The sequence below is a fragment of the Tamandua tetradactyla genome, chromosome 6, assembly GCF_023851605.1.
Source record: "Tamandua tetradactyla isolate mTamTet1 chromosome 6, mTamTet1.pri, whole genome shotgun sequence".
NCBI classification, from domain to species: domain Eukaryota; kingdom Metazoa; phylum Chordata; class Mammalia; order Pilosa; family Myrmecophagidae; genus Tamandua; species Tamandua tetradactyla.
Window position 1 is genome coordinate 163,551,292 of NC_135332.1, and position 71,196 is coordinate 163,622,487.

General features: G+C 38.2%; 1 long non-coding RNA gene across 1 annotated transcript; it reads left to right on the plus strand.

Annotated features, from left to right (window-relative positions):
- The first annotated feature begins 826 nt into the window (after nucleotides 1-826).
- LOC143686472 (uncharacterized) lies at nucleotides 827-25,043 on the plus strand. Its single transcript, XR_013177179.1, has 4 exons — nucleotides 827-926; nucleotides 15,542-15,577; nucleotides 17,367-17,393; nucleotides 24,993-25,043. It is a non-coding gene; the product is annotated as an uncharacterized LOC143686472 (long non-coding RNA).
- Nucleotides 25,044-71,196: the final 46,153 nt, after the last annotated feature.

The following is a 71,196-nucleotide window of genomic DNA, read 5'->3' on the forward strand; positions in this document are numbered from 1 at the left end:
ACATTATTGTCTGGGGTAATTGACCCTGACTATCAGAAGGAAGTAGGACTGCAACTACATAATGGAGGTAAAGAAGAGTTTTTCTTGGAATATAGGAGATCCCCTAGGGCGTCTATTAGTACTACCATGCCCTGTGATTAAAATCAATGGAAAACTGCAACAACACAATCCAGGCAGGACTACTAATGGCTCTGAAACTTCAGGAATGAAGGTTTTGGTCACCCCACCAGGCAAAGAACCACAGCCAGCTGAAGTGCTTGCTGAGGGTAAAGGGAACATGGAATGGGCAGTGGAAGAAGGTAGTGATAAATATGAACTTCTACCACGTGATCAGTTACAGAAACGAGGACTGTAATGCTGTTTTGTTCATGTTATACTATTTAGGTTGTAAGATATCAAGTTTAGAAATAAATGTTGCCCAAGGATTTGCACCCTATTCTGGAGAAATTTAATGTGTTTCCAGTATATGCAGGACAATTGAGTATTGTCAGGTAAAAGAAAAAAAATGTGTGCTTATTTGTTTTCATTTGGAAATTAAGTATGGTTTAAGGTGATATATATATAGGTGCCAAGTTGACAAGGGGTGGACTGTCATGTTTAGGGACATGTGTCAACTTGGCCAAGTTGTGGTACCTGTTTATCTGATTGGGCAAGTGCTGGCCTGTCTGTTGCAATGAGGACATTTCATAGGATTAGCTGCATCCACAGCTGATTCCATTTGTAATCAGCCAAAGGGGAGTGTCTTCTACAATTAGTGATGCTAAATCTAATTACGGGAAGCCTTTTAAGGAGGATTCAGAGGAGACAGGTCCCATTCCTGCTTTGGCTAGTGAGCCTCTCCTGTGGAGTTCATCCAGACCATCCTTTGGAGTCGTCGGCTTCACAGACTGCCCTGTGGATTTTGGACTCTGCGTTGCTGCGGTCACGTGAGACACTTTTATAAATTTTATATTTATGAGTGTTCCATGTTGATTCTGTATCTCTAGAGAACCCTAACTAATACACTGCCCTCTGTCCTCCTGCAAGTGCCTCCCATTAGCCAAGCCCAACCAGAAGCTAGAAGGCAAAGGATCCAGTTGCTTTAACCTATAAAGTACAATCTCCTTAAATTCTGAACACAGTGATGACGAGTATTGTGGAATTTACAGGGGGAACAAAAATATTCAGCACAGAAAGTAAAGTCCAAACTGTTTTCTTTGACAAGCAGAGGCTGACGGTGGCCTACTAGAGATTGTGGGAACTAGGGTGAAATAAGGAAATTGGGAGAGCTTGGAAATTAGAAGCACCGCAAAAAGTGGGTCACCACGATTAATACAGACAGTCCTAATTAAGTAACAGAATATAGAGCTGGGTAAATGGTGGAAATCAGATGGGAGGCAATGGGACATGAACCCATGATTGAACAGGAGAGTTTTAATGAAAAATAGAATCAGAGAGAGGAACTACTCTCTAAGAAAATAGAATTGGCTTTAGAGACCTTTTGTAAAATATTGTATTAGTTTGCAAGCTGTCAGAATGCAATATACCCAAATTGGAAGGGTTTTTATAAAGGAAACTTAATAAGTTACAAGTTTACAGTCATAAACCTATAAAAAAATGTCCAAACTAAGGCATCCAGGGAAAGATTCCTTAATTCAAGGAAGGCTCATGGGTCTAGAACACTTCTGTTAACTAGGAAGTCATGTGGCTGGCATCTGCTGGTCCCTTGCTCCTGAGCTTTGTTTCAACCTCTGTTCTTGTAGGAGTTCCTCACTTTGCTTCTCCAACATTGGCTTTCATCTCTTGGCTTCCCTTGGCTCTCTCCTGGTTCTGGTTTGCTTAACATCTCATGGTGACATCTGCTGGACTCCAAGCATCTCCAAACATCTGTGTCTCTGTTTTCCAAGTGTCAGCATCTATGACAGCTCTAAGCTCTCCCTAAAATGTTTCCTCTTTTAAAGGACTCCAGTAAACTAATCAAGACCCACCTGGAATGGATGGAGTCACATCTCCATCTAATCAAAAGGTCACACCACAATTGGGCACTCCACATCTCAGTGAAGATAACCTAATCAAAAGTTTCTGTCCTACAATATTGAATTAGGATTAAAAGAAATAGCTGCCCCCACAAGATTGGATCAGGATTAAAACTTGACTTTTCTGGGTACATAAAAGTTTCAAACCAGCACAAATATCTATAGATTATTCATAGAAGAAGGAGTTACTAAGACTGCAGGGGTCTAAGATATATTTCCTAACTTTAGGAGCTTTCTGAATTGCTTAAACAAAACAGGTAAGATGTAATTCAAGAGGACAGTCTACCTGGCACATCCTAGGATCTTATGTCTCAGAAGTATCTCCTGAGATCCCTAATCCTAAACCTAAAAACCATTTTGACATTTCTGTCAACAGGATCCTCAAATTCTTGGACATCACATCCATCATGCTTATGAAGTACATATATTATGCAAATATATTCTCATGTTCTACTTAAAAAATTACAAGTAAGTGGGTTATTGTAAGTGAATTTTAATCAAATCTCAACATGCAATGCAAAACTCAAAATTTTATTTTCAATCACAATCAATTCAATCAAGAAAAAGGTCATTTGCTCAACAAATAATGATTAGTCTAGAAATGTGTCTCTTCATTCTCTCTTATATATAAGTGCCCCTTATATACCACTTATATACCACTTCATTCAGAAATCTTTCAATAGCAAGAGCCATAAACCCAACTCAGATTAGTTAAATCAAGGAAGGAAACTGGGAAGCCCTGGGCTGCAGCTGGATTGTGGCATGTCTGAATCCACAGCCCGAAAGGGGCCTGGCTTCTTCTCCTTCTCTGGGTTCTCTTTGAAGGAGACAGGCTCTCTTCCCATGATGGGGTAAGCCCATACTCTCATCCTTTCCATTTACCAACTTCAGTGAAAAGAGAGTATTCCAGGCTGGCTGTGACACAATTTCCTGTGACACAATTTCCTTGCTGTCTCCAAGTGACTTGGCCATGGGTTCATGCCCACCACTGATGTAGGAGTAAAGGTGAGAAGGGGTGTGAGCAGAAACTCCATTTATATGGAATCTCTCTTTCTTTCCCTTTTTCTATCTACCTACCTATCTATCTATCCATCTATAAAAATAAGATGCATAATTGTTTGGAGTAATTGTGCTTTAAATTATGTTGATTTGAATTGAAAAGAAGGACTGAATTGGGAAAAAAGGAAAGACATGAAAAGGAATAAAAGACATAAGTGTGCCATTACTCCACCTTCATGGTAGCCAGGTGACTTAATACATCACAGTTACTCGGAGCACTCACCTGTGGAAGTCCTCGGTCTCAATCTTGTTCTCCTACCCAGTGGCCTAAGACCATGGCATTTTAGATATAAATATCATGAGGCACCAATACTCATCTTGTTTAATTCTAAAGTGCCTCCTACACCCCTTCCATCCTTCTGCTCCATCTCACCTCCCAGTTTCTCAGTTAATTTTGGAATGCAAAATTGTTCCTTTCAAGTGTGTCATCCTAGGGAAGCTGAAATATGTCAGTGCTGCAAAGATTAAATAAATTTGCAGTTCCATATCTTATCTCAAATTTAATTTACACCTTGCAACCTATTCCACAATATAATGTGTTTATTTTAACATAAAATAATGTGTCTCCCATGTCTTTAAGTAAACTAGTTACAGAGAAATACAGGCTTCAGTATCCTGTGCACTTACACCTCCTTGGCACACTTCTCTGAATCCCTCAATCTAATGGACAAGTCTGTATTTACTATTTCCCATAGAAACCAAACATGGGTAAAACCATGGGGTTCTAAATAAACCAATCCTATTGTGCCAATATCTTTCATATTCTCTGAAATTTCAGCTCCCCTGAGTGTTTTCATAATTACTAGAAATTTCCCAAATGGGAAACTTACAATTATAGTTTTCCAAGAAGAAACTGCCCTAAGGCATTTCAAATTGATATACTGTCCATGTTAATCTTATTGTCTATTTAATTTTTATCAAAGTTGACATTTTTGATGTGAAATAGGCTTTTTAAATTTGGATCAACACATTGCCATTAAAGTTACACATGACATTTAGCAATTTGACAGTTGTACTATCATCCCATTTGAGAATGTAAGATTGTAAAGGCTACAAGAATAATTATGCGTATATATTTTTTTCTGTTGATTCTGCTCCCTCAGAGGAATCCTTTAGACCACTGTTCTCTTTGACCCTTTGTTCTATCTGCAGGGAAGCTCCTTCTTGTCCTTTACTTTCCTTGGTTATTTCTTATGTGGGTCTTAAAGACCATGCCGTCCTTTGGAGCTCTGTAGCCTTTGAAGACTGACTCTTTTTCTCTGAAGATTTACTGTGATGCAGTCCCTTCAAAAATTCTGTACACTTCTGATCAATGTGCCAGTAATCTCACGCAAAGTTCTTTGAGAGAAAGGGTTCTCAAACCTGATGTATTTCCCTGCTCTCTTGCTCCATCTCTTTCTTGCTCTCTCTCTCCCAACTAAATGATGAGTGCTTTGAGACTCTGGGATGGTAGATGGGAAACCTACACTCTTCATCTACTCTTTGCCCCAGATCACTCTATTTAAATTTAAAAAGTTTTATTAGAATTTTTATTCGATATCTTCTCACATCTCATCTTTAACTATTTGGGGTATTATAGCGCCGCAAGAACCCAATTTCTGGATTCTATTCCCTTTCAATTCTGCTTGGATACTGGACAGTTCTTTTTTGATATATTATGTTTGATACCTTACCAAAGGCAGCCAATAATCGACAATACATACTAAAGCTCATCCTAGTCAATCGTATTCCCTGAAATTGCAAGTTAAATCAGCATCTATGCTAATTGAAGCAACTGTTTTTCCAGCTGCTCTGACCCAATATAACATGGACGATTCATTTGCCATATGGCCTGGTCTCTGATATTGACTTCCTTGTTGTCTGATAACTAAGTCAATACCACATATTATAGCTTTACTTCAGAGCAGTCTGATTCAAAACACCTAATTTTTATATTAGTCGAGCTGGGTATAAATAAATGTACCTTCAAATCATAGTGGTTTCACTCACTGAAAGCTTAATTCTTCTTCACATCATGGTGAAGATGAGGTTGGGCAGCCTTCCTCCTTCTTGCAGTGGTCCCATGTGGAACACAGGACTTCCTGGGTTATCATCGAGGGGAATGGGGAGCTGAAGGGTTGCACACGATGATTTCAAAGACCACACATGTAATTAATGCATGATTAATTATTAATGTCTCCATCCCTCTGGCCAGAACACAGTCACAGGGCCTTATCTAATTGCAAGGCAAGCTAAAAACATAGCCTTTCTGTGTGTCCAGGAAGAGAAAATGCTGTAGGGAGCACTTGTCGCCTGTGCTATAGACAACTGCAAACCAGTGGATAAGTGTACAGATTCTGATTTTGCTGTCTATTGGTCCATGAAACCTTCAGCAAGTTACCTAACTTCTGTTTGCTTCAGTTCCTTTCTCCATAAAATGAGAATAATGAAAGAACAACTCCATCAGAGGGTCATAGGTTCATATACACAAAGAAATTAGAATGTTGTGGTACCTAGTAAGTGCTATATAAGGTTATATAAGTGTTATATAGAAAATTGTTGAGCTGTCGGTATAGAGCACTTCATGGTAATTTGCAAATGTGCCATTTTTAAATGTCTATTTGACTAGTAAATCCAATTTCTTTTTTAAATCTTAGCCCACATGGCTCTTAGACCAAAGTAATGTGTATCTTCACGACTCATTTTGTACCATTTTATTTTAGCTCACATCAATTTTAGCTGATTTATTTTAGATTGTGTGCTAATACAAAAGGCTGAGACAAAAGTGAAAGTTCTTCAGATGGGGCTAAAGTGGTTCTCACTCAAGAAATACTCTCATGAAATCCTGTAGAGGCATTATTTGATTAATGACTGTCAAGTTTACCAGGAAATGAGTCTGCATGAAAAAACATTGTTTCATTCATAAATTTATTTATTCATTTACTAAAACTTAATAATCACTTAGCCTGTGCCAGATGCTGAACTAAACAACAGAGTTATAAATAATTGAATCTCCCTATGGCAGTGGGAGCATATTGTGTGCCTTGTGGAATAGAATGTGTTATTATCCACATTTTTATAAATGGAGAAATTTGAATTTGAAGAAGCCCCATCACTGCTCTACCTACTCCACTTAGCATAGTAAATGATAGAATCAAGATTTGTAATCAGAGTTATCTCATGCCTTTATCCACAATCTTTCTGCTCTACCACCATACCAATCACAGCATTGGTAGGAAGCAGCTGGCACACTTAAATTGGATAAGCCAAGAAGAGTTTAACAAAGGGATTGCAAACAAAAGTGTGGGCAAAATGTGGGGAAACAGGGGGGATAATGAAGCACCCTAGGGATAGTAAAAACTGAGCAAAGTGACCACCTCTAGGCCTGAAAGGAAAAGAAGGTGAGTGTTTAACTTTAGCGGAAGCCAAAGAGAGAAGGCTGCCTCTCAGTAGAGGAGAACTTCAGTCCCCGGATATAGCCAGTACACTATGATCCCACACTGCAGGAGCCAGGGCGATAAATGCTCAAAATTTCCCTTCTTTTGATCTCCTGCCACTGCAAATTGGATTTAAAGGACAGAAAAGAGAGCTTCTAGTGAAGTTCCAAGCTGAGAATCTGGCTGTTTTGCTTGCTACTTTAAATGGTGAAACATTTGACTAGATAAAGTATTCTAGGTCATTTTTCTTAATCTTTTCTTCCTTATAGCATCACCAGCCTTCAGTTTCTTATCACAGCTGTCATTGGTGGTTAACGTCTGTGCGGTATTGATGTCTAAAAATTTCACGGATGGGCATCTGCTCCACTGTCAGCTTGGACCATTTTTTCACAGACCAGTTTTACAGGCAACATAAATGATTAATGGGGCCTGCGTGGTGAACTAGCAGCTCGTTTGGTGTTTCTGACCTAGGTGCTTTAAAACTCATTACAGGTACCTACTGAAGCTTTTCTAATGGATTTGAAATAGATTTCACTATTGTTAACGTGATTCTGCTCTTATGCGATCTTGATTTTTGTGTTCCTTGTTTATGTGCTGTTATTTGTCCTTGTTAGGCACTATCAATCGACTTAACATTTTTTTAAAAAACTCCGTCTACATTCAGGGTGACAATTTAGCATGTTCCATTTAGAAAACAAGGCGCTTAGTACACAGCTACAATATTTAAACGATGGACGTTCAACACTAGATAGCACTTCTTTAAAGTGGAATTTATGCTCTTAATATCACAAGTAAAGCCAGGTCTACACTAAAATAGTGCCCTGGAATACTACCTGTAATGGACATTGGTAATTTGCTCAACAATTCTTCTTTGCTGGTCGTGATGGGGCTGGCAAGTGCATTGCTCTGCCTCTCTCCCTTCTTCTTAGGCACTAGGCTGGCCAAGTAGATCAATGTCTTCCCCCTACCCCTGTGATGGGTTCAGGAATGGGTATGTGCCTCAAGCATAAGGCCAAGACATTTGTTTTAGGTTTAATAGAGGGATGATGGGAGAGATTATGTCTCTTCCTCCAGGATTGCGAGCAATAAAGGTGATGTGCATTGGAGCCCTGCTGGCCATCCTTCCTTCTTACATGGGGAAAAGCACCTGCAGTAGGAGGGCATGGGAATAATTCATAAAGATAATCACCTGCCTTAGCACAGAGAGAAAAACAAAAATTTTTTTGCTATCAATTATGTCGCTGGTGGATAGTATAGGATTTTTAATCTTCCTGCATTCCTATATGATTCATTTATGCTAACGTGGACTTCTATCTTTGAAGCTTTCAGCACCTCTTAGCTTAGGAAGGACTGTAATGGGCATTCTTGATGGGCATTCCATAAAAACTGCATTTGGTGGGTAGGAAAATTGGGTTGGTATTAACAGAAGAAGGAGGAATGAATGTGAATGAAAGAAAAAAAAAACAGAAAAAAAGACGATTAAAAATGATAAACAGTAAGTCACCAAATAGGGATTGAAAACCAAATTATAACCAAATGTGGTTGCTTAAGGAATTAAAATAGATAAAAGGCAGACTGTAGGTATTATCTTTTCTAAGATTTATAAAGTGTTGTGCTATAAAAATCAGGGGTCCAGAGGGACTGATGATAAAATGTCATAGAGGGTCATTTAGAGAACTTGCATACATTATAAAATAATTCAAACAAATAAATGGAATTGCACACTGAAAAGGAACAATTATATGATGTCCTCATATACCTGAATATGCACTAGACCTGAAAATAAAACATTATTTGTGGTAACAACTTTGTCACTAACAATGAAAAGCAATGTAAACTTAAAGTAATACCATATCACATAGGAATCAAATCTTTCTGTTTATTCATATTTAAAGCATTACATTTGTTTAAGGAAATCTCATTATTAAGAGGAGGCAATTAAATGGAGAAGATCCAGAAAGAAAGAAATATATAAGATTAGACACCAGGAAAAGTGAGTGTGTTATTTTCCCAAAGTTATTAGTGAATAAAGTATTTCACAGAAGGATGTCTAGATTGATGGAACATTCCCTGTTCAGTGACAAAACTCTTAAATAATGTTAACTATTTGGGAGGAAAGCTTTATAAATTGAATTCTTATAATTGTACTCTTTCTTCAAAAGATTATATAAACACGACAACATCTTCAATAGTTGAGTGATTATTGTGAACAGCATATTATTATTTTATTATATTGCATTATAAAATAAAGATGTTTTGAGGATTTACATGATGTTTAGAGCCTTTTCATGATTCCAGAATTTTGGCATCCAAATTTCAGAATTTTGGCATCCAAATTTAATATTCTTTCTTTCCTTTTTTTTGCCTTTCTTCCAATTGAGTTGCCACTTATCTCTTTCTGTTCTGCTTGGATGTCTTGAGGATCTCAATGGCTCATCACTACATCTTGGTTCTCCTGTTTACTGAGGAAGAGGAATTGTGTGTGTGCTGGTTAAACAATAAACATTAATTGGCTCACAGTTTGAGAAGTCCAGCAACAGAAATTGGACTGAAGTTTAACAAGATATCTACAAGGTTGCTTTCTCGATGTCTCTGACTCTGTTTTTGTCTCTCTCTGTCTCTTACTTTAATTCATTTTTTGTTTCTCACTGTGTCCTGGGTACAGAAGCAGCCTCATGTTTGATGTGAAAGACTATGCTATTATATGTGTGTGTATACACGTGTACATATAGTATATGTATGCATATACTCTACTTAATGTGTGCATATACATACATATATTCATGGACATATAGTATAAAGTTTAAAGTAAGTGTACAGTATAAAGAAGTAAACATTTGTTAATTGAAGATTTAATAATAGAAAATTAGAACTGCATTTATATACTTGAAGATTAGCGAAGTGAATGAAAGAGAGAGAAAGAGTTCAAGACAAAGACCTTGATACAGACATTGTAGACTGGTGATAATACTAAAATTCAAATTCTGAAATTTCAATTATAGAAGAATTTCCATGTATATATTGAAAATTATTTGAAGAAATATTTGGCCTGTGCTATACTCTACAGCACTTCCAGATCACATGAACTAAGAGGTCTCAGCCATGACAATTTAATGACTTTGAGCAAATGAATGACTAATGCAATTTATATTTGGAGAATGATTTTTAGATAATAATTATTCATCTTGTCTAACTCATCTCTGTGTCTCTTATCACACTGGCCCAGATACTCAAAAAAGACTTGCTGAAAAAATGACTGTCGACCTTGCAAAAACTCATAATACATGGCTGGCTGCCTGGCTAGCTAACCATATACATGGGTTTATTGATAATTGTGTTGGGAAAAATATTTCATTGGTATTTCAACCAACTATAAACAAATACACTTCATTTATTCAAAACATATTTGTTGAGCCTTTAAGATGAATATATAAAAAAATAGTGTCTGCTCTCAAGAGGTCTATAGGGCGTTTGAAGAATACAGTATACATTATGATACCTGAGGTTTGCTTATTTCTGCAACATTTGGCATCATAGCTCTTTAAGGTGTCAAATGAAACTGGAATCTACAAAATTTTATAATGTCATTTCTCATATTTATTATCTACTTTCACCAGGAATAATTGATGTAGTTGTAAATTCTAGAGTAAACACTTTTACTTTTGTTAATTATTTTGCTGCTTTAAAAGAGAAAAATCTTAGTAAAAAGATAAAATAAGACTTTCCAAAGGTTATAAAGTCAATTCACAATAAACCTAAAATTTAAGAGCATATTTCAGGATTTTGTATTCAGAATTAAACTTCTACTTTGCTTGCCAAGTTCACTTATTCATTCATTAAATATATTGATTATACCATAGTATTATTTAGTGATAAGGAAATTGTGTCTAAATTCTTTTCAACTTTGTACATTCTTGTTCTGTGAATACTCTGGTTCAAGATCTCTGTTTGTTTATTCCAAATTATTAAATATCTGATTGCTGGGATAAGTCCACTATTCAGAGGTAATTAAAAAAATAATATGCAAAATTTGTCTATGATGTATATTCTGAGAAATTATCAAAATGAATTATTAAATAAGTCACTTTTTTTGTTACCTGGACATGCATACAAATCAATGGGTGATGGCTGAAACCGCCCATAAGTACCATATATTTCCCCAAATGTACCGTTAATCAAACTTGTAAACTGTAGTTTAATGTCTATATTTACCACTAGATTCTAAGCCCCACAAAGCATGGAAGTATATATAACTTACTGTTCACCACTTTATGTTAATGCCACACAAAAGCAACTGACACATAGTAAGCAGTCGATAAATAATATTTGAATGGAACATAATTGAACAGATGAAGCAGTGTGGAAGTCCCTTCAATCATTTATGAGAAATATAATGAAAAACTGCTACATGCAAAGGGAGTGAAACTGCATCATGGAAATTAATTCTAGTCCTTGATATATTTTATTTATATGTGTATGTATGTGCACATATATGTGTGTAGTCACTTTGATGTCATCTTTAGAGTATCACAGGGTTGAGTGCTGAGAATGAGATGAGATATAATAATATAGATACATATGTATTGGTTACTTACTATGGCCAGGAAATAGTCTATGTGCTTTACATATATTAGTTCATTTCATTCTCACAACTTCCCATAAGGTGGATACAATTTTATCCCTATTGTACCAAAAAGGAAACTTAATCTTATTCTATAGGTACTCTAAAACAAATGGAAAACAATGTTGCCTTTATAATTTGACCAGCTTCTCAAAGGACTACAGAAAAAAATAAAAATCCTGGCCAGAACTTGTTAAATATGCATCAGTACAAACCAGTTCTCTCAATCAAATTACTTCATGCCGCCTGCTTCAGAAAAAAAGGCAGTTTAATTAGGGTGGTCTGTATTACATACATGGAGTCTATTCCATTGATCAATTTTCTTTGTAAATTTAGGCTTGCTTTTTGTATTGTAGAGTGGATAGAAATAAGCTAGTAAGCAGAAAATTGCAAATTGTATCAAACTACTCCGAGGTTTCACATATACCAAAGAATTCCACAGAATCAAGTTAAATCTAGGAATAACAGGTAGAAAATAAAAGATCCTATCACAGGGAAAGGTAAAGCAAGGTGAACCTTTCCACTGCTCTTTATGAAGATGAATCTCAAGCTTTCTCTCGATGTAAAATGGAAACCAGCTCCTGAAAATGACTGACAAAGAAACCAAAGGAGTTCAGTCAGTAGCACAAGCCTGTTCTATCTGTAAATTGAGGTATAATTAAAATACAGTTAAATATACACATTTTGGCATGCAATTCAGTGAGTTTTGGCAAATGTATCCACTACCCTTACCTAGATACAGAGAAGTTCCACCACTCCATAGTTTCCCCAAGTCCCTTTGTAAGTAACCCCTCCAACCATAGAAAAGACTCTTCTGATTTCTATGACCATAGATTAGGGTTGCCTTTTCTAGAATTTTATATAAATGGAACCATTCAGAATGTACTCTTTTGTATCCCATTTCATTGCTCAACATAATATTTTTGAGATTCGTCCATGTAGTATCGTAACTTTATATTGGTATCATAATCTGTTTATCTGTTCACTTGTTAATAGATATTTGGGATATTTTCAGTTTGGGGCTATTGTGAAAAAACCTTCCCTGAACATTTTTTTCACCAGTTTGTCGGGTGTATGTTTTCATTTATCTTGGGTAAATACTTAAGAGCAGAATTGCTATCATGAGTAGGCATTTGTTCAACTCTATAACAGAGTGTCAAATCATTATCCAAAGTAGTATGTTCCATCTTACACAACAACCAGCAAGCAGGTGAGATCCAGTTTGCAGCTTATCCCAGATGATGCTTTTTTTAAAAAAACAATTTTTATTGTTAAATATGACATATATACAAAGAAAAGGGGAAAAAAGCAGTGATTTTCAAAGTATATTTTAACAAGTAGATGCAGAAGAGATTTCAGAGTTTAGTATGTGTTACAATTCCACAATTTTAGGTTTTTACTTTTAGCTGCTCTAAGATACTGAAGACCAAAAGAAATATCAATTTAATGAATCAGCTATCATTTTAAACCCTACCTTCTCTGTGTAACTCCATCATCACCTCTGACCTTTCTCCCACTCTAAAAGAAATATCAATTTAATGATTCAGCAATCCTCTTAAGCCTTACCTTCACTGTATAACTCCACCATCACCTCTGATCTTTCTCCCACTCTTTAAAATGGGCTATGACCATTCTAGCTTTTTCATTTTGGAAGAGACTGCTGATAATATGGGATAGGGAGATGGAAATAATTGATGTTCTGGAGGGGCTGGGCCCTCTGCATTTCAGGGCTTATCTGGTCCAGGGACCTATCAGGAGGTTGTAGGTTTCTGGAATGTTACCCTAGTGCATGGAACCTTGGAAGAATCTTATATAGCACCCTAGGTGTTCTTTAGGATTAGAGGAATGGTTTCGGTTGGCATATGGCAACTTATGGTAGGTCAGCAATGTTTAATTGAAGTATGCCTAAAAGTAGCCTCCATAGTAGCCTCTGGACTCTATTTGAACTCTCAAGGTAAGCTATTTCAAGGTACCTGAAATAAGGTATCTCAGCCACTGATACCTTGCTTGTTGCACTTCTTTTTGCCCTTTTAGTCAGGATGGCATTGTTGAAACCATGGTGCCAGGGCCAGACTCGTCCCTGGGAATCATCTTCCACACTGCCAGGGAGACGTTCATCCCTGGATGTCATGTCCCACATAACAGGGAGGGCAATGATTTCACTTGTAGAGGTGGGCTTAGAGAGAGAGAGGCCATATCTAAGGGACAAAAGAGGTCGTCTGGAAGTAATACTTAGGCAGAGCTGTAGGTAAGTTAAGCTTCTCCACTACATACATAAGCTTTACAAGAGCAAACCTCAAGATCAAGGATTTGGCCTTTTGTTTGGATGTCCCTAATGTTTGACACAGTATCAGAGGTTTCCCCGGTGGTAAAGTTTAATAGTTCCATATTCTTTCTCCCATCCCTCAGGGAACTTTGCAAATACTTTTCGATTATCTGCTTAATATACTCTAGGATGTATCCAGGCTTTACATTAAGCTAACAGGACCAAAGACCCTCATTCTTATTCTGGGCTTCTTGTGACTGGATTGTTTAAATAATCTATCCAGACACATTGACTTAGATTATGTGCCACAAAAAATTTAGGTTCTGGACAAAATCAACCTTTCTTCCTTTGGTCTCAAAGAGTAGATGAGGTTCTAAAATATAGACAAGGACCTCCTTAGCCCTGTGTTCTGAATTACCTTAATCCCAACCTGGTCAGCTTCATTCTCAAGTGCAAATACCAGGTTGTATATATATAAAACAGCTTCTCAAAATCTAGAAATAATAGTTACCACTCCTGGCTAAATGTAACTGCTGTAAGAGCTTACAATCTAGGCCCCTGTTTTCTTATAAGTATTTTCTAAATAAGACCATACAATAATTGCTCTTTTGTTTCTGGCTTATTTTGCCTCACCATATGTCCCACATGTCCCACAATTTCATTCACAAGGTTGCATGCCTTACAACTTCATTCCTTTTTGTAACAGCACAATATTCAATCATATACACCATCGTTCGCCAGTCTATTTCTCAATCAATGCATCCTTCAGCCACCTCCATTCATTAGGCAGCATGTATAATGTCCAAAGTCCACAATCCATCAGCACTCTCAATTTTAGATAATTTCCTTGTTCCCAAGAGAAAAATAATCAATAAACACACCCTCACCAAATAGAAAATCTAAACCTCCCCTTAGCTCATGTCCCTCCCCCCATTATTTACACCTGGTGTTGCTGTGATACTATTGATGTTTTCCTGCTAAACATAGCCCATAACATGCAATAGCAGTTTTCCCCCTTTACCCGAAACCTGTACACTCTTTATGCAAGATTCATATCTTTGAAATAGTTCATTCAAGAACTTATTTATATCTGTAGTGTTAATCGGTGGGATACATGGGTCTATACAACCTCTTTCAATCATGTTCACCTTCAATATGGTAATATTACTTATAGACACACTAGTGAACAACCTTCACTTCTATCTATTCCCTTACATTTGAGTTGTACCTCATTAGTTAACCAGTCACCCGTCTCTAGTGTCCATGTATCTCTAGGTCCCCTACATTCTGTATTATAAGCCTCTGATTTTATGTTTAACATGGGCATAGAAGTGGGATCATACAGTATCTATCCTTTTGTGTCTCCAGCTGACAGTTTTGTCAATGATTTTACAGTTACGTAAGACACTTTTATAAATTTTTAATTTGCAAGTGTTCCCTGTTGATTCTGTTTCTCTAGAGAACCCTAAATAATACAACTTCCAATTTTGTTCTTTTTCAAGATCGTTTTAGCTCTTTTAAGGCCTTTGAACTTCCATTTAAAATTAGATTCTCAATTTTTACAACATCAACAACAACAAAAATCTACTGGAATTTTAACTGTTTTGACTCTATTGATCAATTTGTAGAGAACCTTAGCAATATTTATTTAGACTTTTAATTTTTTTGGTTATGTTTCATGGTTTACAGTGTAGATGTCTTCTATACACTTTATTAAATTTATCCTTAAATATTTTGTGCTTTTAATTTTATACAAAATGCTATTTCATATGTTAACATTTTCAACTGTTCACTGCTAATGTACAGAAATACAAAATGATTTTCATATTGACCTTGCATTCTGTGGCCTTGATAATTTTTTTATAAGTGATAATATGAACAGATATATATATATGGAGAGAAATATTAGGATTTTCTATGTTCAAAATGTCTCTGTAAATAAAAAGTTTTACTCCTTTTTTTACAATCTGAATGCTTTTTTACTTCTATTTCTTCCTTTATTACACTGGCTAGGATTTTGATTACTCGTGGTGAGAGTATGTGCATTGCAGGGTGTGGTGTTCCATGAATGTCAATTAGGTCAAAGTGTTCAGGAGTACTTCTCAAATGTTCTGCATCTTTACTGACTTTTATCTATTTCCTTTTCTTTTTAATGCACGGACAGGCATCAGGAATTGAACCCAGGTCTCCTACATGGCAGGTGAGAACTCTGCCACTGAGCCACTATCGCACTGCCCTCTATTTACTTTTAATTTACTTTTAACTATGTCCTGATTTTTAGGTAGAAAGCATTCAGTAGTTCATCATGAACTTTGTTGTTAGCGTTATCAGATTAAAGACATTTTCCCCTTTCAGTGTTATTTTTTTGTGTCAAAATTATGCTGCCCTCATAAAACAAATTTGGAAGTATTCCTTACTATTCTACTTTTTGGAAAAGTTTATGCAATATTGGTATTTTCTTTCCGTAAATGTTTGGTAAAATTCACCAGTGAACGCAAATGGATCTGGATATTTATTAACACGAAGGTTTTACTTACAAATTTGATATCTTTAATACATATGAGTTATCTAATTTATCCATTTCTTATTAGTTTTAGAATCTCTGTTTTTTAAGAAATTTGTCCATTTTATCTGTTTTTAATTGTATTGGAAAAATGTTTTTTATAACAGTCACTATCTATAATCATTTTAATATCTGGAATATATATAATAATATTTCCTCATTCTTTCCTGATATTTATGTTTGTGTTTTCTCTCTTTTCTACTCTGTGTGTTTGGGGAAGGTATCAGTCTTGCTTGGAGTTTATTGATCCTTTTGAAGATGTGTATTTATACGTCATGGTTTTTTTCTGTTGTCTAGAATTCATTAATTTCTGCACTGACATTTATTATTTCTTTTCTTTTATTACTTTGGTTTAATTTGATATTGTTTTTCTATTTTATTCAGGCTGAAGTTTAAGTCATTGATTTTCATTCTTTCCTCTTTTCTAATATTAAATGTGAAAGTTATAAACTCCTTCTAAACACACTTGAACCACAACTCACAAATAATGTTATGTCAAAATTTTATCATTCCATTAAAAACTATTTCTGTTTACCGCTTGTTATCTTCCTTAAGCCATGTGTTATTTAAATGTGTCTTTCCTAATTTCCAAAAACCTGGGGATTTCTATATATTTTACTGATTTCTAATGTAATTATTCTGTGTTTATAGAGTATATTCTGTTGGGTTTACAGACCACAATTTGTATCGTTTCAATTCTTTGAAATCTAATGAGACTTCTTGCATGGCCCAACATATTGATCTATCTTGGTGAATTCCCCGTGTGCATTGCAGGGTGTGGTGTTCCATAAATGTCAGTTGGGCCAGAGTGTTTGGGAGTGCTTTTCAAATATGCTGCATCTTTACTGACTTTTATCTATTTACTACATCAGTTGTTGGGTGAGGAGTGTTAAAAATCTCTGGTTATGGATTTGTCAATTTCTCCTTTTGTTTTTGTCAAATTTTGCTTCACATATTTTGAAGCTGTGTCATTAGATTTATATACATTTAAGATTGTTTTATCTTCATGAATTTAGCCCTTTCTTCTTTACTGATAACCACCTTATCTCGAAGTCTAATTTGTCACACCTTAATATAGACAGATCAGCTTTTCAAGGTTAGTGTTTACATGACAAATATTTTCCCTTCATTTTACTTTCAACCATCTGTGATTTATATTTAACACGGGTCTTTTTAAAAATATAGTCTGGAAAGTCCTGTCTTTCAATTAAAATATTTGGTTCGTTTGTATGAAATATAATAATTGATAAGTTTGAGTACAGGTCTAGCATCTTGCTATTTTCTATTTTCGTATTTCCTGACTTCTTTTGTTAATCATTTAATATCCAGTCTCTCTCTCCTATTCTTCTTTTAGCTCTACCTTCTTGTATCATTTTTAAACAGTTGCTGAAAGGAATTCAAATGCATCTTAATTTTTTTTTTGCAGGCACCAGGAGTGGAACCCAGGTTTCCGGTATGAATTCTGCCACTGCGCCACCAATGCACTGCCCCAAATGCATCTCTAATACAGTTTTCCTTTAATTAGTATTTTGTTCCTTCTTATCTAGTGTAAGAAACTTGCACAGTATAATTTCATTTACCTCCCTCCTGTACTTCATACTATTTTATATATACAACTATTATAAACCTGATGATATATTGCTATTATTTTGCTCTTAATAGTCAATTGTCAAAGAATTAAGAAAACGATCTTTGATATTTATTCACAATGGATACAGGCTGCCATCTTGGAAGATGGCTGCCATTGAGGGTAAGGCAACTCTCTTCAAATCAGGCAATTCCTGAAGTAGGGTGATGGTGGAGGGCTCTTTGAAAGCAGCACTCCCAACAGTTGGAGTAGTAAGATTTTTATTCCTGAAGGGGTCTATATTGTGTATCACAATGTTTCCCATGAATATTAAGTAATAGCAGGGAAGTTTGGTATCCTTTTTTATTGATTTTAATAAGATTGCCTTTAGTATTTCAACATTGGGAGGGTAATTTGTTTTATAATACACATTTTTATCATACCAAGGATCTTTTTTATATTTACATTTTACTGAACTTTTTCTTTAAGTCAGAACTAGTCACTAGATGTTATCCCATGCCTTTCCAAGATCTATTGAGATGATCATAACATTTTTGTCTTTCATTCTATTAATGAGAACAATTATTGAATAATCTTTCTAATGTAAATAATTGAAATATTCCTGAAATTGCTTTATAAATATGCTGCTATATTTAAATTTTTCATCTTAAACATTTTTAAAATATTGATGCTATATTTAAAATTTTTGTAGCTATATTGCATAAATTTGTTTTCTTTTATATTCTATATTTGTCATGTTTTGGTATCTGTTATATTAACTCTAATGATTGGGATATTTTGGGGGTTATGCATAAAAATGGCCCCTCAAAGCTATCCATATTCTAATTCCCAGTACCTGGGATATGTTTCCTTCCATGGCAAAAGGGACATTGAAGATGTGATTAAATTAAGGCTCTTGACATGGGAGATTATTCTGAATTTTCTAGGTGGACCCCATGTAATCATAAGGATCCTTATAAGAGGGAGACAGGAGGTCAGAGTCACAGAAGGCAATGTGATTACAGAAACAGGGACAGAGAGAGATTTGAAGATACTATGCAGCTGGCTTTGAAGATGGAGGAAGGGGCCAGAAGCCAAGTGATGTAGGTTCCTCTAGAAGCTGGGAAAGGCAAGGGAATGGATTTTCCCCATGGCCCCTAGAAGGAATGCAAAGAAAACCTTGATTTTAGCCCACTGAAACATATTTTAGACTTAATAACTCCAGAAGAGTCAGATAATAAATTTGTGTTGTTTTAAGCCACTGAGTTTGTGGTAGTTTGTTACAGCAGCAGTATGAAACAAATACTTGTTTATACTGATAACATATTGATGGACACAATACACTGAAACTTCTCTAAATTCACTCCACATTGCCACAGAATTTCTGTTATTTTAACTATAATTCCCAGATACAAAATAGGAAATCTCTCCCTTTTCTTGTTTGCTAGCTGCTGGAATGCAACACACCAGAGACGAATTGGCTTTCAATAAAAGGGGATTTATTTAGTTAACGTATAGTTCTTCAGAGGAAAGGCAGCTAATTTTCAACTGAGGTTCTTTCTTATGTGGGAAGGCTCAGGGTAATCTCTGCTGGCCTTCTCTCCGGGCCTCTGGGTTCCAACAACTTTCCCCGGGGTGATTCCTTTCTGCATCTCCAAAGGCCTGTGCTGTGCTGCGAGTGCTGACATGATGTATGCTGAGCTGCTGTTGCTGTGCTACATTGAGTCTCTCGTTTAAGCACCAGCCAATTAAGTCAAACATCATTCACTGCAGCAGGCACGCCTCCTAGCCGACTGCAGATGTAATCAGCAACAGATGAGGTTCATACGCCATTGGCTCATGTCCACAGCAATAGATCTAGAGATGTTCACCTGGCCAAGTTAACACCTGAACCTAACTACCACACCAAACAGAGTTCTTTAAGAAAGACGACAAAAACATGTGTTCGCATGTATATTGGGGGTGACACTAAACACCTAATTCTTTGTTGTCACAGCTTTACTCTATTTCCACTCCTAAATTGTGTAAAGGGTAGCTCACTAGCATTTCTGAATTGTTCCTTTTCCCAGATTAGACTAAAAGTTTCCCTGTGTTCACAGGTGTTTTTTAGACGCTCCTCCTTTGAACCAACAGCATGGCTTAAAAAGAATTTGTACGGTAAAAGAGTTTTCTGATCTTTGGTCTCAAATGATAATGTAAGCAGTAAAGTACAGGGACTTGATCCAACACTTCTTTATATATATATATATATATATATAATGTATTTTTACTTCCTTGTATCAAGAAATAGGTCATGCTTTACCAGGAATGTAGACTAACTGGTTTGATGAGTTTCATTTATTTTTCAAAAATAAATGAAAAAGAACAGAAAGCAAATGTTTTCTTTAATTTTGGCTTTATTAAAACATACATGACTAATGCTTCAGTTAAATATTTAAAAATACATTGAAGAATAGCTATTTCATTTGAAGGAGAAAAAGAAAAAAGATGGGTTTAAAATTTGGCTTTGTTATAACAACATACTGTGAGCTCTAGCTCTGACTAAGGAAATACATTTCCTACCAGCCTATTGCTTTCTGGGCCATATAACTTCCTGAGTCAGTTAGTCTTGGAACTAGAAATTTCTCACACTTTTTCCCCCAAACTAATTTTATAGAACATGTTATAGTAATTTCCCATTGTCATGTAAATCAGAGAGTCAGGGGGCTGGAAAAAGCAGGAAGAAAGGCAGTTCTTATATTGTTATTGCTCTCTCTCTCCTTTTTAATATAATTCATCATCCTGTTAAACTGATATGTATGAAGTATCTACTGTATGCATTATTCTGAGATGCCAAGCAAACATAGACGCTAAGGAACAGTCCCAACTTGAAATATGCTTTAGAAAGGGGGGAAAATCTATTAAAGAAATTCAAAATCAAAAGATTCAATTTTTAATGACTCTTTTTGACTTACAAATTAAACAAATATGCATGCCATGACAAAACCTTCCCCCACTCATAATTAAATCAGACTTACGAATAAGATGAGCATTCTTCCAGGTTTACCTAAGTATATTCCAGTTTCAAAACTGAAAATCTGTGCACCAGAAATCCCTTCAGTCTCAGGCAAAATAGGATGACTGCTCACCTTACTTATAAATGACCAGATTCAGGTCAATTTAATTTAAAAAGTACTTACAAGGTTTTACATATATGCCTAGCACTCAGCTAGGAATAGTAGGCAGTACATGAACTAATTATTATTCTAACCAAGAGTTTGATATTATCGATAAAGTAACACATTCAGTTAAATGTTTTAGTTTTATCTTATCTCTTTATTTGAAAAAGCAACAAGAAATTCCAATGCCTTATACTATTTTAATAATAAAGAAATGCAAGCCTTCACACCATCCACTTCTCAATAATAATCACTTTATCAATCATTTCTTGCTTGTAGTACGTCTAGCCTAATTGCCCTCAAAATGCAAGCTGAACACAATTTATAATTACTAAAGGAACAATAGCTTTGAATTATTTCACTTTGGGACCTTGTATCTATATTTTTAAGCCACAATGTGATTTAATATCTGCTTTTCTACTGATTTAGATTAAATGTTTACGGACATGAGAGAAAGGTATTTTATCATTTGTTTTTTCAAGAATGCTGCTGTTAAAGTAATTTGAAACTTAAAACACACACCCATTTATTCACTCCACATATGATCTATTTTGCTTTCCCGTAACTAAGATGAAAAGTGGTAAGCTATCATTTGGCTTTCAAAATTGCACTGTTTTATTGCCTGCATGAAGTGAGGTCTCCATTTCAATTTGTCCACTCAGCATTACACATTCATATTTCTTCTATTTCTGTGTCTTATTTTTAAATAATGGTTTACAAAAGTTAACAGATCTTGACGTTATCTGCTATGCTGAATTTATCTGTGATAGGATGAGATTTATCCCAAATTAGAATCCCACATCTTACCTAGTCACTTACAGTTATCATAAATTCTCAATGAAGACTTGCTAAGGAAGCAACCCAAGTGAAATAACTCTATTTACTAATGATATTAAGGTTATCATTAATAATAAATAAATAAATAAATAAAACATATTAGTTCTCACTCTGAGCTGGAGTATTTATACCTGTTTATCTCAAGACATCTCAAATTTAACACGTTCTAAAAGGAACTAACTTCATTTTGTTTTTCCCTAAAGCTGACCCCTTCCACCTCCTGTGCATCCTCCTCTCTGTAAACGGCTTGAGCACCCCACCCACCCTGGAAGCTGAGAATTCAGTCATGATTCCCAGCCCCTCTCCACTCCTTCGCAATCTGCCATCAAGTCCTCCTTATTCTGTCACAAATACACCTGGAATCCATGCCTTCTCTCCATCTCTTTATGCCACCTTAGACAGACCACCAACATATCTTTCCTGGACCAGCACAATAGCCTTCTAATGACTTAGGCACCACTCCTGCTCACTCTAAATACACCCAGCATTAAAAGTATGTTTAAAATATTAAATTAAGGCCATAATTCCTCTGTTTCAAAACCATGTAGCAGTTTTCTGTTGCACTCAGTATAAAATAAAAATTCCTGACCTCAGCCCATAATAACCTGCCTGATCTGGCTCTGCCTGCTGGTTCAGGCTCATCTCCCTGCATTTTTCCCCATGGATTGCAGTGGCCTCATCCCCACAGATCTTGCAAACAAGGTAAAGCTCTAGACAGACAATGGCTTCATACAAATGCTCCTTCTCCAACCAAAGGTCACCCTTCTTTTTGCATTGACTAAATGCCACCTCATCAGGATGTCTTCCCTGACCATTCCACCTAATGAGCTAGCATGAGACTGTGAATTTCCTTCTGTCATTTATTAGGATTTACAACCCTTTGCTTAATTGCTTCCATATTGTTTTTGGTTTGTAGCCACCACAGGAAAGTAAACCCCATGAAACTAGAGTATTGCCCCACTTGTTCACACTTTTATTTCTAGCACCCAATATAATGCCTAGAACAAAAGAGGTATTAAATTAGTTCCTGTTACAGAGTAACAGTAATCAATTTTTGTTTATAAAGGTTAAACACTTTTTGCCTTGTATCATTTAATCTTTAGCAAAATACAGATGCTATTAATAGCGCCATTTACAAATGAAGAAACTGATGCTTACAGAGGTTAAGTAAGGTGCTTGTGGTCACACAGCTAAAAAGTGCCAGAGCCAGAGTTGAACCACATCAATCTGTTCCAGAGCCCAGATTTCTGGTGGCCCTGAGAGCTTGCAGAAGACTTTGGAGAGCTGGGACAGATCATCCATGAACCTTGAAGGCCCTCTTCAAGGTTCATGGATGGACCTCTTCAAGGTTAGGAATTGAACATGGTTTTTCCAAGTCTACCATTACTTCTATTATTTAGCTGGAATTCCTCTAACAAATGGGGGGCTGCATGCTACATATGTTTCATATGTTTCTTATTATGAGTGATTGAACTTACTAAATAATATAGATCACAAAACTCAGATAGGAAATTTGGATAGACTTAAGAAAGATAGTCCGAGTAACAAGGGAAAAGTGTGGACTTTCTGCTTTCCCTCCTCGTGCTTATTGATCAGGATTCCTCCTTTCAACTAGGTTATAAGAGCAATCATTATCTTCTTACAAGCTCATTAACAGCAGAGATCATGCGTTTTTTTGTTTTGTTTTGTTTTGTTTTGTTGGCATGGGCAGGCACTGGGAATCAAACCCGGGTCTCCAGCCTGGCAGGAGAGAGCTCTGCCTGCTGAGCCACCATCACACCAACCGCATTTTCTATTAGAACAAATTATATTAATTAGAAAAGTAGTTAAATCTCCCTACAGAGATATTAATTGAGATATCGTACATTTTCCTGTGTAAATCTTAGGTGTGAGGGCTTTAAAGCAATTTTAGCAATCGTTGGTAGAGTTGCCATAAGGCAACACTTACCAAAACACCTAAAGCAATTCATTCACTCTCCCACACACCCTTTCACTGTCTCCTGCTTACTCTTTAAGGATAGTCTAAAAAGAGAAAAGCGGGGACAATATATAGGGGGCAATAATGGAAGAAGTTAATTTTCAACCTAAATCCTATTATCATGCCTATATATTAACTGGAAAAAGCAAAGCAACCGCAATGAATATAAATACAGCACCTTTACAGACCTGGGCAGGCTAATCAGCCTTGAACCATAAATCAGAGAGAGCCAGTGCAAGCCGGAGATCTCCCAGGATAGAGAACAAGAGCATGAGGACAGAAAAGGAGTTCAAGCTTTAGAGAGAAGCAAATAAAAATGGCTGCCACAACACACTGGCTTATGATTGGAGTTTGCTGATAAATGGGAGCCCTTAGTAGATTTAGATAAGAAGATGTCGGCATATGAGGGAAGTGCTGATTCTCCTGGTTGATGAGTAGATAGGAAGTCAGTTACCTAGGAATCCTAGATTTTATTTACAGAATTTTTATGAGGAGGACCTAATGTCCCCAGCAGGAATCTATTTGTATGAAGGATAACCTGCTAGGAAACAAGATAACCTAAGAGAATGGAGAATTGAACCACATGAGAAGCTCAAGCTTAATAGACAATGAAGGAAAAAAGCAGGGAAATATTTAAAGGTATGATCCTCCTTCTTTCTCTAAAATACAATACTGGAAGCTAAGCTGGTAATTTGGTAGAGAAAGACACTACAAAAAGAAAGAGGAGCCAGCTAAGAAATTGGAAGGCAGCGCTACTTGGCATGTCTCTAGAGAGGCCCTTTCAGCATGAAACACAAACAGGATTTGGCCCTTTGAAGACTACAGAAAATCCAGTGGAGCTCTGCCACATTTAGAGTTCCTGCCCCTTAGAGCTACCACTAATGTTGGTACCCAAGGAGCCCTGGTTGCTTTCCGAGCCAATGACTCTGAACTCTGAAGGGGTAGAACCAAAACAAAAGATGGCACAATTGTTCTTGGAGAAACAGGAAGTAGCTCACTCTTTTCCTTAGTAGATGGAGCCAAGAAGACTAGGAGGAAGTCGATTTACCCTCAAGAACTCCAGAAATAATTGGGGAGCTGGAGTTCTGAAAATGGGATGGGGAAACAACCAGGCTCCACTAACACCCCGCAGGCTGTCATGCCCTAGGAAAATATCGATCACAGATAGTGCATGTGCACATAAAAAAATTGTGTTTCCATAAAAACAGTGAGAATATTATGGTTTAACGCAGGGAGGTAAAGCAAGCAATGTGAAGGAATTTGAAAGTTATGCCAATGTTTCATATTACACAGAAGTACAGGTTGAAGGCAAATGTTAAGGGTGAATAAATAAGACAAAGGGGTGTCTGTGTGTGTGCTTGATGGCAAATTAATCACGTATTCCACCATTGTCTGCAAAAGTGCCATCTTCTTTGAAGAAAGAAGCTGTGACTAGCTATTCTTAGTCATCTTTGATTTCAGGCTACTAGTTTAGACATTCTTGCTCTTTTGTCCTTTCATTACACTCTACAGCAAATCACCAACCCTTGAAGAATCCAGCCATCCATCTCCTCTATGACTGCCCTTGAATTTGACAAGTGTCACTGGAAAGGAAAAAACCCAGTATTGAGCAAATTTATAACAGTAGCAAATTGTGTTCAGTGCGCTCAACTGAGCACCCTCAACTGAGCCGTAAGCATGGATTGGAGGTATTACTCTGTTTTTCACTCCCCTTCATCCCAATAATTCTTACTCTACACCTCTCAAATATCTTCTCCCTCCACATCCTCCACATCTCACTCCCTCTCAGCAAATGACTTCCAGTCACCCCCCAACTTAACAGAGAAAACAGAACCCACCCACGGAAGTTTGCCTCAACTTTTATCTCGAAATAGGCAGATGCAATCAAATCAACTTCTGACATTTACTCCTTCCATTGTTTCACAATCTTATTAGGAACCTACCCCCATCATCAGTCAAACATGTGAAAGACTGTATATTCTTAGCTATATATTTGTGTGTATTTACCGATAGGTCTATATCTATACCTATCATCTTCCATCAGATCTAACTTCTCTTCCAGTTACTACACTCTTTTTTCTCTTTTTCACTAAAAAAGTTCACATTTCCTCCTCATTGAAATGATTCTTGATAGGTTGATCCATTGAAATTTTTCTTGATAGGTCATGAATAATTTTCACATTACTAATATAAAGCATACCTTTCATCAGTATCTCACTTTATCTATTAGTCTCATTAAACAGAGCTTTTTTCCCCTTAAAACAGCCATTTCATCTAGCTGCTCTGATGCCTCTGCTTTTGATTTTCTTCTTCCATCTCTCTTGCCACACCACTCCCCATCACCAGCTTACACCCCTCCAGAAAGCCGATGGATGGTGCAGTTCTCTGGGACTCTGTCCTGGCCTTTCTTGCCCCATCCGATTTCTCCCGGGCTTCCATTCCTGTATACATCTCTAGCCCAAACCTAGCTCTGAGCTCCGAACTTAGATGTCCAGTTGCCCGCTCAGCCTTTCCATTTAGATTTCTCAAAGCACCTAGAACTGCTTGTACAAAGCCTAATTCCAGATCCTACTCTGGTTCTCATGGGCGTACATCTAGCAGTTATCCTGAATCCTTCCCTTCCCGCAGCCATCATCCAGTTCTGCCAATTCTAATTTGAAAACAGTTTGTAAGTCCAACTCCTCTCTGTCCCGTAGTGGCACCATCATTTTCTGTCTCTAATAATGAATAAAAATAGAATAACCTTCTGATTGGTCTCCTGAATCTAATACTGCCCCTCTCCTGCCACCACTGCCAGTCCTGATGCATTGTCCTCATTGTAGTCAGTTGGCTCTCTTTAAAACCAAAGTCATGATTAGGATATGAAGCTCTTTGTCTAAGGCCCTTTAATAATTCCCTTTTGTCTTGTGAATATAGCTCAAAAATAAATCCCTTAATTCTACTTTTAAGGCCTTGCATAAACAAGCTCAGGATTACTTCTTGCCCCTCTCAAGCAATCATCTTTACAGCCTGTTCTAATTTGCAAGCTGTTGGAATGAAATATACCAGAAACAGAATGACTTTTAAAGAGGAGGAATTTATTAAATTGTAACTTTACACTTCTAAGGCTGTGAGAATGTCAAAATTAAAACAAGTCTATAAAAATGTCCAAATTAAGGCATCAAAAGAGGTTACCTTCACTCAATAAAGTTCAAGGTTTCTCTCTCAACTGGAAAGGCACATGGTGAACATGGTGACATCTGCTAGCTTTCTCTCCAGGCTTCTTGTTTCATGAAGCTCCCTCCCCCCAGGGTGTTTTCCTTCTTCATCTCCACAGGTCTCTGGCTGCCTGGGTTCTCGTGGTCTTGTCCAAAATACTTCCTCTTTAAATGGATTCCAGTAAATTAATCAAGACCCACCTGGAATGGGTGGAGTCACATCTCCCTCTAATCGAAGGTTAATACCCACAACTGGGCATGTCACATCTGGGTGGCGACGATCTAATCAAGTTTCCAACCTACAGTGCTGAATAGGGATTAAAAGAAATGCTGCCTCCACAAAACGTTTCAGGATTAAAACATAGCTTTCCTAGAGTACATAATCCCCTCAAAACAGCACAGGCATATTATAATTTCTTGAGATCATTGAATACAGTGCTCTTTTGTTGAGTCATTATAATACAGTTACCCTGGTCCCTAAGTCACCTTCTCTTTTATGAGCCTGCACACCCTTTATGCCCCAGATTAAGATCCTCTTTGGGGAACATTTTGCTCACCATCAGCTCTCCTTCACACCAAGACTCAAGTAACCCTTGGCTGTAGACCTTCATTACATCCTGGTACATGATCAAGACTCAAGAAATATTTGTCCATTGACTTTTTAATTCACTCCTGGTCCATACTTTAGCCCTAAAGCTACTGAAAACTAATGGATATCAGAAGCAATTAGGGGAGGATGACTATTCACATTACCACTTGCCCCACAGTCAGTCTTACTCAAAGGAGACATCCTAGGAGAAAATGGAAAACTCTCTACCACCCGGCTGTCCAGAAAGGCCTGGTAATTTGCTACATGGCCAATTGCTGTCAAAATTCACAGATTCTTCTTCTGTTGAGATGTGGTAGCTAGGCAACTTCAGTAACATTTGGAGTCCAACCTACACATATCTCGTTCCAGGACAGAATAAGGTGCCAAAACTGGTTTATTTCCTCAGAGAGACATCCTCCCCAAGACAGCGGATGTGGGCCAAATGTCTGTGGAGAAAGTTTTATGACAGCTTATACTTTAGGCATGCACAGGTATGATGTTTTGACTTAATTATGTGCCATGGCCAGAGTGTCTGAGACAATATGGAAAAGGTTCGAATCAGTCCATATGTAAACAATTATCCCGTTAACATGGCACTTATTTGAAGAACTCACTGCATATTGCAACACTGTAAATTAAGCAAAACAAGCAGTCATTTCACGAGGGCTTTTCCAAGCATGAAATTCTTGCTGTATGTTTGGTCTTGTAAATAACAAATTTAAATGAAGTAATAAATCAAATGTTTTGTGCAGAAAAAAGGCCCTAGGAGATAACCTTTCCAGATAATTATATTAAGATGGAAGCAACTACTGCAACAGCATTATTCAGAAGGATCTTTATATTTATACTGATGCAAATTAGCTGAAGATTGCATAGACCACTCAGGGACTTTCTTGATATCACCAGCACTAATATGATTGAGTTATCATGCATTTAAAACACTGATAATGGTCTTAGCATGCTGGCCCCTCAAAATTCTCAAGTGTAAAATCACCAAGGCCTTCCTCTATTTTTTGGCAGTTTGTATAGAAAACTGCAAGAGAAAGTCTTAAGTCTAAAAAATATTCACTCACTCCTTAATACAAAATCTGTTTTAATACATAATTGAAATTTCCCAGTTGGGGATGAGAAGTGAGATGCTGAAACTGGCTAAGTAGAGAAGATTCATTTTGTTCTAGTTATTTTACTAAGCAAGTTAGTTAATCAACTATTTTTCTAATTTCCAATTTTTTCTTGCCTGAAATTATAAGCACATTTTAACTTTCCCAAATATTTTTGATTAATTCAGAAAAATATTTTATATTTGTAGCAAGGTTTTATATATATATTGTTCTTTCCCAAATCTGTCCATCAAATTAAAACTGAGGAATCTCATTATACTATGTGATTATCCTTAGTCTCTAATGGACTTTTAGCTTGGGATTTGCTCAATACAGCAAACATACTGCAATTAAAATAATAACTATATATTTCTCAGACTCACAAAATTTATGTTCATGATGAAAATCTCTAAAACTGGAATATAATACCCAAATATTTAAATTCAGATTCAATTTTTAAAAGTTCTCCAATTGATTGATGCAAAATTAACAAACAGAAGTTCCACTCTACTTCAATACACATTTCAGCTGATCATAGAATAAACATATTTTGATAAATCAGCTTAACACAGACAAATAGCCATAGTTAATTTACCAGAGAGAAATTGGAGCCTATCTGTCAGTTGTCTGGCAACATGATCAGATCCAGGAAAGTTTGGTGCCAAGTAATTGAGAAACAGGCTGAATGCATTTTGAGCTCTGATTTCTGAACAATTTTCAAGAAGTCCAATTATGCAGTATCATGCTTGAAAAACAGGAAACTGTTCAAAGAGAAATTGGTTACTGTCATTTGTAAGATATCTCAGACAGCTCATTCAAGGACAGATAAGGTGTTTTGCTGTACTGTACTGGAAAGCATAATAATCACAAGAAAGGAATATGGATACATTGTCTTTCATGTACTAATTATATGACCTTGGGCAAGTCACTAAATGCCCAAGACTCGATTAATTATGCTTAAAAAGGCACTAGGAATACTTACTTCAAAGGATTGTAAGAAGAGCCCTCTGATAAGATAATAAACGGGAAAGCGCTTTCTCTTCAAAAGGACTCCACCCATCGAAGAAGTGACAGTTATTATTCTACTTACAATAATAATCTTTGTTGTGGTATTAGCAAATTTGTGTACTTGGATGTCGAGTTCTAAAGATACATCTTATACGCCAACATTTTAACCTTTACTGCAGGTATGAATGAATCGACATATAGAAAACATCTGAGAACTGTTAAAGTAAATATGTTACTTTTTGTTAATGTAAAGTAAATATTAAAGTAAATATGACTCATGTGGAATGAGATAGCTTAATCTTCTACCTTTGAACTCTTACATATCATCTGTAGCAGGCTAACCTCTGCCATACTAAATATTCTGGACAAATTTGTGCTTATTGGTCTTTATGTAGGAGATGCATCTTAAATTGTTACCTAAAAATTGACTCATATTTAGCTATGTTGCAGGTATGTTACAATTTAGATTGAAGAAATGTGATGGCAAATCCTTTGCAAAATTAAAAAAAAAAGTCCTTCAGTGTTGAAAAATAACAGCCTTTTAAATTTGGATATTTATATGCTTAGTGTTCTAAACGTAGGAATATAATTTCACTAAACTTTTTTTGAGTGGGGTGGGGCTTGCCCATGAACCAGAAGAAGTGTTTATTTTGCACCAAGAATTCTTTCAAATAAATAATTCTCATACTGAATTCATCATCTTCAGTGGGATAACATTCTGTCCAAACCCATACCACCCTTCCCATCTACAAACTGAATCACAGCCACCATTTAATTGCGGTAGAGGCTCTGTGTATTGGTATCTGGACAGCAGCGTTGTATGATAGATGCTGCTTCTTAACTACCCCTCCTAGCCTGTTTGCTCCATTTGAATATATCCAGGCAGACTCTGCCTTTAGACTCCCTTTATTTATTTGATTATCATTTTTGTTGTCTCCTCTGTGGTTGGCTCATTAGGGTCAGAAGCTTCCTTTGGATGGCCTCTTAGTTCCCAACCTCTCCTTGCCCTTGTCTTTAATCTCCTTCAATTTGGCTCTACATGGGACCAGGGAAGGGCACCATACACTCCTCAATCAACCCCAACTTCAGAATCCCCTATGTGGGCAAATCTGAAGACTTCCTGTTGGCTCTGGAAGAGGGTTTGTGGAGCCTTAATTAAGGATTTCACAAATCAGGTCTATTTCCAGATGAAAATGATAGCAAGCTAACTGTGCCATTTTGAAAATATTACATACCTCAGAAAAGCCACATTTTAATCCTGATTTAATCTTGTGAAGGCAGCCATTTCTTTTAATCCTGATTTAATAATGCAGTTTGAAATCTTTTGATTAGATATTCTCCAGGGAGATGTGGCACACCCAATTGTGGATATTAGCTTTTGATTAGATGGAGGTGTGTCTCTACCTAAGCCAGATGGGTCTTGATTAGAACTAGAGTCTTTAGAAGGAGAAACATTTTGGAGAAACACCAGAAATGACTGAGCCTAGAGAAATGACAGAAGCCTCAGAACTGACAGAAACTTCAGAGCAGAGCTGACACAGATGCCGACATTCAGAGAACAGAGACACAGAGGTTTGAAGATGCTTGAAGCCCAGCAGACATCACCATGAGGTGTTAAGCTAGCCAGAACCTGGAGAGAGCCAAGGGAAGCCAAGGAATGAAAGCCAGCCCCAGAGAAGCAAAGTGAGGAACCCCCACAGGAACAGAGGCTGAAAGCAATGGAACCCAGGAGCAAGGAACCAGTATGCCTTCTCAGCTGACAGAGGTATTCAGATGCATCAGCCTTTCTTGAATTAAGATATCTTTTCCTGGACACCTTAGTTTGGACATTTCTGTAGGCTTACAACTGTAAACGTGTAACTTATTAAATTCCCCTTTCATAAAAGCTGTTCCAATTCTAGTATATTGCATTCCAGCAGCTTTCAAACTCAACAAAAAATTGAGCCAAAAATGGAAATGTACTGGAAAATTTGTAATCACAACAAGAGTAAATAGGGCCCAGGGGCCAATGGGGAATAGAGACTCCTATGTTTCCAGAATGTACCACATTTCTTCCCTCTATTTGTTGGAGAAATTTTTCCATCTACGAGAAACACAGAATCTAGCAACTCTTCTACCTTCCTTCTTCCATAGTCACCACCAGAAAATAACTGACCCTCACTATCTCTTTTTTCAAATTAAAAAACAAAACAAAGCATGGAGACTATTTCTAATTTGTCCAGCTAGATCTAGAGTTCATTCCTGGACCAAGTGGCTAAGGGGCAGCCTATGGAGTGGTGAAATATCAAGGTTAGTCCTGCTGAATTCATTTACCTACCATCAAATCATGAAGAGAGGCTGGGAATTGTAAGAAGCAGTAGCTCTCATTTCAAACTAGATGTCTACAATGGGAGAAAGACCTTTTCCATAAGGTGGAAGGGAGGATGGAGAAAGTATTTCCAGAAAAAGGAAGGGAAACTTGCTGGACAGACCAGCCAATAATTGCTCATTGGGGTAGATTTCCAGCTTGCATTTTATCTTTTGATTTTTTAGATTTCCTATTTTTCCCATTAACCTCTTGCCTTTGTTTATATTGAAGTTTTCTTAAGAGCAAGATAATTGATGGAAAAGAAAAGCAAATGAATCTGAAAAGAGGCTTATATGGGAATTAACACCTTTGGAATACCAACTAAATTCCCCAAATTACATTTATAATCTTTATTTTCCACTCCAAACCACCCTACAATAAGACCTCTCTTTCCCAGAAGCAAATTAATACTTAGAGGTAATAAACAACTGCTTCAAGATGATAATGCTAGTAAGGGCTGAGTTGAGCTGAAGACATCTATATGTTCACTTGGGAAGAGAAAAAAGGCAGAGGGACTCGGGAACATATAATTCATAAGGAAAATCATGAGGAAGTAATATTTGGCATCCAGGGCTCATCTTTCCCCTTCTGCTCCTTAAAAAATATTTCTTTTCTTTGCAGGATTCAAGTCCAAAAACAACTCAGACCATATTACTGGATTATTAAACAAGAAGAACTAAAAAATAAACGCTCTATTTCTTTTCTTCGGGGTCTATTTTATTCACCATCACAGTGTTTAAATGGAAAGTTGAGATTAGGGTGTAGGCCAAGAGAAATGGAACCAAAAAGACCAACTGATCTGCTGCCAATAGCCCTGGCTAAAGGCTTTCTCACGGCATTATATGGTAAGGAGACTCTATTGGGATTTGAAGGAAAAGCGTTTTAGAAATAAACAATGAATTTTCCTGGAATATCCCTTTGGCATACCCCTTCTTGAATCTGTAGATATGTCAACCAGCTCTTGAAAGATTCTTGGATCTTAAGGGTTCTGGACAAATGCCATTACATCCCTAATAAGAAATGACAAGATATGTATATACACACAGAGCAAAACTATAAAAGATGACAAGGTACTCATATGTATTCACAGAAGTGAAGCCCTTCTATTTTATCTTATTACATTTAACACTTACCCACCATGTACAGGCATTCTGTTTGGTTCTCAGCATACAAAGAAGATGTATCTCCTCCCTCAAACTCAAAGTGTAGCATGTACAGTATACATACTATACTTTGAGACATTCCTGAGTTCAGAACTTTAATTCTCAAGATCATTTTGCGATGTGAGTGTCAAGTGTGGCAGATACCCGGAACACATCATGGACCAACTCTGACAGTAAGTTTATAAAAAGCTACCATCATTTCCATGACATAGATTGAAGGAGCCCTCCTTAAAGACCCATATGGCAAATAACTGGCCAGCGCAGGTTTTGAGTCCATCTGCCTGGCTCTGGTGTCTGAACATTCATCTGATTCTTCCATGCCCCCAGGTTGAAATTGCAAATTGAAGATCAACACTTTCTCTTCCCTCTTCTGTCTCCTCCCCTTATATGTTTGGCAGTGAAATGGGGAATAATTCTGGGAATGTATTTACTAATCTAATCCCCAACATTGATTAGAATTAATTTGCTTTTGAAACTGCATTCACTGTTTGTTCAAGCTTATGTTTAATTTATAATGTAAAAGATCCTGGCCTGGAAAACTGAGATGAAATTAGGATTTTTTTCCGTATCTAAATTCCAAGCCTAGAATTCTAATCAAATCTAAAGAACCAATTTGATTATTTTTTTGTTTTAATTTTTTTATTCCTCAAAAACTTAACTAATCATGGTGAGTGTTCTGCAGCATACCATAAATTAAAGATCAAATACAAACATATATCAGAGACTTAAGGCCAGAAAGAAAAAATAACTCCAAGTACATTAGCAAGAATGAACAAGGCTAGAACAGTGATTGTAGGAGAAGAAAAATAGGAAAGAAAGGACAAAGGTTTTCCATGACAGTTTTCAAAGATTACTCTTGAGGACTTCACTGAAATTTTTTTCTGGAGTTTTATTTAACAGGTCACTTCAAAAATGCTCGACTGAATAATAATATGCAAATGATTAGCTGTGATGTAGGAACCACTTCTTAATTTTATTCTTGAAGTTAGTTATATTCAATTTTAACAAATGACTTTTCAAATATGTTGACCAATTTTTCATTGTATCTTCCCAATATTTAGTTAAATATTTCTTATCCCTAATTATTGTTTATACTGGCAAATGTCTTCTACACCCAACACCATTTTAAAAAATATTTTTATTGTAAACCTTAATAGACAAACATACAAACATTCTTGACATACAAGCATTTTATACTTGGAGTACAATCAATGGTTCATAATATCATCACATAGTTGTATATTCATCACCATGATTGTTTTTTTTTTGAACATTTGCATCTCTCCAGAAAAAGAAATAAAAAAAAAACTCATACCATACCTCTGACCCCTCCCTTTTATTGAATACTAGTATTTCAATCTACTCAATTTATTTTAACCTCTTTCCAACTATTGTTTGTTTATTTTTTATCCATATTTTTAACTTATCTGTCCATACCCTAGATAAAAGGAGCATCAGACACAAAGTTTCCCAATCACACAGTCACATTGTAAAAGCTCTATCATTATACAATCATCTTCAAGAAACATGGCTACTGGAACACAGCTCTATAATTTCAGGTAGTTCCCTCTAGCCACTCTAATACACCATAAACTAAAAAGTGGATATCTATACAATGCATAAGGATAACCTCGAGATAATCTCCCAACCCTGTTTGAAATCTCTCAGCCACTGACACTTAATTTTGTCTCATTTCTCTATTCCCCCTTTTGGTCAAGAAGGTTTTTTCAATCCCTTGATGTGGAGTTGCAGCTCATTCTAGGATTTCTGTCCCATGTTACCAGGGAGGTTTACAACCCTGGGAGTCATGTCCCACATAGAGGGGAGGGCAGTGAGTTCACTTGCTGTGTCAGCTTAGACAGAGAGAGGCCACGTCTGAGCAACAAAAGAGGTTCTCTGGAAAACTTGAAAAAAATCTAAAAAAAAAAAACAAAAAAACAGAGGCCTAATTTTAAGTAGGCTTAACCTATCCTTTGAAGGGATAAGTTTCATAGGGGTGAGCCCCAGGATTGAGGGCTAGGACTATTGATTTGGTTGTCCCCACTGCTTGTGAGAATATCAGGAATTCTCTAAAGAAGGAAGTTGAATATTTCCCCTTTTCTTCCCATTCTCCCAAGAGGACCAACACCATTTTAATTAAAGTCCATATCCACACCAAAACTATAATAAAAGTATTGCTAACCCTCACCAACATAGTGAGCATTTAGACATTCTTCAAAACTCTTTGACATAAATATTATCTTATTTCAACCTAAATGACACCATTTATGGTGGGTTATATTATTGCTTTGTTTAAATGAGGATTAACACGGTTGAGGCAATCGAGCCAGGACACCTAGCTTCTAAGTGGTGGAGCATGCAGGGACATGAACTGAGAAGACTTTGTTTTCTGCTTTTCTAAGCTTCGGTGACCTGACTGCCTCTCGTGCCTGGTTCATTGTTAATATGAGATTATTTCTTCCTCATGCTCTGTGACGGCTCTTGTGCAAGACTTTAACAGTTCAGTGATGTCCTAGATATTCAAAAACATTCAGTAATTATTCATTAAACCCCTATTTTATGGAGGGCACTGTGCCAGGCAGTGTTGGGTATTGACAATAACAAGCCCCAGGCTTTCTCCCAGCTTGTGAATGATTACAAATATCCCAAAAAGCAGAAGTCAAGGATATGGATATTTTTTCAAGTGCCACAGGAGAAGCAATTTTTTTAAAGAGTCACGAGAATTAGCAGAAGAAGGAGACCACAACTAGTGATGATGTGACACGGCTTTGTGAAGTTGTGGCAGCTGGGCAGCCTTTTCACCCCTCTCGGATGGAGAGCATGTTAGCAGGAAGGAGAGGGAATACCAGGAAGGGAGTGTTCTATGATTAAGAGCACAAACGTGAGAACACGCAGGGACATTCTGGGAGTTGGGATGTGTTCAGTTGAGGCGTCTACTTTGGCTTGCATAGGGGAGTTGTGAAAGGTGAGACCCAAAGACTGAATTAAGAGCCTGATGGTAAAAGCCAGGAATTAGAGTCTAAGGAACTCACGTGGGCGCAACACATTTTCTGTGTTAACTAAGTCAATAAATCAGTTCCTCATGTGCATTGTTACATGCAGCCAAGGTTACTGAATTTAGAATAGTCTGTCGTTTGTTTAAAAAACAAAAATAAAAAGAAATTGGTGTAAGGCATGGCTGCAAAATTGGCTCTTCCTTTTCACGATGTATTCTTAAAATTACTCAGCTAAACAGGACATAGGTGTTTTGTTACAATCGGGTTAATCGTTAAATCCTGGACTACACATTATATGAAAACAATGTACTTCTAGAAGAAATTTCCTCTTGTTTACCAATCTTCTCAGGTGTAAGCTTATTTCAAAATAAAGTGCAGATGTTTTAATATGTGGTGCTAGTAAAGAAAAGAAATGCATGTGAACAGAAGAATCTGAATTTAAAGAACACCATGATGGTTTGCTTTAGATATTGTGGTTTACTTGACAATTCAACCTGACATCTTTTGGACTGACAGATTCGCCTCCTAGTCAGCTCCAAGGTTTTGATAAGCTTTGATGAGACCCTTAAATAGAAAACAGACATCAGTGAGGGCCAGATCTGAGGAAACACTACATTAGTGGCAGAAGTTGCTTATAGAATAGGCTTCTTAGGAGCAAATATTAAAAGAGATATGGATTTTGCCTTGATTCATTAAAACTCTTGCTGTATTGTTAAATGGCATCATTTATCTCAAATAAGCTAAATAATCTAAAGAAAGCCAGAAGGTCATGGGATACAAATCACTTAGGAACAATAAACATAAACCCAAATTATTTGAAAAGTATTAGAATATATAAGGAGCTCCTACAAATCCACAAGATCAGAGGCATAGAACTAAGCGGGAAAATAAGAGGCAAAAATAGGAACAGACAATATTCACAAAGGGAGCCCCAAATGGACTGCAAAACACATGAAGAGATGCTCAAGCTCACTAGGAATTAGAGTAGGCAACTTAAAGTAATAGTGGGAACTGCTTTATAGCCATCAGGTTGGCAGAAATTACAAAGTTGGTAAGAGCGAATGTATCCAACGACCTGTGGAATAAAAACAGCAATTATTAGACACTGTTTGTTGGAGTATAGTATAGTGTCACTGTTTTGAATAGAAATCTGGGAGCAAAGTGGAATTAGTTTGCAGTATCATTTGTTGGTTTACTCCTCAGGGATAATCATCCATAGATCATAAGGGGACATGGCAAGAACATTCATTGTAGCTTTGTTTGTGGGAGCAGAGGGGTCACGGCAAACCAGGTGTCCAGGACGAAACAGAAGGGGATAAGTGAAATACTGTAGGTGGATGTAAGGGAAGGGCATGTAACAGTGAAAAGCAATGCGTAAATGCATATAGAGAGCAACACGAAAAGAAGTGAAATCATAATGGTGACTGAAAAACAAGAAAAAGAAGAGATCTATTTCACTCAACAGCGCTACTTATTTTTATAGACACATATATATCCCAAAACACATGCAAATGTATCAGAAAAGATGCCAAACAGGGAGCGGGGGGAGCTTTGCAGAAACGGGGATCAGAGATACAGTGGAAAATATTAAAAGAATATTTTTAAAGTGGGATCTTGCAAGGACAAATTGTGAGAGTGTGCATGAATTGTGCAAGAGATCAAGAGGGAAGGAAGGAAGGGAGGGAGGGAGGGAAGGAGGAAGGAAGGAAGGAAGGAAGGAAGGAAGGAAGGAAGGAAGGAAGGAAGGAAGGAAGGAAGGAAGGAAGGAAGGAAGGAAGGAAGGAAGGAAGGAAGGAAGGAAGGAAGGAGGGAAGAAGCTAAAATGTAAATATAAGGAAATAATACTGTTCTTTCATTGCATCCAACTAATTTGTAGACAGTGTTTACCAAATATCAGGCATTGTACAGTACCACTTACCCAATAAACAGGCCAGAGATTAAACATACAAAAAACTGGTTTCCTTCACAGTAATCACCTTGAGACACTAAATGCTCAGTTTTCCAAGATTGGCATTGCTCAAAATATTTCTGCAATCACGTTATTTCGGAACTCCCACTTCAGAGCCTATTTGAGATTTACGGGGTGGGGCAGAGGTGGGCGGGGGCTATCTCAATCCCTTGGGTTTGCATCTTTTTTTTAAAAGCAATGAAAAATTACACTACCTAATAATACAGTTTGTATACCACACAAAAAGGTGACTCTGCATAACTTTTAGCAATTTCAAAAAAATTAAACGCCTTTCCAAAGGATTCAGATTTGCCACCCACTAAGGGAATGTGTGGCTGGTTGTGACCCAGGTATATGAAAGATATACTGAACAGTGGCATTATTGAAGTTTTGCTTACTTGCCCACCACCATCTGGAAGTGATTCCTTTAAAGGACAGCACACATTTACATGGCTAAGTACATTTGTTTACAAATAAAAGTTGCAGTGGATCAGTTAGGGTACTCCAGAGAAACAGACCCTGACAGGATGTATTAAAGAGATTTATTTTAAGGAACTGGCTCACACAATTGTGGGGACTAGCAAGTTTGAAATCTGCCGGGCAAACCGGCATGCTGGAAATTCAGGCAGAATTCTTCATGCTGCAGTCTTGAGGTAGAGTTTCTTCTTCAGGGAACTTGTTTTTGTTCTTAAGCTCTTCAAGTGATTGAATGAGGTCCGCCCACGTTACCGTGGAGAAACTCCTGCACATAAAGTCAACTGATTGTAGCTGTTAGTCATATCTACAAAATACTTTCACAGCTACAGCTAGATGCGTGTTTAAATAAAGAACTGGGTTCTATAGCCATGCCAAGTTGATACATAAGACTAACCATATATGCAGTAATATTAATTTCTTTTAAAGCCGCTTTGCTTTTGACTACATTCTTGCCTCTTAGTCATTAATTAGTGCATTTATTCAGTAAATGTTTATCGAGCACTCACTTTATGTTAGGGTCTGAGCTGTGTTGAGGATAAATGATAAACCTGCCTACAGTGATTCGGAGTCTGATGGTTTTACTTTAATACTTTGTGGATTTGTATAAATATCCATCTGGATTAAAGTGACAAGCCAAATTTCTGGCAAAATGTTAATTCTTGCATTTAATATTCTTTTATATTCTAATAAGCTACGACTCTCCACTTAAGGAAGGAAAATAAATTATAAAAAGGGAAGATAAAAATATTTTCCAAGTATTTACCTTTGTAAACTGGGAGAATGTCAGTATTGTGCCTTCTCAGCACACCTAGCAGAAACTGCCGAGAGGGCTCAAAATGTCAGTGTCTGTGCCTAACTCTTCAAAGAGTTAATGAAGAAGGTCTTCTTTGTTGCAGATTCCTTTTCCAGAAACCATTTATTTAAAATTCCAATCATCCTAGTCATATAGTTTGTTCCATTTCAAAACCTAACCCTTAATTTTAGACAAATCCACAACACTTGGGATGGCCTCTTCCAACTCTGTAAAATTGAGCAGTGTTTAAAATCTTTGTGCACTGCTTTAGCTGTGTTTGTGGCTATTTTAAGATAGGATAGCCATGCCACAAATTAGCCTCCAAACTTCAGAGACTTAACCCAACAGAGGTTTATTTCCCCTTCATGCTAGGTGTTCTAGTTTGCTATCTGCTGGAAGGCAATATACTAGAAACAGAATGGCTTTTAACAAGGGGAATTTAATGAGTTGCTAGTTTACAGTTCTAAGGCCGAGAAAATGTCCCAATCAAAACAAGTCTATAGAAATGTCCAATTTAAGACATCCAGGGAAAGATACCTTGGTTCAAGAAGGCCGACGACGTTCAACGTTTCTCTCTCAGCTGGAAGGGCACATGGTGAACATGGCGGCGTCTGCTGGCTTTCACATGGCTCTACCAAAAAGGAGACTCTCTCCAAAATGTTTCCTCTTTTAAAGGATTCCAGCAAGCAACTCCACCTTCAGTGGGTGGAGACACACCTCCATGGAAATCATCTAATCAAAAGTTACCACCCACAATTGGGTGGGTCACTTCTTCATAGAAACAATCAAAATGCTCCCATCCAGCAATACTGAATGAGGATCAAAGGGCATGGCTTTTCTGGGGTCCACCACAGATTCAAACTAGCACACTACACAATCAACATTATCAGCAGATGGTTCCACTTTCGCAGTGTATTTGTCAGGGTTCTCCAGAGGAACAGAACTGGCAGGAGGAAGGGCTCACTATGCTCAGGTGAACTAGAAAATCCTTGCATGCGTTTCAGGACTCCAACCCTGCTGAGCAGGCCATGCCCCACTGCCATCCACCTCAACCAAGACAGGCGAACACACATCCTGCCTGTGTGACCTGTGTGGCTAGTGCCTCTACCACAACTAGTATTTCTAAAAAGTAAAAGAAGGTTCGAGCTTGAATCTCACCACTGCCATTTAACAGGAAATAAGATCCTGGACAAGCTATTTAAACTCTCTGTGTCTCAATTTCCTTGCCTGTAAAATGAGAAGAAAAATAACATCTACATGTAGGGCTGTTGCCAGCCTAAATGAGCTAATTCCTACAAAACACTTTATGTGATGAGACCCAGGCTTCTGTTCCTTTTTTCATACCTCTGGCTTTGCTCACATTTGGTAATTGGGTATAACAATTGTGTTTACCAAGCAAGCAAGCCAAAGGAAAAGTGGCTTCCAGCAATGGGACTCCCTAATACTTGTGATCTCTCCAGCTGCCCTGATGAGGGAACTGAGGGAGGTGGGGACCAGGTTCAAGACCAGCTGGTGACAGTTAAATACTCCTCTCCTTTTAGGTGGATATCAACAAACTTTATTGAAAACATGCTAAGATGATATGTACAGAATTGCCCAGGGTCTAGCATGGGCAATTTCATGCCATTGAATGTAATACTATGCCTAAGCAAAGGACTAAGGATGCCAAGATTAGCAAGATGAATTGAATGCTGTCTTCACAAAGCTGACGGTCCTGGTGGTGAGGCAGACAATTCAACAATGGGCTAAAGAGCATGTTATGGACATAAAATGGCATCTACTTTTAGAGTTGAGTTATTAGCAACTCAACAAGGTAAGGATAGAGCAAGAAGCCAGGAATGTCCACCTCCCCTCATAGAAGCCAAGAGAGTGGGTAATAACTGGTTTGGAAGGTTTATTGGTTACATGTAGCTTCTGTTTTAAATTATCACAAACTTGATGGCTTAAAACAACACCTATATTTATTCTCTTAAAGTTCTGAAGGTCAGAAGTCCAAAATCAGTTTCACTGGTCCAATATCAAGATGTCAACAGAGCCATGAACCTTTGGGAATCTCCATTTCCTCGCCTTTTCCATTTCTATCAGTGCATTCTTTGAGTCCTGGGCCCCTCCTCCATCTTCAAAGCCAACAGCCATCTTATTTCAGTGGTTACAATGCCTTCTTCCATGTGTCTAGTCTCTCTCTGCTTTCCTCTTATAACGATGCTTATGATCACATTTAGGGCCCACCCCAGATAATCCAGTGGGATCGCCCCATCCAAGATCTTTCACTTAATCACATCTGCAAAAGCTCTTTTGCTGTATCAGGTGACATTTGCATGTTCCAGGGATGGGCACTTAGATATTTTGGGGGCAATTATCCAGCCTATGACACAGCGGTTGAAAGTTAACTAATTGCAGTGAAATCAATGAATAGGTTTTTGCTACAAGGAAAATGAAGAACCAGTCTTGGGGGCTCAGCAAAGAGATCTGGGGAGCGTAACAGCTTAAACCAAGATCAGCCCACTGAGGAGCAGCAAACAGCATTGCAGAGGCAGATGGCCCGGCATGTGTGAAGTCACAGGGGCAGAAGAGCACAGCATTGGGGTGGGCCACAGTGGCTCAGCAGGTAAGAGTGCTTGCCTGCCATGCCTGAGGACCCGGGTTTGATTCCTGGTGCCTGCCCATGTAAAAAAAAAAAAAGAAGAAGAGCATGGCATTTTTAAATGCCTAAAAATATCTGTCCTCAGACAGCAGTCTCAGGTTAGATCATGAAGATTTGTCTGCCATATTAAGGAGGGTGGAATTTATTGTTAGGGCACTGATGTGGGGAGAAGAGAGTGTGGGATCACTGCATGCTTTAAGCAAGGGAATGACATGATCAGAATTCATTTTAGGTCAATCTTTTTGTAGTGGGAAATTGTATTCACCAAACTCCCCTCTTGAACAAGGCACCCCAAATAAACACATTATCTAAGTGAAAAGAGGGTACTTGCTTTGTCAACATAGATTAAGGCAATATCTCTAGCTGTCCAATATCTGCCACCTCACATGCATGCAGGCTTTCCACCAGCTGCCCCCTCCTCCTAGCAATGTAAATAAAGTCAAAGGATCCCAAAGAGAAAGGGTTTTTTTAAGGGGGAAAAAAAAAAGAGTAAGCTTTTTTATTCTGGAAGGGAAAAGATGACACAATCCTGGTCCCAAGAGGAAGTTCCACCAAGCAGCAGCTTCAAAAAGTACTTCCAATTTAAATACACCTTCCCTGCTGGTGAATTCTCAACCACTGTGTTGAGATCTGCTTCTCACTGTCCTTTCAAGCCACTTGAACCATTGATCTTCACCTCTTCTTATCACTCCCTGCCTCCTGACCCAGCTGAAAGTGAGTATGGAAGGATCCCCTGTTAAAAAGGAGAGGGAGAACTGATGTTTACAGAACCCCTGTTACATTGTATGGTAGGGGTTACCCTATACATTTACTGCATTCAGTTTGATCCTTCCAGCAACCCTGAGAGCTAGGTAAAATCCCCATCCTACACTAGGGAAAATAGACCTCATGGTGATTCATTTCCTGGGGTACTGGGCTAAACGTTAAGCCTTGCAAATCTGTCCAGGGACACAGGGTGCAGTAGCAGAGGTCAGATTCTTTTGGCTCCTGCTTTTCCAGCTGCATCATAATAGGGCTGCTTGGTCCCTGTTATCAAGATCTCCTGTTACTGGGGCTCACACAGCTTGCTGAGTTGCTGGCTCCCCGGCTCACCCTCCTTTCAGTCCCTGCGGCATTCTCAGTTATAGGCTGTCTGCTCACCCAGACTTGGGAGTCTTCAGATTACTTTGCCCCTGTGAACTGTAGCCTCCTGATTCCCAGCTGCCTGTCTGGGTCCACCTCACGACCTCTTTTGGTTTGAGCTCTGAGCTGCTCACCTGCACCCTTGTCCTGGCTCCACTCAGTCCACAACAACTCTGGTCTGCCCCGTTCCTCCCAGGCAGGACCCAGTTTCTTCCAAGTTTCCAAGCACCTGTAACTTTCTGCAATCCAAGACCTGCGGATCTTTTTAATCATGTCCTTCAGCAAGAGAGATCTTTAGAAACTGGTCTCATCACTCCCTGCCTCCTGCCCCAGCTGAAAGTGAATATGGAAGATCCCTTGTTAAAAAGGAAAGGGGGAACTGATGTTTACAGAACGCCTGTTACATTGTATGGTAGGGGTTCTTCCATCTCCTACCATCGATCTTTTTTTTTTTTAATTGACATTTTTACAAATTATGTCCTACAGAACTACTTGATAAATTTACTAATACCCTGTTTTTGTTAGAGACTTGGGATCCAAAGGGGTCCAGCTATTTCTTATGAACTCTGTGTAGACAGTCAATTCAGTCTTGTGGTTTAACTTGGTCTAAGAACATAGTCAGATAATCACAAGGCTATGAGAGCTGAATAGCCATTTAGTCATTTTTTTCTTTTATTTTCCATTTAGTCATTTAACTTGCCTCCTTATCCTCAAAAAACATAGCTAAAATTTACTAAAAAGAAAAAAAAAGGCTCATATTTTAAAGATCTTCAGAGCATGATCTATTTAAGCTATCCTGCACACAGTCATTCATATTGGAGATCAATTTCCTAAGAAAGAAATTCTTAGCTTCATAGAAAATGGGGTTCACACATACAGTCAACATATTTGGAGTGAATCATTTTTATTAAAGGCGAGAGTCCTTCCAATGGCAGCTCCCTAACTTGTAAAATTCAGTATGTATTGGCCCAAACTGCAAGGCATAATGCTGCTTTGTTATTTTATTTTTTATTGTGGATGACTTTGTACAACTAATAATGTATTTCCTGATGCCAGGCAAGATATGAATGATCAGATCTCATGCTTCAGGGTACAAAGTAATTGCTGCAGAGTACAGAATTCCTTTGCCTGTGTTTCAGAATGGAGAGAGAGAGAAAGAGAGAGAAACAGAAAGAAAGAGAGAGAGAGAGGTGGAAAGAAAGGCAGGAAAGCAGGAAGATAGGAAGAAAACAAACTCCTATACACAATGCGACATGTCTTCCTTCTCGGAGCCCTCGCTGAGCCCACTCCAATTTCCCAGCTAAGGTGCTGTGACTTCGAAACATAGGTGAATATAGTTTGAACCACAGTATATAAAGGTCCGATTTTTGCCAGTCCCTTCAAAGTCTACCCTTTATTTGCCACGATAAACCTCCTCCCTCTAAGTAAAATAAAAGTGTTGTTTTGCTCACTTTAATATAAAGAAAATAACAGGATGTCCTGTTAGTGTGACTTTTTTAAACAACAGAAGCCCGGTACAGAGGCTCTCTTAAAGTGGATTGTTATGAACTTACCACAGTGCAGGCACTATGCCAGGTGGCGCTAATCGGTAATCCATGTTTAATGAAGATTTATTATATTAAGCATGGGAAGCCAATACATAAGTAAGTTCATCTGTTGTTTTTGTCTGTAAGATTGTATTCAAACCAAAATGTTAAAGTGAAACAACAAGCACAAAAACTGTAGTATGAGGATTTGAATTTCACAGATCAGGACTGAAGTTAAAGCCTTTGCCAATTACTAGCAGTATGCACCAGGCAGATAATTTAATCTGAGTTTCAGTTGGAGAGATTAAAGTAAGAAAATTAAAATGCTAAAATAATGGTTTAAACCTTCTAAGGTTATTGTGTGGATTGAAAGAGATAATAGGCATGGTGTCCAACATATTAAAAAAAATTATCAGTAAATGACATTATTTTTTACCAATTCCAGTGTGTTTCTCATCTTTGAACTTGGATTTAGACATTTTAAACAAAAACAAAGTCCTTATATTGTTTCCACCTAAAAATACATATATTTTGCTGTGTACATCATCACTAAATAAAGCCTCGGCGGAGAAATTCCAGAATGGGTCTATTTATCATTATCCCCTTACTTTAAAAGTAAACATTCCTAATGCCATTGAAATTAGACTCCTTGGCTGTAACTAAGGTCTCTAGGTTCTTCTGCTCAAAGTATGATCAGATGTCCAGGAGTGTAAGTCTCCCTGGCAAGGTGGGACATGACTCTCAGGGATGAGCCTGGCCCTGGCACCATGGGATCAATCATGCCTCCCTGACCAAAAGGGGGCAAAGAAATGTAACAAAATAAGGTATCACTGACTAGGAGATTTCAGATAGATTTGAGAGGCTATTCTAGAAGTTACTCTTGTGCAAGCTTCAGCTAGATACCATGGTATACCAAGCCCAAACCAACAGTATACTGTAAACCCTAAAGAATACTGAGGGCTCTGCCTGAGACTCTATAAAAGTTTCACTCACTAAGTTTACTTTCAGAAACCTAAAACTTTCAGATAGTTCCTAGGCCAGATAAGCCCTGAATCCCAGAGGTACCAGTCTCTCCAAGAGCATCAACCAGTTGCATCCCCCTTCCCTACAATATTGACACCCCTTTTCACCATGAAGACATTGGAATGGTAATTGCCCAAATATCCCTAAAGACTGGGAGAAGGATCAAAGGAGGAGGGGTTGTAACAGAGAAGATAGGATTTAACAAATGAGTATAGCTATTGAATTATCATATTGATAACTCTTTTTAGTCTCCAGTGTCTTAGAGCAGCTAGAAGGAAATACCTGAAATTGTGGAACTGTAACCCCAACCAAACTTTGAAATATGTTCTATAACTATGTGTTAAAATGTACTTTGAAGTTTATTGCTTTTGTGTGTACATATTTCACAATAAAAAATGTTTAAAAATGTAAAAAAAAAAAAAAAGCATGGTCAGGGAACAAGCAGCACTGGCAGCATCTAGGAGCTTGTACAATGTTTTGAATCTCAGACATTATCCAGACTACTGCATTCTAATGAAATTCCTGATTCATAAGTACATCAAAGTTGGAGGAGGATTGCTTAAGTGCAGCAGTTCTCAGACTTTAATGCATGCCCGAAGTACCTGGAGGACTTGTTAAAACCAGATAGCTGGGCCCAAGTCCAGAGTTTCTGATTCAGTAAGTCTAGACTGGGCGTAAGAGCTTGCATTATTAACAAGTTGATGCTGGTGGTGCTAGTCCAAATACCACACTTTGATAATGACCAAAGCAATCAGTAGATCCAGAAGGGCCGAACTCTATAGTAAGGCTAAGCTACACCTAGAGTAAGGACTGCTCTACACTCACTCTAACAAAGCTTAAGAACATGTCTCAAAAGAAACAAATTGATCCACAAGTAACAAAATTGCCTGCCAGAACAAAAGCCAACATAGTTAAAGGGAAAAAACAAACAAACCCCGATCAACAATGAAACATTCAAAATGTCTACCACTTAATAAAAATTACATGCCATGCCAAGTAGCAGAAAAATGTGACCCCTAACCAGGACTCAATCAACAGGAACAAACACAGAAATGAAAGTAGAATTAGCAAGAGTGTCAAAACAGCTATTTTATATATGCTCGATATACTCAAGATTTTAAGAAAAACATAAACATTAAAAGAAGAGACACTGAAGATATATTAAAGAACTCAATGAAATTGCTAGAGATGAAAAGTACAAATGAAAAACTTGCTGTATGAAATTAATAGTAGATTATATACTAAAAAAGAAAAGATCAGTGAGCTTGAAGACATAGCAGTCAAAATTATTAAAACTGAAGTACAAGGAGAAAAAAATGGAAAAGAGTTCAACAGAGTCTTAGTGACTTATGTAACAATACAAAGTAGTCTAACATAATACAATAAAATGTTAAAGGGTAGAGAGCAGAAAAATATTTGAAAAACTAAGGGCTAAAATTTTTAAATTTTATATAAAATGCTAAATGCAGACCTCCACAAAGCTCAATAAACATTCATCAAAATAAATACAAAGAAAACATCACCAAATATGCAAATTATCCATCTTTTGCTTCTCAGTCCTGAAACCACACTTCTTTGCATGGCTTTGTGATACTAGAACTTGATCCTGCAGACATTTCTCCTTTAGCAACTGTCTCAACATTGGGATTTGTCAATAGAGGGTTCTGGAGGGCACTTTAAGGCTAGAACAAGAGGAAAAGACTTCCCTTCCTGTTTCTTGGTGTGCTTTTATTTTGCAAGCAGCAGCCAGAGGCTCAGCATGTAGGAGACTCAGTAGTGCCCAGCTAAGAGGCCTTCAAAAATCATCTGTGCTAGTTCCCTCCAGCAAGTTTCTCCATTTCTGGCAGGCTGCCCGCACCCTCCAGCAAGTGTCTCTGCCACCTAGCAGACCACTCTACAAGCAGCTGTAGCCCACTTAAACACTTTCTGGCAAGTTTCTCCACTCCAAATAGACCACTACTATAGACCAACTCTGATCCATGCCTTCCAGCAAGATTTTTCAGCATTGGCAGACCTTGTATACTTGCACCAGAAAAACTCATCCAAAGAAGTCTATCTCAGTCAGGTTTGTGGGGTGGGGAGGGGGAATGTTGCAGGGATAGAGGTGACTCTTCTGTGTTTAGTGTTTTTTGAATGCCTTTCACCCCTAAGGGTAGTAGCCACTTCCAGAAATTACTATTTCTGTAATCCTTAGAATTCCTTTGTACCTCTTAGTAGTTAAACACTTTTTTACTAGTCAACAATTCTTTATATTAAACTTTCCCTTTTCAAGTTACTGCTGTAGTTTCTATCTATTGCCTGATAAACTCTGACTGATACACAATTGGCACTGGGAGTGGTGCTGAAGCTATTGGGAATTGTAAATTGTTTTATTGTTGTCCTTGGGCCTGAGCACAGAATTGAGTTCCTTGCCAGTTGAGAGGAAAATAAATCCAAATCATTTATAAGGAAGGAAACAACAAAGAAACAGAAACCAATGAAACAAAACATAGACAAACAATGAAGAAAACATATAAAATCAAAAGACTTTCTAAAAGACTGAAAAACTTCATAAACTTCTATTTCGATTGAACAGGAAAAGAGATAAAAGATACAGATTACAAATAGGAGTAAAAGAAAAGGTATCACTGTAGATACTAAAGTGATTAAATATATAAAGAGCTATTTAATAACTTCATGACAATAAATTTGAAAACTGATGAAATGGGCAAATTTCTTGAAAGGCACAAATTGCCAAAACTGACTCAAGAAAAAAAAAATACCACAAAATCTGAATAACCCAATATCCATTTTTTAAGTTCATGTAATTGAAAATATTCCTACAGAGAAAGCTCCAACTCCAGATGTCTTCACCAGAGAGTTCTAACAACCACTTGGAAGGAAATTATACCAATCCTACAGAAAAGTTTTCTGAAAATTGAAAAGGATAAACAGCTCCTAAATCATTTTTCAGGGCCGGAATGAAACCAATGACATGACGGAAAAAAAGAAAACTAGCTAAAATTGTTCCTCATGAACATAAATGCAGAAATCCTTTTGGTAATATTAGCAGATACAATCCAGGAATAAATAAAAATAATACTATTCCTTGACCAAGTGTGGTTTATGCCAAGAATGTAAGGTTGGTTTACCTTCAAAAATGCAAATTACCAAATTAACAGAATAACAGAGAAAAACAGTATGGTCATCTTACTAGATGCATTTGATAAAATCCAGCATGCATTCCTGATTAAAAAAAAAAACAAACTCTTAGCAAAAGAGGAATTAGAGAGACACTCCCTCAATAATAAAGAGTATTTATGAAAAAAACTATAGCTAACATCATACATCATGAAGAGAAGGTTAAATGTTCCCTCTAAAGGGAGAAATAATCTCAAAGTAAGGATTTCTGTTCTCACTTCTTCAATTTAACATTGTACTAGAAATCTGAGACAGTGCTATATTACAAGAAAAACAGATTTTTAAAAAAACCTACAGATTGGGAAGAAAGAAGCAAAATATGCTATACTTGTAAACAATACACCAATGTCCACAGAAAATCCTAAGGAATCTAGAAAGAGAAGGAAACAGAAGTGAAATGTGTTTAGCAAAGTCACAGGACACAAGTTCCAAACTAAAAAATAATGTACTTCTACATGCCAGCAATTAGCAACTGAAAATCAAAATTTAAAACAGTATAATTTATAATACCACCCAAAACAGCAGAAGACACACTTTCTCAAGTGCACATGGAAGATTCTCCAGGGTAGATGATATGCTAAGCCATAAAAATAGTCTCAATACATTTGAAAGGATTGAAATGATAGAGATATGTTCACCAACAGTAATGGATTGAAGCTAGATATCAATAACACAAAGTAATTTTGTAAATTTAAAAATATGGAAATTAAATAATGCACTCCTTAATAACAATGGGTCAAAACAAGAAATCACATGGGGAATTAGAAAACACTTTGAGAAGAATGAAAATGAAAACACAAAATACCAAAATCTATGGGACATAGCCAGACTTATAAAGTCCCATATTAAGAAAAAGAAAGATCTCAAATCAATAAGCTAGCATTCTACTTTAGAAGATGCTGGTAAAAGAAGAAAAACTAAGACTAAAGCAAGCAAAAGGAAAGGAATAATAAAGATTAGAGCAGAATTGAAGAAATATAGTATAGAAAAACAACAGTGAAGACAATTAAACTAAAAGGTCAACAAAACTGACAAACTAACTAGACACACCAAGAAAAAAAAAATGGTAATGCCAATTATCAATATCAGGAATTAAAGAAGAGAAATTCCAGAAATCTTTACAGAAATAAAAGGAATCATAAGGGAATATGATTAACAAATGTATGTCAACAAATTTGATAACATAGTTGGAATGGATGAATTCCTAGAAAGTTACAAACTACCAAAATTGACTCAAGAAACAATGTAAAATCTGAATAGATCCATAATAAAGAAAGATATTGAATTAGTAATTTAAAAATCTTCAATCTCCTTTGAGTTCACTGGTTAATTCACCCAAATATTTAAAGAAGAATTCATGCAAATTCTTCACAAACTCTTTAAAAAGTGGAAGAGAAGGAAATTTATTGAGTTCAATATTACCCTAATACCAAAACAAAAAAATCATTAAAAATGACAGAACAACAATATACCAATATCTCTTATGAATATAGATACGAAATCCTCAACAAAATACTAGCACATTGAATCCACCAACATGTTAAAAATATATATTATACATCATGACCAAGCAGGATTTTATCCTGGAAATCCAAAATTGGATTAATCTGAAAACCAAATAATGTAACGCATCATATTAATAGAATAAGACAAAACACATTATAATCTCAGTAAACACAGAAAAAAAGCATATGAAAAATCCAGTACATCTTCATGATATAAATACTCAACAAAGTAGGAATAGAAGGGAACTTCCTCAACTGATAAGGTGTGGAGAGCCGCCTCCCGGGTCAGGCCTAGTGGACACGCTGCAGCCTGCTCTAGAGTTCCCCCCGCCCATCGAGTGAGTCAAGATGGCGCCCGCATCCTGTTTCCGCGTATGACGTACGCGCCCACCAACCCTATCTTCCAATCACCTCTGTATACGTGGCACTAACCTATTGGGTTTGGGCACAGTATATAAGAGGTTACCCGGACAGGGTGGGTGGAGACGACCCACAGGGAGCCGTACCTGACGGCCGCACAGAGGTTGTCTCCCCGCGGGGTGCTTAGGCCCGCGTGGAACCTGTAACAGAGAATGCAAGCTTAACTCCAGTAAAGGTCTGTGCTCACAACCGTTGCGTGCCTCGAACCCGTGTTTATCACTCGAGTCGGTTTGCCTGCGCCCGTCTCTTTCTCCCCTCCTGTTCCCTTCGCCGGCCGGGGATCAGAAGCCGAACGAGACGGCGCCGGACAAGTGGTGGCCCGTACGGGGAACCTTCTCTCGACACCTCTTCTGCAAGGAGAGCCGTACTGTCTCTTCTTGAACTGAGAAGGACGTGCATCCTGAGCTCGCAGCGGACTTCCCGCGCCTGATCACCGCGAGAAGGTGAGTACTTCTTATTACGTGAGAGTTAAGGCCCGCGGGCTTTCAGGTAGCCCCGGGGACTCGGAAGAGCTCTCCGAGTGATTAAAGTACAGTGCCGACTGCAAGCATGGGGCAGTCAGGAAGTTCACCTTTATTACCCCCTTTAAAAACCCTTTTGAAGCAGCGGGGCATCTCGGTTAGGAAGAGTTCCCTCCTGCGGTTCTTAGACGATGTTGCTGCTTTTGCACCTTGGTTCGCCCACTCCGGGAGCCTTAGTCTGCCTTCTTGGTTAAAACTTGGTAATGACATAGAACGGGCGCGCCGGACGGGCCTTTGTATGGACCCGATCCTGGTCCCTATATGGGAGACCGTTCGTGCTTGTCTTGAGGTGGAGAATGCTACAGGCCTAAGTCCGTCTTCCGCCCTGCTGCAGGCACGGCACGCGCTCCAAGAAACTCAGTCAGTTTCATCTGCGGACGGCTCCCGTAAAGGCAAGCCGCCAGAGTCAAGCGATAGTTCAGACAGCTCTGACTCAGAGTCAGATGGTGATGAGACCGAGGGTGCAGACGCGCCTCCACTGATCGATTGGGGGAGGCCCCCTGTCTCACCCACGCAGCCTTCCGCCCCGCCAGCGCCTGCTGCAGGGGCGCGGCGGCTTCCGGTGAATGGTTTTGGTGATCTCGCCAAAAACCCTCACCACGGGCTCCCTCTGGTGGCCGAATCAGGTAATTACAGTGGCTGCTCTCCAACTTCTAAGCGCTTGTTAAAAGGAATGGGATATGTCCCCGGCAAAGGCTTAGGAGCCTCATTGCACGGGCGCGCAAGGCCTATACAAGCTGTCTCCAATTCTGACAGACGAGGCCTGGGTTTTTCCTAGGGGCCACTGAGGAGAGATTCCCACCCACACCTATAAAACTAAGGTGGAAAACTAAGACTCCAGTCTGGGTGCCTCAGTGGCCATTATCACAGGAAAAACTCTCAGCATTACACACTCTAGTGTCAGATCAGTTAAAAAAAGGGCCACATCATTCCCTCCACATAGAGGTCTAGTCCGATGGAAGGATGTCCTGTCAGGACAATGGCAAGGCCCTGACCCAGTGCTCAGCTGGGCCAGAGGCTCTGTTTGTGTTTTTCCCCAGGAGCCAGGACGTCAACCAGTGTGGGTTCCGGAAAAACTGGTGAGAACCGTGACACCGCCCGGGGGCGCCGAGAAACTGCTGCCCGACAAGTCAGCAAGCTTTCAACCTGAACCATCAGATCAGGCCTCCAACTCTGCTGATGACGGCGGCGACTGACGAGATGGCAACGAAAACGCCGGTCACCCTTCGATTGTTTAGAAGGGGGACCAGTTTTAATACCCCCCACTCTCCCAACAGGTGGAATCAGACCTTAAAGTGCTTGGGAAGATCAAGTTAACCCCCGTTGCCTTCGACCTTTCCAAACTGGGCGAGACTGTACAAAGTCTGTGGAACCGAGTCACCTCTTGGTTCTCTTGGCCCAATTTGACTACTTGGATTCTCGTAGTGGTGGGACTATTAGTGGGATTAGTCACTGTTAAATGCTTGTTAGAACGCTTGTTCCAGACGCAGCAACAGCTACGCGTCACCACTATGTTGGCTATGTCACTTGCCCCTGATGCCCCTGGCGACACCCGCACCGTAGCCCTGTCCTCTCCCCCACTGCGTGGCCCGTCACGGCCACTCAGGGCGGGACGCTCGAAAGCAAGGTCAGCGGCAAGGCCCATGGCTGTGTCCCGGGTATAAAAGGCGGCACCAGATGTCATAATTTTGGTCTTAGGATGATCTCTAAGGCAGAGTCACGGTCCTGGCCAGACTAGACTCCGGCCATTGCACAGAGACATCTAGTGACACCCTCGACTCTGGTTGCCGCTCTCCTGAGCCCCGCTTAGCCCAGTTGCGAGGCGAAGCACTGCAGGGAGAGTCACGTGGTTTCCAGTTCACGGGCTCTCCGGTCTCTATATGAGGAGTGCACTCTGGTTGGTGCCTAGCAAGCCTAGTCCAGACTCCCCAAAGCACCAAAACAAGTAGTGGGCTAATCAAGCTCACGGGAGCTCACTCATCAATGGAGACACTGGGTCTAAGAAAGGGTCTACGGACCAAAAATAATAAAAAAGGGGGAGATGTGGAGAGCCGCCTCCCGGGTCAGGCCTAGTGGTCACGCTGCAGCCTGCTCTAGAGTTCCCCCCGCCCATCGAGTGAGTCAAGATGGCGCCCGCATCCTGTTTCCGCGTATGACGTATGCGCCCACCAACCCTATCTTCCAATCACCTCTGTATACGTGGCACTAACCTATTGGGTTTGGGCACAGTATATAAGAGGTTACCCGGACAGGGTGGGTGGAGACGACCCACAGGGAGCCGTACCTGACGGCCGCACAGAGGTTGTCTCCCCGCGGGGTGCTTAGGCCCGCGTGGAACCTGTAACAGAGAATGCAAGCTTAACTCCAGTAAAGGTCTGTGCTCACAACCGTTGCGTGCCTCGAACCCGTGTTTATCACTCGAGTCGGTTTGCCTGCGCCCGTCTCTTTCTCCCCTCCTGTTCCCTTCGCCGGCCGGGGATCAGAAGCCGAACGAGACGGCGCCGGACAATAAGGAGCATCTCCATGATACATAATGGTGAAAACACTGGATGCTTTTGCCTTAATATTAGGAAAAGGCGAGAATGTTCTCTTTGATCACTTCTATCCAACATCGTGTTGGAGGTCCTAGCCAGGGCAATTAGAAAAGAAAAAAAAAAAAAAGCATCCAGACTAAAACAGAAGAAATCAATCTATATCTGTGTGAAGATTACATGATGTTATATACAAGAAAATTCAAAGGAATCCACTAAAAACTACTAGACTAATTAATAAATTTAGCAATGGTGTAGGATACAAGATCAATATAGAAAAAATAACTTTATTTCTATTAACTAGCAATGAATAATAGGAAAAGTAATTAAGAAAACAATTCCATTTACAACAGCATCAGAATTCTTAGGAATAAATTTAACAAAACTCTATTCCGGAGTTGTAACTGTTATTTCTGAATTCTCAGATGCTGAGCTCTTTGTGTATAACCTGGTCATTCCATGGAACTTTGGGTATTTGTGTGACACCTGAGACCCAGAGCTAGAGTCCTACAGCCATGAAAATCAGCATTACCCCATTCAGCAACTGTAAAAACACTGAAAAAGTGTTCAGACTTCAATTAGAGATTTCAATGAAGCTGATCTGGTCAGGACTAAGGTAAAGCAGATGAATGGGTAAAGGATGATATTGCCTACATTTTAAAACTTCGACTTCTATGTGAGACCAAAGGAATAGATGTTTATTTGGTGCAAAATTTATATTTTGGGTAGCACAGTATATAATCTAACTTGTATGGTCAGCTTATTTGAACACCATAGGTACTTGGAAACTTGAATAGGAAGTGAGATCTTCTTGGTTTGTACAGGTTGGTGTGATACCCTAATACATCCCAGAGTAATCTGGGCAGAATATTAAAAGTATTTGCAAAGTCCCCTTGAGGGACTAGGGGAAAAGTTGGAAAAATTAAACTTCCCCATCTGGGGAAGACCTAATATTCTTGCAATCATTGGGAAGGCCAATTTGATGGGCCAGGCTTTTGATCTTTGGACTTGCCCTTATGAAACTTATTCCTGCAAAGGAGAAGCTAAGCCTACATATGATTATGCCTAAGAGTCAACCCCAGAGGACCTCTTTTGTTGTTCAGATATGTCCTATCTCACTAAGCCAACTCTGTAGGTGAATTTACTGCCCTTTCCTGCTATGACATGACTCCCAGGGTTGTAAATTTCTTTACTGCCCTTTCCTGCTGGGACATGACTCCAGGGGATAAGACTGGTTCTGACATTGTGGGATTGAGAACAACTTCTTGACCAAAAGGGGGAAGAGAAATGAAACAAAATAAAGTTTCAGTGGCTGAGAGATTTCAAATAGAGATTGATCACTCTGGGGGTTATTCCTATGTGGTATATAGATATTCCTTTTCGGTTTTTTAAGTATTGGTGTAGTTAGGGGGAAATACCCAAAACTGTTAAACTGTAATCCAATAGCCTTGATTCTTGAAGATGATCAAATAACTACCGATCATTTAAGGTGAGACCATGCAACTGTGAAAACTTTGTAACTGCCACTACCTTTACCCAGTGTGTGGACAGATGAGTAAGAAAACAAAAAAAAAGACAAAATAAATGAACAAATAAATAATAGGAGGGAGGGGGGATATAGGATTTTTACGTGTTCTTTTTCACTTTTATTTTTTTTGTAGTAAGGAAAATGTTCAAAATCAATTGTGATGACAAATGCACAGCTATAGGATGATACTGCGAACCACTGATTGCACAATTTGGATGATGATATGGTATGTGAATATACAATATATCTCAATAGAATTGCATTTTAAAAAGGTCTAGCTATAAAGGGAAGAAAACAGTGTTACTTGATGGGTATGTGCTGAAAGGAATGGTAAAATAGAAGGTAAAAGGAAAACAAAAAATAAAAAAGGGGAGGTGGAAAAGAGGGTTGACTGAGTAAGGAGTGAAAGGAAATGGAATCTAGAGATGTAAAAACATTAACCTAGGATTTGAGGTCTTCCACTGAGATGGGAAGGAAGGAATAAGGGATGAATGTACTGTCCTTGAGTTGCTCAGAATCTACAGCAGCAGCTGGGCTGTTTGGCTGAGGAAACATTGATCAGAGATCTCAAAACCTTTCCAGCATTCTAATACCAGCCACTTGGCAGCTGGTAGTAGTTTGTGTGTGTGTGTGTGTGTGTGTGTGTGTGTGTGTGTGTGTGTGTGTATGCATGCACACTGGAGGATGTGAAGAGGAGACATCCTTCTCAACGAGGGTCCTGCTGAGAGGAAAGTAACAGTTTCCTGCAAGGAAACCTGAAAGTTTTGAAGGCAAGTACGGGGGGGGGGGGGGGTGTTCAAGTTAGATTCAGAGACTTTAAAATAGGGCTGCAAGCTCAACTGTCTATAAGGTCCACGTGGGTCACAACACCCAACATTTAGTGAGCACTTACTACATGCAGGCACCATTCTAAGCACTTCATATTCATAAATGCCTTTAAACCTTAACACAGATGCTCTAAGGGAGAGATTCTTAAGCCTATTTGACAGCTACAACACTGAAGCACAAGTAGGTAAAGAAATTTGCCAAGGTCACATAGCAAGTAGGTGGAGCCAGCTTTTGCAACCAGGCAGTCTTCAAATACATACTCTTAACCATCAAGTTATATTTCCTCTCTGCAAAAACATATAAGCAAGGAAATGGGCAGGGTGGGGCCTGTGTAAATGGAGGAGCACATGCCCACACTGAAGAGAGCAGCTACTACATCTGTCTAGTTCATTCCCGACATGCAAGAAAGCGAGCCCAGTAGTCCAAGATCATGAGAATTATTTTTTTTTTTGGAAGTGGGAAGCTGAAACCTGAACTTGTAAATGCAATCTCACAATTTTTACACATCAGCAATTAATTTTGAATGTTTTAAATCTTGTGTGTCATGCATGCCTACAGGCCAGTTATGGCTCATGTCTGGTCAATTTGTGCCCCGTGCTTTAAACAGACCTGCCGGCTGCTAAGGTGTGTCCAAGGCAAAGAGAGTTATACATACAAAATATTTCAAGAATTTGGTATGTATGAAAGTGGCATTTTTAAATGCACTTTTTAAAGAGGAAAGGTACACACATTAAGAAAAAAAGCAAACAAATATGCATCGAGAAAGAAAATGGGTAATAAGAGCCCAAATACTAAGGAAGAGCGCAAACATTTTAGAATAGCAAAAAGAAACTGTGGCACTGTCATTGACAAGGACAATTGGTATGAGACATTATTTTCCAGCAAGGATAAATGTGGTTTGGAAAAATAAATCCCTTGCTATAAAAATTCCATCCCACTTTCATCAGGCCCACAGTATTCGGTAATATGTTAACGAAATAAGAGGCAAATACAATTACCACCTCATAAGGTCACTGAAAGAAGTAAAAGAAAAAACAAAAGAGCAGATAGGTATGAGCTTGAGCAAATATACCCCTAACTAATTATTTGAAATCTGCATCAGACTTTCTCCCAGGCAGATGAAACTGTGCATTGTAAATGGCTTCAGGTAGAATCCCTTACCTCAAAACAGGAAGTTTTCCAAGAATGGAATCCGGCTCATTCAAGTTACATAAGCCAAGACTGGGGGCAGTGTGGCCCAGACAGAGACATAAAGTCCTGTTCGCAGGGGACAAATAGATGCTAAACAGACAAAGTCTCGATGTCGCCTGCAGAGGATAATCTGAAGTTGTCACCATCCCACATGTGCTCAAATGTGGTTTAAAGAGAGGCTGTAGTGAAAGTTACAGGAAATGGGTGGGGTTGAGCATGAAAGAACCAGGAGAAGAGAGAAAAATGTTGACGGACAAAAGGAAAGCCAGGAAACACTGAGTTTGTGAACATCCCAACTTTTTCTGGCACTGGCCTTGCCTGACAGAAGAGGCCACATTACCACCCATTATATGATGCATATACACAAGCCTACCTTAATGTGATTAAACAGGTAGACCCCCCAAAGAGTCGGAAATAAAACATAGGTATCAAGTAATCACTTGGAAGGAATGCATTATCTTAATAGTTGAAGAAAACAAAGTTTAGGGACTCACCACAATTTCAGAGTAGAGAGGACAAGAAAAGAGAAGTAGGGGCAGGAAACCTATCTAATTAAATGGTCTAGTCAGCAAAAGAATGAAGGACTGGTCATTTTAAACAGAAAATAAGTTTACCAGATAAATACAATCGTCCTGGATTTGAAGGAGTATTACAAAATCTGGCTCAGAGAAAGCAGGAGTTAGCCTTTCCTCTGGTTATCCAGAGCCATTCTTCTCAAATTTATGCATAGGAATTGCATGAGGTCATGGTTTAATGCAAATTCAGTTGATTGAGGTGAAGCCTGAGATTCTGCCTCTCTAACAAGCTCAGACATGATGCTGAGGTTGCTGGTCCACAGACCACAGTGTAGCAAGGGCCTAGGTCATAGAAACCTACAGTGGTCTCTTCGTAAGTGGTTGAAAGCAAATTTAACCTGCTTTTTGTTTTTTTGCTGTTGTTTTTCTTTCTGCTTGAGGTACATACACCAGGGAACACATATCTGATTAGTGAAGCATGGGTCATCTGGTCACCCATGGCCAGGAACCATTGATTGACATGTCCATGGGAGAAAGGTGGTTCCTCCAAACCAAAGTAAGCTGCTGGTATCATTCAACGGGACAGTGGATGCTGAGTGGTCCTACAGTGACCTACGCAGTAAGGTACCCAGCTGGGATATGCAAATAGATCGCGACATCAGACATCTTCGACACCTGCCTGGAATAACACATCTAGGGTGATATATGAAAACAGAGCTGCACACCCTGTTCATAGTCTATTTTCAAACATTAGAATTTCTGTCTGCACTTGGAGGATTAAAAGACACAAACTGACATTAAAGTCTCCAGCAATAATTAAAACACAATCACTACATAAGACCAAAAGTATCAGCATCCACACAGAAGTCCACTATTACCACACTTTGCACGGGGTGGCCCTTCAGAGCTCATGTTTGGGAGAATCTGTTTACTGCCCGGAGAGAACTCTCCTTTATACTCAAAAGGCAAAGTTGTCTCTTTTCCAAGAAAGAAATTCTTTCAACGATTTGTAGCTTAATCTTGTGCTTCACCTCCTACCTCTTAACTACAACTTTGCATCAAATCCCATTACCTGGTCAGCTGAAGGGACCATCTGGCAGAATTGCTAAAACTGAAAAAATACAGCAGCATTAAAGAATGACTACTGTTTTATGGATGTGTATTGTGTGCAGGTGTAGCTGTAAGCTGGGGCTTCACATGCATTACCTCATTTGCTACACACAATGTGGGATTTTTTACTGGTCAATTTAGCTAAGCTGGAAACTCATTTCCCAGATTCCCTTATCTGAAAATCCAGGTTAAATTTAGTCATAGAAAAACTGGGATGAGAATTGGAGAGGTGGAAGTGAAGTGGCAGTCACTCGGCTCTGATCTTTGTTGGGTAGAGGTGGGGAGGGACAGATGAAGAGAAGCTGGTGGGTTCCAGCCTATCCTTGGTTCTCCCAGCTCCGTGCGCAGCTCTCTATCTCTCCTGATGGCCTTGTTGACCAATGGTGACCACATTTTAGCTCACCAGATTTAGCAAGTAAAAATACAGGCAGCTCAATTAATTTTGAATTTCAGATAAATAGCACAGAATCATTTTTAATATAAATATGTCCCATGTGACATTTAGGGTATATTCATTGTATTTATATTATTTAATAAAAAATAAGGATTATTTTTTATTTGTTATACATATAACAGACACACACATACATAATATATATATAATTTACATAAAATTAATATACACATATAGATTTCAATTGTATGCATTTGGAATTTTGATGTCTATTATTGATATCAGTTGAAAAGCCAATTTCTACAAAATCCTGGAGCTAAATTTTCATATAAGCCAAAAGAAATGTGCAGAACTGCTTCTTTGGGTAATATTGGTGACTCAGAAAAAGACTTAGCTCATTAATGTTCAGATAAGTATGTATTTGAATAGAGAAGGTTAATGAATACTCAGCATGGGAGGAGCCTTGAGACGGTTTAAGGCTGTGAAACAAATTCAATATTTAGAGGAAAATGATAGATAATTCCATTTAATGAGTACACAGTAGACTAATTATTGTAATGAAACATGTTTAATTAAAAACAAATCTGCTTTCCAATGACTATACTGAGAGCAAACCAGTTTGGAAAAACCTCAAAGATAGCCAAAGACAATGCATATAAATACTGCATGGAAAGTTTACACAAATAAGTACATTTGTTTATTGTTATTGTTTATAATTAGCATTCTGGCAATTACAGGTTCTTTTAATATGTATATATTCCCTGATTTCTGGTTTAGCAGGGGAGAAGAGAGTACTTGAGACACAAAAGAAAACCATAGGAGAATCACTCAAATACATTTTAATATGCAGTTAGAGGGAAATATGAAATTATAACAAGTTTCACTCAAGTACGCAGTGCTGAAATCCATTCATGGAATCAAAATATCAACCATGTCCTTACGCCTCCAGTTTATAATGGGACCTGGAAATGAAGTATAAAGCATATTTTTACGTGCCACTTCGTTCAATGACCATTAGTAGCTCAGTGGAGAGGGAACACTTCAATGAAAGTAGAACTAGTAGAACTAGCAGTTTCAGTCCAGGGTGGCCAAATGTGACCCCTTCTGCCTCTGGTTCCTATGTGTGTATAACAGTGTATGTGAGAGTGTTGTAGTGTGGGTGGGATTATCAGACATTTCTTCAGGAAAATATCAATCTTGGAAGCAAAGTAATAATCATTAATTTTCTGAGTCTATTCTACCCTTGAGCCACCATCTCTCATTCCTCCTCCCAGACAAAAGTTGGGATGGAAGCAGTGCCCTGCTGGAATTGGTCTGTGCCAGCTCAACAGAGCCAACTGTTAACTTTTTAAGAAACTTGCCAGCTGGTTATTAAACACATCCAATATTAAACATTAAAGTATAAAAACTTACGTGTAAATGAATTATATTAGAAACATTGGTAATAAATAATTGAAACCTAACAATTTCTAATTTTTTTGCTATATTTTTCTATTATCTTTGCTCTTGAGGTTACCTATGCCTATTGACTCTGTATGATGCATACGTTATTTGCTACTGTGTAACTCTTCCCAGCACTGCTTTCCATGGCTTTACGTTGGTAGCTTGAAATTGACCCTGATCGAAATACTGACACCATGAAAATGAGCACATGCTATAAATCAGAGCTCCCTACAACCCCAGATGATTGTTAAACATGTATCAGTACACATCGGAAGGAGGCCATAATGAAGACTTGCATCATGGTGTGTACTTGCTACATTTGGGAAAAGGAGGGTGACATGAGCTCTGGTTGCCATATGGAGCAGAATAAAATTCTATGAGAGGTGTGTTAGTTTGCAAGCTGCTGGGATGCAATATACTAGAACTGGAACAGCTTTTAAAGGGGGGGATTTAATAAGTCGCAAGTTTACAGTCCTAAGGAAGTGAAAGTGCCCAAATTAAGGTACCAACAAGCGGTGACCTTCACTTAAGAAAGGCCTATGGGTGTGCAATACCTCTGTCAGCTGGGAAGTCATGTGGCTGGCATCTGCTGGTCCCTTGCTCCTGGGCTCGGTGGCTTTCAGGCTCTGTTCCTGTGGGAGTTCCTCACTTTGCTTCTCTGGGGCTGGCTTTCATCTCTCGGCTTCCCTTGGCTCTCTCCAGGTTCTGGCTTGCTTAACACCTCATGGTGATGTCTGCTGGGCTCCAAGTATCTCCAAATATCCGAGTCTCTGTTCTCTAAGGCAACTGTTCTCCAAGTGTCCACATCTGCTCTCTCTGTTGGCTCTCAGGCTTTTGCCATTTTTTTTACTCTCTCCAAAATGTTTCCTCTTTTACCAGATTCCAGTAAACTAATCAGGACCCACCCAGAATAGGTGGAGTCACATCTCCATCTTCAAAAGATCACACCCATAATTGAGTGCATCACATTCCCATGGAGATACTCTAATCAAAAGTTTCCAACCTATACTATTGAATCAGGATTAAAAGAAACAGCTACCTCCACAAGACTGAATCAGGATTAAAACATGGCTTTTCTGGGGTACATAATACTTTCAAATCAGCACAAGAGGCGAGTCAATGATGCGATGTCAATGGGTTTGTTACTGAGAGGAAGGTAGGTGGCGAAATCATGGGCTGGTGTTCAAGCCTTGCATTTGACCAAGATCCTTGACCCTGGGACTCAGCCAGATACCATATAGCTTTGTAGGATGCCTTTTTTGTTTGTTTTTCTGGAAGCTAGTCTGCAGGGATCATTCTTGGGCACATTTATCCTTGTTTCTCATTAACCTGAAGCCTGGATCCTCCAAGAGATGCTTGGAATACAATAGATGAGTTCATCAACAGTATTCATCCATCTATTACATAGAAAGTTCAAGGACTTTTGTTTGTTCGTTTGGCTTGGTTTTAAACAGATAGGTCTTCTACTGTCCTTTTCTCAATCTTGCTGGAATACCTCATCCTCCTACCAGAAAAACGAGTTTGAGCAACTTAAAATCCATTTAAAAATACCTAGAACAGGAATAACAGATTTCTTTTGTTTTTTTTCCCCAAAAGTCAACTGCTCTGAGGGAAAGAGTGCTAAGATTGATGCCTGTAATAGGTAGTTTATTATAAATACATGTTTAAATATTTGTCAAATCACCTCAATTTTCAGTAAAACATTTTTTTAGGCATATGTTTGTCTCCTTAAAACTACAAGCTACTGATTGCCATTGTGGTCTTTTCAAGGGCTGTGGTTTTGTGTGAGATAATTAGAGGAAAAATAGCTTAATAAGCTTTATCTATCCTTGGATAATTGTCTAGCAAGGTCAAATGTTACTATGTCTAAAGTTTGAAGAACAACAATAGTACAAATTATCTAGAGGAAGATTTTTTTTCTCTATTCTGATGTGGTGAAGTGCTCAGTGAAAAACTGGCCCCATAAAATGTGTTTTTTTCTGTGAAAGTAATAGCAACATCTGTTTTCTCTTACCTTTTAAAACACCAATCCATTTATTTACTTTATGGATTGTAAAATCATTTTCTATTGGGTAAGTTTAAACAATCACCAAAATGAAGAGCCAAAACTACAGATTCACAAAATATAGGAATCATTCTATGATTCATGAATTAATAGTAATAATGTTTCAACATTTACTAGATACTTACTATATGTTAGGTATTGTCATAATATTTTACAAGTAATATATCAGTCAATATGGAGAATAACACTGCCTGCCAATAAAAGTATGGTGAAAAATATAGAGACCAGGATCCCTTGAGAATAAATAATACCATGAAATGTGAAACTTGAATATTTCCCCAAATTTGATAAATTGTTATACTCTTCCCCCATGCGAAGCAAAATAATTGTGCACTCACTGAATATTTATTACAATTTCATATTTATAAACATTCTACAACATCTATTTCATTTTATCTCACAATAACATTGAAGGTGGACAAGAATAGAATAGGAAACAACCTCATTTTTTAGATGAGGAATGAGCTTCAGGGAAGTTAAGTGATTTTTTTTCAAGATAAGTCTGTTTATTCCAAATTTTGTAATTTTACCCCCTTACCACACTGCTTCCTTATTTGTTGTTGGATGGCTTCAACAGTTGAGTGCCAATTTATTCTTCATATAGAGCCTGGGGTTCCCTCTGGTGACTGACTCAGAAATTCATTCCCCTACTCTAATCTTTGCCTGTCCTTATAGAATTCTTAGGATAAAGTTCATAATTTGAAACATGATCTAAAAGTCCCTGGAGAACAAGCCCTCTCCTAACCCTCTAGCTTCACTTAAAAAAAAATAGCCCAATTTCATGAACACTGAGCTCCTTCTTGAGTAAGAGTCTTCACTGTTGTTGTTGTTCTTTTTTGTTTAGAATCCCCCCTTCATCCTCCATCCATTATTGAGCGTAGAATTTATTTGTCTTTCAGGTCTATTCTTAATCAAAGGCTTCCCTGACAACCCACATTAGGTGAAGACTGTTATTCAGTCACTGCACACCATGTAAAGAGAACATTTGTCGAGGTCCTTTTGACTGCCCAGTGTATGAATCAATTTCTTTTGTCTGTTCAGTTTCCCAAAGTACGAGTCACAGTGAGCAATAAAGACACCTCTCGCAATGGAGGTTTGTACAGTTACTCATGTTCTCAACCTTCCCTTCATCAAGGTTACAAAACGTGTTCTAGGTTTAGCAAATTAGATCCATCTTCTTTCAGCTTTGAAAAAGAAGCTAGTGATTCAAAGAAGCATAAAGTAGAGAATGAATTTTCAAGGTGGTGATTTGAAAGCCTTTATCTTTTATGATTCCATTTTATCTCCTTTGTTTGCTTATTAGCTTTAATTCTTTCTCATTATTTGTGGTTTCTTTAGAGTTTATATTATGCATCTTTAATTTTCCATAGTTTAATTTCATGTAATATTATACTACTCTGAGTAGAGTATAAGGACTTTAGAACCCTAAATGAGCATTTCCTTCTCATGACATTTTTAAATATTGTAGTCATACCATTTATTTTTACATATGTCATAAATCCTAAAATACACTCATTATATTTTGGTTTCAACAATTAGCCATTTGAATTTAAATGGTTTTAAAATAATCTTAAAGTATTTTGTATTTACCTTCATGTTTATTCTTTCTGACCATTTTCATTCCATTGTGTTGATGCTGATTTCCAACTGGCTTCAATTTCCCTCTGCCTGAAAGACTCCCTTTGCATTGTCTGCAGTAGTATATTTCTACTATCAGATTTTTTCCACTTTTTCCACATCTGAAAATGTTGATATTTAGCCTTCATTTCTTTTTGGTATGGGTTACAATTCCACAATTTTAGGTTTTTATTTCTAGCTGTTCTAAGGTACTAGAGACTAAAAGAAATATCATTATAATGATTCAGCACTCATACTCATTTGTTAAACCTGACCTTCTCTGTATAACTCCACCATCACCTTTGATTTTCTCACATTCTTTAAGGGTATTTGGGCTATGCCAATTCTAATTTTTTCATGTTCGAAGGAGCTGTTGATAATATGGGATAGGGGGATAGAATTAGTTGATGTTTTGGAAAGGCTGGCCCCTCTGCATTTCAGGGCTTAGAGAGAGAGGTCACATCTGAGTAACAAGAAGTCCTCAGAAAGTAACTCTTAGGCATACCTAAAGTAGGTTAAGTTTCTCTACTACATGCATAAGTTTCACAAGAGCAAGTCTCAAGATCAAGGGCTTGCCTATTTTGGGTATCCCTAAAGTTTGACACAGTACCCAGAGTTTCCCTGGTGGTCAGGTATAATAGTTTCACATTTTTTCTCCCATCCCTCAAAGGACTTTGCCAATACTATCTGATTATTTGCTTAATATACTCAGGGATGTATTTAAGCATTATATTAAACTATACAGGATTAAGACCCTGTTTTTTCATTCTGGGCTCCTTATGTTTGGATTGTTTAAACTATCTATCTAGACAATTTGAACTAGATTATGGGCTACAGAAAATTTTGTCTAGAAAATAAACCCTTTTTCTAGACAAAATAAACCTTTCTCCTTTGGTGTCAAAGAATAGGTGAAGTTCTAAAATACAGGCAATGTCTTCCTTACCCTTGTATTCTGAATTACCTTAACCTCAACCTGATTGGTTTCATTCTTATCTCTTATCTTTACATATATAAAACAGCCCTTCAAAATCCAGAAATTACAGTTAACACTCTGGACTAAATGTGACTGCTATAAGAGCTTACAATCTAGGCCCCAGTTTTCTTATAAGTGTTTTCTAAATGAGGTCATACAATATTTGCTCTTTTTCTGGCTTATTTTGCCTCACTGGATGTTCCACAGGTTCATTCACATCATCGCATGCCTCGCAACTTCATTTCTTTTTGTAGTAACACAATGTTCAATCATATGCTTACAACCTCCGTTTGCCAATCTACTTCTCAGTCAGTGCATCCTTCAGCCACCTCCAACTACTGCACCTCGTGTATAACATCCAAAGCCAACAGTCTATCAATTTTAATCTTCATTTTTGAAAGATATTTTTGTTGGCTATACAATTCTAGTTTGACTGCCCTCCTTTCTGTAGCTTAAATACAATATTCTACTCTATTCTAATTTACACTGTTTCCTATGAGAAGTCTGCTGCATACTTATCTTTTTTTCTCTATATGTAATATGTCTGTTTTTGCTGGTTACTTTCAAAAGTTTCTCTTTATCATGGGTTTTTAAGCAATTTGATTATGATGTGTTTTGGTGTAGATTTCTTCATGTTTCTAATTCCTGGGATATATTGGTTTTAATAGATGTTTGGGCATAAGTTTCACAAAATTTGGATATCTTTCATAATTTTTTCTTTAAATATTTTTTTCTGTTTCTCCCTTTCATCCCCTTCTGAGACTCCAATCACACATATGATAAACATTAAGTTTCCCCCATTGTGCACTAATTCTTTATTCATTTTTTCAGGCTTTTATTTCTCTTTATGTCTCATTTGAGATAGTTTGTATTACTATGTCTTCAAATTCACCAATATTCTGGGGTCTACTCTGCCGATAATCATCTGCAGAATATTTTTCACCTCAAGCATTGTAGTCTCTATCTACAGAAGTTCAATTTGGGTCTTTTTAGTATTTTCCGTGTTTCTACATGACATCTTCAATCTTTATTTTTCAGACATATGAAATTCATTCAAAGTAACTGTCTCGATGTTCTTTCTACTAATTCCATCACCTGTTTCTTCTCTGGATTTGTTTACAATGATTAATTGTTAAACTCATTATGGATCAGATTTTCCTGCTGGCGTTTGCATGTCTGGTAATTTTTTATTAAATGCCAGACATTGTGGACTTTTCTTTGTTGAATGTTGGACATTCTTGTATCATCTAAATATCCTAGAGCATTGTTTTGTGATTCAGTTGAATTAGTTGGAAATACTTTGAGCCATTTGAGGCTTTTTTAAAAGATTTATTGCACACTGAAGTTCATAGTGGCATTATATACAATTGTCAAGTGATGGAAGCAACCCAAATTTTCATTGGTTGATGAGTGGATAAACAAAATCTGGTATATACACAGCATGGAATATTAATCAGCCATAAAAAGGAATGAAGTTGGATATATATGACAACATGGATGAAACTTGAAGTCATCATGTTGAGTGAAATAAGCCAGACACAAAAAGACAAATATTGTATGATTTCACTGATATTAAACATTTAGAATCAGCAAACTCACAGGGTCAGAAGCTAGAATATAAGTTACCAGGGGATGGGGTGGAGATAGGGAATAGTGAATTAAGGCTTAAGAGGTACAGAGTTTCTTTAGGATGAGAACAGGTTTTTTTAATGGATGGTGGTGATGGTAGGACAACATTGTGAACATAATTAACAGCACTGAATTGTATATTTGAAAGTCGTTAAAAGGGGAAATTTTAGGTTATACATATGATACTAGAATAAATTTTTTTTTTTAATTCTTGGGACTGTGCAACACAAGCAGGGAACCCTTGGTGGAACCATGGACAACAGTTAATAGTACAATTTAAGAATGTGTTTTCAACAACTGTAACAAATGTACAACACCAATGAAAGTGTTTATAATAGTGTGGTATATGGAAATCCTGTATTTTATGCATGGTTTTTCTGTAAACCCACAACTTCTCTAATTAAAAAATAAATAAATGTGGTGACTGCAAACAAAGTGCAGGGAGGAGTTGCATTAAGTGAGATTCAGAAGCTGGGGAGATTCAAGTACCCAGCTAGCAAATGGAAGAGTCCATATTCTTTTAAAGGCTACAATCCACCTCTTAAAGGCTGTAATACACTATGTTCTGCATTTTAAAGGAAAAAAAGGCTTTGTATGGCAGAATCAGAGCTGCCTTTATCCCAGTACTGAGGCAATAGCCTTCTGAGTTCCGTATCTAATGTTCATTAATTAGGAGATTTTCCACTCTGGCTGGTGGAAACATGAGGTACTCCTAGCCCTTTATGAGCTTCTGGGATTGTTCCTCTGAACTTTGGGATATTTCTTTCCCTGGCCTCAGTTAAGTTATTTACCTGTATGTGCTGATCAGCACCCAGCTAAAGACTTAAGGGGGACCCTTTGCTGACAGCCAGACTTATCTACATATGCAGTAATTTCCTCTCCAATATTCTGTGCCTATAACCTTTGGTCTCTTCAAATTTTCAGCTTTACCACCAACTCAGGGAGGCTGCTGGCCTCCACCAGGGCCTTTTCTCTTTGCACTGTGGCCTGGAAACTCTCTCCAAAGTGGGGAAATAATAAGATTTACTTCATTTATTTCCCACCTCTGAAGGATCAGTGTCCTGAATTACCTGTTCACAATGCCCAAAAGCTAGTTTTCACATGCTTTTCTGGGATTTTAGTTGTCTCAGGTAGGAGGAAAAATCCAGTCCCAGTTGGTGTATTTTGAACAGATGTGTGATGTTTCAGCGTTTTGAGACATGGGAAATTTGTGCCTGTTCTTGCGGAAAGATTGAGTATAAAATGGTAATTGAAAATTGAAGAGAGAACAGGTAAAATTAATAGATTATATTCTTAAACTACAAAGAGAAAAATAATGAATAGCTGAGATTGGGATCAACTTTGGATGAGTAAGAGACAGCTCTTATGAAACCAGAAGAAAGGAATGAAGAAAATGCAGAGAATTTCAGATGCCGAGTTTATTACTCAGATGATATGTGACTTGAACTTATATTACATAAAGCGAATAAAACTTTGCTACTTCCTGAAATGAGGAAGGACTTCAGCTACTTCCTGAAGTGAATAATTCAGGAAATAAGTATAGGGCAGAAGAGAGGCAAGAAGAAAGGATGTTTCACTAGAGGGAGGAGACTGTGTAAAGGTCTAGAGGCAAGAGAGAATTACTGGAATTGTAGGTGGATTAACAGAGCTGGTGATGGGAAAGCTCATCAGAAGCAACACCTCAGAAGTGACTTGAGTGCATTCCAAGCTATTAGGAATGCTGAGATTCTGAGAACAACAGGGAATCCTAAAAGGGTTTCAAGTAGTGGAGTGACTTTTTTAATATTGTGTTTTAGAAATCATTCTGGTGGCAGCATGCAGAACACAAGGGAGGAAAACAAGATCGTTAGAGGATTCATTATGAGAAGGAATAGTACACTGATATAGAGTACGAGTAGTGGGAATGGAGAGATGTTGATGTAAACTAGAGAATAAAATGATGGAGCTGCCAGAACCTGGTGATTGAGTAAATATGTGACTTGAGGAGAAACTACCAGGGGAAGCCCCAACGTAACTGGATTTTTGGTGGTGCTTTCAATGAAATAAGACGTCCACCTGTAGCTGTCCTAACACTTCTGGGTAAAGTAAGAGAAAGTAGGGAAGGTTGGGAGGGTCTTTGTGTTTTTATTCTTTTAACATATTGTCTACTTGTGTCAGGCACAAGGTCAGGGAAAGTAAGAGAAGCTTTAGGATAACTGAGAAATAAGGGATGGAGGAAAATGACAACTGGGAACCCCTAATGCTTGGCCATATTTAGATAACTTGAATTAGTAGCAGAATCAAGAGTCTTGTTTATGATGTTCTTTCAGCAATCCATGGCCTGAGAGTTGAATCACAGAGGGCAGATGTAGATGGTGGGTTGAGCCCAAGCTGAAGAATATGAAGCCATAAGAACAAGTTAATAGTAAAATACAAGATGGGGGGCAATAGGTGGGACTAATATAAACATCATTAATATGTCTTCCCATGAACACAGGCTAGATATATAAGCCAGAAAAACCAAAAGGGGCCAATGATAGAATAAAGAGGGAGTGAAAGGTTGAAGGAGAGAGAAAAAATAGGAGTTGGTTATCAGAGAATGCTATTGTTCAAGACAACGGCAGTAGCAAAAGTCCAAGTGATAATGTGGGTTCAGATGTGATTCCATCCTACTGAAAGTAGCAAGTGGATGTGAGACAAGACTTGAAGTTGTTATAAATATGAATGTTGACACCCAAGAAAATGGGATCCAAAGTAAGTCTGTGATAGGGTAAGTATCATGCTAGAGATCAGTAAGCCATGGAAACAAGGATGGGGAAAGAGCAGAAAGGTAAAACTGTTAAGAACTCATGGAAAATCATGTGTAGGAACAGAGTGTTGAAGATGAGTGTTTTTCTTCCTTTGACTGCAGAAGTGTTACCTTTATTAGAAAGAAACTGCATTGTCAAGGGGAAACAGGTTTTGGTAGGGACCATGAAATGGGAAAACATTCTAGATAGGGTCCATTTTCAAGCTCATAATATGTTGCAATAGAAGGAACCTTAACGACAACATTCTTCATTTGCCTGGACATTGTAGGAGCAGAAGAGGAAAAGCAGGGATTGTTGGGGATACACTGGGCAGCAAAGAGCAAGCAGGAAGAAACACCGAGTGAAGTTTTCCCTTGGTGGCAACTTTTTTACCTAGCCATATTGAGGATTTTCTGACTCATTAGTACTTTTGGAAACTCCAAGGTAATTTTAAGTTTGTTCACTAAGACGTTTTAGGCCCATCAGGGCTGCTGAGCATCTCCATGATGAATTCTTTGAAGAGGTCTTCCTTTTGAACATTCTTTAAGTGCTTATTGAACACTCTCAGAAAAAAAGAAAAAGAAAAACAGACTGAAAGACCATTCCCTGCCAATGATCTCAGCATAGAGGAGGTTCTTTGATCAAGCAGATCAATGTAGAACACTTTAAATTTCCTATAAAATAAATGGCACACTTTAAATATCAGAAAAGGATGACTAAGAGGTGAAGAAGATAGGAGGTACATACAAAGGTTTCACCCACACCCTGTTTTGTGGTTTTTACCCTGATGCCACCACCACACCTCTGAGTTTCACCTATTAAAGTATAGAGTGCCTAAAACCTGCTGACCAGCACATAAAGCTAAATGCAGTTTCTCAAAGGCTAAGCCTGACAGACAAGATCTGGATTTCAGTTTGGAGGATGCCTGATGATGTTACCTAATATTTTTTTCCAACTTGGTCTACATATGTGTGCTAATGCATGTAGCTTTGTTAGTCTTCAGCTGGTTTTTGAGATTAGTCTCATCTCCTTTACTTCGCTTACAAAATTTTGACCTTAAAGCCAAGGATAGAAACTTGGGGAAAGTAATCCAAATCACATATGGAAATCCATTTTTTTAAAAATCTCTTTAAGTGTTTAAAAGACAAACCACAGCAAAGAGGAATGAGTTTCAGACAGGTGAAATCAATAATTAAGGTTCTTTATATGCAACATCGTGTGTACACAGATGTGTGTTTGTGTAAACATTAGGGATAACAGCCATCGCATCAGCTGCCATTTAAGTAGCGTTTACTATACGCAAAGCTCTTCACACGTTACCTTATCTGATCTGCACATCCACGGGAGGTTGGTATCCGCATGCCCACTTCATAGCAGAGAACACCGAGGGCACGAAAGCAGCCAGTTAACCTGCGCGGGCAGGTGTTAGGCTGAGGCATCTGACTATAGCACTGAAACAGGTCCAGTGGCATTTTTTAAATTCCCCCAACTCCCCATTTAATATCCACCCCACGTTTCCAATGTGGCTGGTGGCTTCGATTTTTACCTTCTGAGTCACAGCCCTG